This window comes from Schistocerca nitens, chromosome 10 (assembly GCF_023898315.1).
Source record: "Schistocerca nitens isolate TAMUIC-IGC-003100 chromosome 10, iqSchNite1.1, whole genome shotgun sequence".
NCBI classification, from domain to species: Eukaryota; Metazoa; Arthropoda; class Insecta; order Orthoptera; family Acrididae; genus Schistocerca; species Schistocerca nitens.
Window position 1 is genome coordinate 220,683,578 of NC_064623.1, and position 72,089 is coordinate 220,755,666.

Sequence of the window (72,089 nt, forward strand, 5' to 3'; positions counted from 1 at the left end):
CCAACACCGAGGACTTACAGATCTGTGTCGTGTGTGTTCCCTATGTGCCTATGCTACCAGCGACAGTTTTGTGTAGTGCCACGTTGTGTGGCACCACATTCTGCAATTATCCTTAATTTATGAGCATGAGTGTATAAAAGAGGAAGAAAAATGGGCACAATTAAATGCATTTCCACAGAGTATTTCAGAAACGACACATGAAGAGTGCATGCGCACACAACATAACGAACATGCGTGTACGCAACGTAACAGCAGTGTCCAGAGGGTGGACAGCGTCACCCACTGTGACAGCGACAAGAGTGACACTGAAGAGGAATAGGAGAAGGAAGATAAGATGGAACAGGAAAATAAGCGTAAGGTGCTGGCGATCTAGCCACGAAAGCACCAGCTGTTACACATGGATGAGCACAGTGTTAATGCATAGGATTAGCGATACTATTTCTCCACTACTAACCGAACATTTTTGCTGTGACTGGCGGTCAACAGCTCGGAGAAACCATTCCGAGGTATTCACCGCCAGTGACAATGTGCGGTGGCACTGACAAATCTCTCCTCTATCCTATCATCTTTTTACAGTCCTCTTAAAACAACAAATATTTATTTATATTTCAACCTTAAATTACTGCTATTTAGAAAAAGTACTATTCTTTGTCAAATGTTGTAGATAAAAACAAAACAAAAAGCTACTAAAGAGATGGCAAACGATAACTGCAACATGTATGACGAGTTTTGAAACGTCAGGTAACAGGTCTTAAATTTGGTAGTAAATAAATGAATAATGCCAACAACGTACGATCTGTTTGGCGACAAATTCACACTGGTGGCCACGGCACCTTTGCGTCAAAGTGATGTCACGCCGTCCGCCACGGCAGTTCAATTGAGGTCATGTGAACTCACGTGACTGTCTCGAGCTGTTTTTTCGCCGGAATTGCGGTCATCGCAGGATTATTCTGAACTGCTGTTACGCGCGAAGTGCACATACACAAATCGGTAGGATATATACTTGCATGCTGTAGTTCACATCTGTACGAAAATGACATTTATTGGACTCAGACGATTTGCAACTTGCAAGAAAGACAGGTGCGAAAGAACGCAACAAAATGACGTGGGTCCGAAACATGTCGTTACGTGGAACAGAAGGGAAATTTTACACCTTACACTCATTTTTTTATAAATGCTTTAGAAAGTCTAAACACTAATTTATTCATTTGTTTCCTCAAATTACACACAGAATTACTAAAACGAACACAGTGTTACGAGCTGCCATCACCCTGTGGGGTGTGAAAAACTGGTTTGTTTAAGGTTATGTTTAGTTATCAGCCCAGTGCAAATTTCTGTGCAGTCGTCATATCTGCCTCAGTATCTCTCCCTTCAAGATTTATAGGTTTTCTTTGTGTCTTGTACTTGATTTTTAATAATTGAAGAGCCTCATTTGAACTGAGGTTATCTAGGTTTATTTATTTGCACCACGTTCCGTTACAATATTTTAGTGTTTGTTTGTGTGTTTAATGTAGTGTAATGTTTGTGTTGCATGATGATGATGGAAGGGAGAGAGTGATACCCGGCGACAGCACATAGCCTCCTCCTTGTGAATAGCACCAATGTGACCGCCAAGGTTAACGTTCCCATCCGACGATGCATTACCACCGACAGTACCACATCCTCTCATATCGGGAGACAACGCGGAGAGGTTTGCAATTTAATCCAGGCCATTGGCACAGAGCCTGGTGATCAGCAGCATTACGCCATCATCTCTCCTTCCAAGGCCGGCAAAATACCAGCAGTATAATTTTTTTCCACCACCAGGATTCGAACCGGCTTACCCTCAAGTCGAGCGCCACCACACAGGCGTGTGTTAGCGAGGCGTTAGCAAGCAAAACCACATAAATATTGGGCACTGGTGCTCGTACAACTGTTTCACACACATTTAAACAAACAACTAGAATATATTACATGGCGTACGCTTAAAAAAATTTCCGTTTTTGCAGGTTTCAGTCTGTTTCTTTATCAAACATTACAATCGCCTGGAAACATACAAATAAATTCCACTTACTAATCAAACTGATTGTACCGGCAGTACTTTTTCAGTTCAAGTTGCAGCGATATTGCAATGCATTTCATTGTATAATATTAAATACGGCACAGATATGGATAAAGATCCACTTTATATATTTAGTAGAGGGCAAGTAATTTGGTACGCGTATATCGTACAGTTCAGACTACTGTCTCACTGCTTGAATTAATCTTTCATCATTCATTATATTATAAAATTGAACGAAAGAAACAACGGAACAGAACAATTTACAACAAACATAAAAAATAATGAACAGGAGAGACTCAGAATGAAAACTTATACGAAGCACGAAAAAGACGACGGAACAAAGTACGCAGATTGAGCTAGGGCAGTGGGAATCACTTAACAACCGGCGGTGACGTCAGCTGTCAAAACGTTCATACCGAGAAACGTTGACGGTGACGTGACGGCCAGCGTGAACGCGGCCATTTGAAACGCATTGCGAAATGTTGTGAGGTGACGTGACGTCAGCTAGCTGGGCGTGACGTGGCGCCCGGTGTGAACTGCTCTTAAACTGTTTGCCTACAACACACTTCTCCGTCCTCTTGTGGAGTATATCTGCGCGGCGTGCGATCCGCATTAGACAGCGTTAAAGGAGAGCATCAAAAAAGTTCAAAGAAGGGCACCTCGATTTGTATTATCACGTAATATGAGAGAGAGCGCCACGGATATAATAAACAAATTGGGGTGGAAGTCATTAAAACAAAGGTGTTTTTCCTTGCGGCAGAATTTTCTCATTAAATTTGAGTTACCAACTTTCTGCTCCTACGAGTGCGCAAAATATTTTGTTTGCGCCCACCTACGTAGGGAGAAATGATCATCGTAATAAAATACGAGAAATTAGAGCTGGCACGAAAAGATTTGAGTGTTCGTTTTTCGCGCGTGCTGTTCGAGAGTGTAACGGTACAAGAATACATTGAGAGTGGTCCGGTGAGCCCTCTGTAGGCACTTAATTGCGAACTGCACACTAATCACGTAGTTGTAGCGATGTGCATGTCCCTATCGTCTGCAATGGTAGAAATATCACACCGTAGTTAAGGAGCCGCCACATGCTCAATATTATTGTCAATACTTCAATATAATGAGCGTCTGAGAGCGAGTATTGTTGTATTGCGAATACTAGAAACATTGACGAATGTCCTGATGCCGATCGAAATACTCCCAGTATTACCAATACGTATTGTGTCGGTTTGACAATTCGCTATTCTGTTGTTCACATTTTTCCAGTTTGGCATCTGTGTAATACAGTCGGTATGTGCTAAGTTCAAACGATTCAGACTTTCAAACTTTTTAAAAGGAACAAAGAAATGATGGCTTATAGTATTTAGTTAAATTGTAAAGTGAGACCAATGCCCATGCAACCGGTCATCAAAAGTATTATTCAACAGGTATTTAACATTTATTGAATTTAAAAAATTTCTAATATAACACGTTTTTAAAACGAACTAAAAAGTATAAAATAATCTCTCCTAGCCCCATATAGATTCCTAACGTCCACACAGATAGTCCTGAAACTGTTTGCTTGCGAATTTTGATAACTACGAAAATACTTGTAGAATACTTTAAAATGAAAAACGTAGCGCGCACGCTATAGGTAATATCAAGCACGTGAACTCCTCGTGCATCAATTACGTATTTCATGAGCCTCACGATTTTCGTTTTTAATTCTAGCAGTATTTTCATACCTATTAAAAACTCACAAGCACAAATTTTCAAGACTATCTCTGTGGGGTTACGAACTTGTACCGGGCTTGGAGAACTTACGTTATAGTTTTTTTATTCCATTTAAAAAAGGTGTAATATTAAAAACTCCTTTATTTATATGTTTGTTTTCTGCTTTATAGTCTTGTGTATGTTAAATTTTTCAATCGGTTTCAAAGATTTTGATGAGATTACAACAGAGACATGTACTAAATTTCAGGATTACTTCCGTTTCACCTGAGTCAACCAATACATTGCTGCTGCCTACTATTGGCCGGCCGCGGTAGCCGAGCGGTTCTAGGCGCTTCAGTCCGGAACCGCGTGACTTCTACTGTCGCAGGTTCGAATCCTGCCTCGGGCATGGGTGTGTGTGATGACCTTAGGTTAGTTAGGTTTAAGTAGTTCTAAGTTCTAGGGCACTGATGACCTCAGATGTTAAGTCCCATAGTGTTTACAGCCATCTGAACAAACCTTCTGCCTACTATTATGACACGAAAAGACTTCGAACGAACAAATTACAGAGAATCGAGATCACACGGGGACTTGCCAACCGTTATTACCTCAAAACATTCCCAAGTCGAACAGCAAAGGGGGTAGTAGCAATGGTACACAAAGTACCCTCCGCCACACAGCAGACACGAAAGCGGGTTAATATCGCACTGTGACCGAGTTCTGATCTATGCTGAAAGTTTCATGTCTCTGGCTCATCGGAGATTTAGTCTAAAATCCGTTGCAGAATGTGTACCGGAGAAACAGACAAGAAAGCGACTTAATAAAAACTTGCTAAAAAGCTTGCTCGTAGTGCTTGTCGATATTATCACACTAAAGTATAAAAACACTCGAATTAGCTAGCAAAGTTGCTCCTACTTAATTGTCGACTGGTACTGTCCACCTCCACTGCCTTATTTTTTTTTTCTGTTCCTTATCGTAGGGGTGCTGCTTTCCTGTTACGTGGTTAGGTGGCCCGCGATCTTAAGCAAAAGTTTGTGTATCAGGTCTTCGTGTCACCAAATGTTGCCTGTGCCTCATGTAAATGGTAGAAGACGTGCTGTACACTGAAGCGCCAAAGAAACCAGTATAGGCACACGTATTCAAATACAGAGATATGTAACCAGGCGGAATACGGCAACGCCTATATAATACAAGTGTCTGGCGCAGTTGTTAGATAGGTTACTGCTGCTACAATAGCACATTTTCAAGATTTAAGTGCGTTTGAACGTGGTGTCACAGTCGGCGCACGAGCGATGGGACACAGCATCTCCGAGATAGCGATGAAGTACGACCATTTGACTACTGTACCGTGAATATCAGGAATCCCGTAAAACATCAAATCTCCGACATCGCCGCGGCCGAACATAGACCCTGCAAGGACGGGACCAACGACGACTGAAGAGAATCTTTCAACAAAAAAATTGTTCAAATGGCTGTGAGCACTATGGGACTTAACATCTGAGGTCATCAGTCCCCTAGAACTTAGAACTAATTAAACCTAACTAACCTAAGGACATCACACACATCGATGCCCGAGACAGGATTCGAACCTGCGACCGTAGAAGTCACGCGGTTCCAGACTGAAGCGCCTAGAACCGCTCGACCACTCCGGCCGGCTAATCTTTCAACGTCACATAAGTGCAACACTTCCGCAAATGCATGCAGATTTCAATACTGGGCTGTCAACAAGTGTTAACGTGCGAACCATTCAACGAAACATCACCGATATGGGTTTTCCGAACAGAGGGACCACTCGTGTACTGTTTATGACTACACGACAGGAAGCATTACGCCTCGCCTGGGCCCGGTAACATCGACATTGGACTGTTGATGACTGGTCGGACGAGTCTCGTTTCAATTTGTATCGAGCGTATGGACGTGTAATGATATGGAGACAACCTTATGAATCCATAGACCTCGCATGTCAGCAGGGGACTGTTCAAGCTGGTGGAGGCTCTGTAATGGTGTGGCGCTTGTGCGGTTGGAGTGATATGTGACCCCTGATACGTTTAGATACGACTCTGACAGGTGACACGTGCGTAACCACCCTGTCTGATCACCTGCATACATTCATGTCCATTGTGCATTCCGTCGGAACTCAGCAATTCCAGCTGGACAATGCAACACACCAGCCGTCCAAAATCGCTAGAGAGCGACTGCGGGAAAACTCTTCTGGGTTTAAAACTTCCGCTGATCAGCAGACTCTCCAGACATGAAGATTATTGAGCATATATGGGATGCCTTGCAACGTGCTGTTCAGCAGAGATCTCCACCGCGTCATACTTATATGTATGTACGGACAGCGGTGCAGGATTCACGGTGTCAGTTCCCTCCAACACTGCTTGAGACATTAGTCGAGTCTACGCCACATCGTGTTGTGGCACTTCTACATACACGACGGGGCCCTATACCATATTAGGCTGGTGTACCAGTTGCTTTAACTCTTCGATATATGTAGTACAGTCTGAGGCGCTGGGCGGATATCGGCGGTACGGTGGATTAGAGCGCGTAAGTGGCGCTGTGGTATGGTACCCTGTCAGTTGGTCTCTCGTCTCAGTAGCAGACAGTTGAGTGGACGCACAGTAAGTACACACATCAAAAAAAGTTTTACATCATCCCAGTTGACTGTCGAGCCGGTCTCTGTGGCCGAGCGGTTCTAGTCGCTTCATTCCGGAACCGCGCTGCTGCTACGGTCACAGGTTCGAATCCTGCCTCTGGCATGGATGTGTCTGATGCCCTTAGGTTAGGTTTAAGTAGTTATTAGTCTAGGGGACTGATGCCCTCAGATGTTAAGTCCTATAGTGCTTAGAGCCATTTGAACCATTTTTTTGACTGTCGATATTATATCACAGACACAGTCCCTTTGACTGTTCAGAGATGTCCCTAAACCCCCCCAAAGATGTAAACAACCATGCATGAGCAGCGCCTATTAGACGGAGGGGGTCGGACAGCCGATCAGTTCCACTCATTCCTCCAGGAAGGAGGCACACGGCTCGTGTTATCTGTAGTTCAGCCATGCCTAGACGGTCCGTACCGCGGTTGATCACGTCCGCATTGTTACTTTGTGCCAGGAAGGGCTCTCAACAAGGCAAATGCCCAGGCGTCTCGGAGTGAACCAAAGCGATGCTGTTCGGACATGGAGGAGATACAGAGACACAGGAACTGTCGATGACATGCCTCGCTCAGGCCGCCCAAGGATACTACTGCAGTGGATGACCGCTACCTACGGATTATGGCCCGGAGGAACCCTGATAGCAACGCCACCATGTTGAATAATGCTTTTCGTGCGGCCACAGGATGTCATGTTACGACTCATACTGTGCGCAAGAGGCTGTACGATGCCCAGCTTCAACCCCGACGTGTACGGCGAGGTCCATCTTTGCAACCACGACACCATGCAGTGCGGTACAGATGGGCCCAACAACATGCCGAATGGACCACTGAGAATTGGCATCACATTCTCTTCACTGATGAGTGTCGCATATGCCTTCAACCAGACATTCGTCTGAGACTTGTTTGGAGGCAACCCAGTGAGGTTGAACGCCTTAGACACACTGTCCAGCGAGTGAAGCAAGGTGGAGGTTCCCCGCTGTTTTCGGGTGGCGTTATGTGGGGCCGACGTACGCCGCTGGTTGTCGTGGAAGGCGCCGTAATGGCTGTAATATACGTGGATGCCTTCCTCCGGCCGATAGTGCAACCATATCGGCAGCATATTGGCGAGGCATTCGTCTTCACGGACGACAATTTGCGCCCCCATCGTGCACATCTTGTGAATGACTTCCTTCAGGATAACGACATCACTCGACAAGAGTGGCCAGCATGTTCTCCAGACATGAACCCTATCGAACATGCCTGGGATAGATTGAAAAGGGCTGTTTATGGACGACATGACCCACCAACCACTCTGAGGGATGTACGCCGAATCGCCATTGAGGAGTGGGACAATCTGGACCCACAGTGCCTTGACGAACTTGTGGATAGTATGCCACGACGAATACAGGCATGCATCAACGCAAGAGGACGTGCTGCTGGGTATTAGAGGTACCGGTGTGCACAGCAGTCTGGACGACCACCTCTGAGGGTCTCGCCATATTGTGGTACAACATGCAGTGTGTGGTTTTTATGAGCAATAAAGAGGGCGGAAATGATGCTTATGTTGATGTTTATTCCAATTTTCTGTACAGGTTCCTGAACTCTCGGAACCGAGGTGATGCAAAACTTTTTTGACGTGTGTGTAACTAAGGCGGCTTTAACTTGACTGAACGCGTTGGAACTCCAGTATGACGCAGTTGGAACAACGGACAATGTCGAGTCCTGCCGAAATTACGCAAAACCTCCACCGACGTTTAGCGCAAGGAAGAGAACGATGTGGATGAGTTGGAAGAATAAACGTGCTATTTTCGGTTACAGTACTACTAGGGTCCTGCTTCACACAGTCAAGTCGTTGGTATATGTGGGCGTAACGTTGCAAAGCGATATGACACGGAATGAGCATGTGAAAGCTTTAGTAGGGAAAGCGAATGGTTGACTTTGGTTTAGAAATTTGGAAATTTGTCGTAAGGTCATACGGAACCAAACTGCTGAGGTCATCGGTCCCTAGGCTTACACACTGCTTAATCTAACTTAAACTATGCTACGCTAAGGACAACACACACACACCCATGCCCGAGGGAGAACTCGAACCTCCGATGGGGGGGAGCCGCGCGAACCGTGCCAAGGCACCTCAAACCTGGCGGCTACCCCGCGGTTTATTGGGAGAATTTTAGGAAAGAGTGGTTCACCTGCAAAGGAGACCGCATATAGGACGCTCGTCCGACCTATTCTTGAGTACTGCTCTAGTAGTATTTGGGATCCGTAGCAGGTGGCATTGAAGGAAGACATCGAAGCGATTCAGTGGCGGGCTACCAGCTTTGTTAGCGGTAAGTTGGAACAACACGTAAGTGCAATGGAGATGCTTCGGGGACACAAATGGGAATCCCTGAGGGAACTCGAAGTTCTTTTCGAGAAACGCTGTTGAGAAAAATTAGAGAACCGGCATTTGAAGCTAACTGCAAAACGAACCTACTGCCGCCGACTTATATTGCTCGTAAGGACCACGAAGGTAAAATTCGAGAAATTAGGACACCATACTGATGCGCTGAGACAGCCGTTTTTCCATCGCTCTATTTGTGTGTGGCACAGGAAGGGAAGTGAGGAGTAGTGGTGCAGGGTAGTAATTCCCATCGGACAATGAAATGTGAATCATTACCGGTGATTGTCAGTAATTAATTAATTAATTAGATTACAATTTCCTATTATTAAATTGCAAGCATATACAGCTAATGAGAAGCTACGATGGAAGCAAGTTAGAGTGCACAGAGAACGGGGGAGTTCAGTTGGCCCATAAAGTGCAGGCAGTCGATCTCGCTCCCCATACGCACAACAGCTGCTCGCCCCTCGTTCGAAGGCACCCAGCAGTCAGGTATCACGTCTGGGCAGGCTGCGCTTTGAAAGCAGGCCGCCCTGACACCGAACGTCCAGAGACGTACAATGTACACTACTGGCCATTAAAATTGCTACACCACGAAGATGACGTGCTACAGACGCGAAATTTAACCGACAGGAAGAAGATGCTGTGACATGCAAATGATTAGCTTTTCAGAGCGCCGGTGGCGACACCTACAACGTGCTAGCATGAGGAAAGTTTCCAACCGATTTCTCATACACAAACAGCAGTTGACCGGCGTTGCCTGGTGAAACGTTGTTGTGATGCCTCGTGTAAGGAGGAGAAATGCGTACCATCACGTTTCCGACTTCGATAAAGGTCGGGTTGTAGCCAATCGCGATTGCGATTTATCGTATCGCGACATTGCTTCTCGCGTTGGTCGAGATCCAATGACTGTTAGCAGAATATCGAATCGGTGGGTTCAGGAGCTGTGCTGGATCCCAACAGCCTCGTATCACTAGCAGTCGAGATGACAAGTATCTTATCCACATGGGTGTAACGGATCGTGCAGCCACGTCTCGATCCCTGAGTCAACAGATGGGGTCGTTTGCAAGACAACAACCATCTGCACCAACAGTTCGACGACGTTTGCAGCAGCATGCACTATCAGCTGAGAGAGCATGGCTGCGGTTACCCTTGACGCTGCATCACAGACAGGAGCGCCTGCGTTGGTGTACTCGACGCCAAACGTGGATGCACGAATGCCAAAACGTCATTTTTTCGGATGAATGCTGGTTCTGGTTATAGCATCATGATGGTCGCATCTGTGTTTGGCGACATCGTGGTGAACGCACATTGGAAGCGTGTATTCGTCACCGCCATACCGGCGTATCACCCGGCGTGATGGTATGGGGTCCCATTGGTTACACGTCTCGGTCACCTCTTGTTCGCATTGACGGCACTTTGAACAGATGTGTTACGACCTGTGGCTCTACCCTTCATTCGATCCCTGCGAAACCCTACATTTCAGCTGGATAATGCACGACCGGATGTTGCAAGTCCTGTACGGGCCTTTCTGGAAGCAGAAAATGTTCGACTGCTGCCCTGGCCAGCACATTCTCCAGATCTCTCACCAATTGAAAACGTCTGGTCAATGATGGCAGAGCAACTGGTTCGTCACAATACGCCAGTCACTACTCTTGATGAACTGTGGTATCATGTTGAAGCTGCATGGGCAGCTGTACCTTGTAAGTAGGCTGTTTAGGTTTTCTTATTGGTAACGCCACGTAGCGCTCTGTATGAAAATCACTGGCTGTGCTGTGTGCAGTCTGTGGCTAGTTTGCGTTGTTGTCCGCCATTGTAGTGTTGGGCAGCTGGATGGTAACAGCACGTAGCGTTGGGCAGTTGGAGCTGAGCCGCCAGCAGTGGTGGATGTGGGCAAAGAAATGGCGGAGTTTTGAAATTTGTAAGACTGGATGTGATGAACTGCTATATACGAGGGCCGTTCAGAAAGTAACCTCCGGTTGATTTAAAAAAATACACCAAGTTAAATAAAAATATTTTAATATATACATCTTACAACTACATCTTTGCACTATTTTTCTACATAGTCTCCATAGCGATTGAGGCACTTATCGTATCTCTTCACAAGCTTTGAAATTCCTTCTGCATAAAAATCACCCGCTTGTGCCTGGAGCCAGCCTGTGACCGCATCTTTGAGCTCTTCGTCGTCATCAAACCGCTGTGACCCGAGCCATTTCTTCAAATGCATGAAGAGGTGATAATCACTTGGCGCCAGGTCTGGGCTGTAAGGTGGACGGTTGATAACGTCCCACTTGAAGGACTCGAGAAGGGCCGTTGTTCTGCGAGCAGAGTGAGGACGGGCGTTATCGTGCAAAAAAACGATACCGGAAGTCAGCATACCACGGCGTTTGTTCTGTGTAGCCCGTCGTAACTTTTTTATTGTTTCACAGTACACGTCTCGATTAATGGTCGTACCACGTTCCATGAATTCAACCAAGAACACCCCTTTGGCATCCCAAAACACCGTTGCCATCAGTTTTCTGGCAGAAAAATCTTGCGAGGCTTTTCTCGGTTTGGTAGGCGAATTTGAATGTGCCCACATCTTCGATTGTTCTTTTGTCTCAGGGTTCACGTACTTAATCCAGGTTTCGTCACCGGTCACGATTCTGTTTAACAATGGTTCTCCTTCGTCCTCATAACGTGACAGAAAGTCTAATGCAGAGGCAATTCTTTGAGTTTTGTGGTGGTCGGTAAGAATTTTGGGCACCCATCGTGCACAGAACTTACGTTAACCCAATCTTGCTGTCACTATCTCGTACAAGAGAGTCTTAGAAATCTGTGGAAAACCAGTAGACAACTCCGACATTGAGAAACGTCGATTTTCACGAACTTTTGCATCAACTGTCTGAACGAGTTCGTCAGTCACCAATGATGGTCTACCACTCCTCTCTTCATCACGAACGTTTTCTCGTCCACTTTTAAATAAACGTACCCATTCACGGACAACTCCTTCACTCATAACTCTCGGTCCGTACACGGCACAAAGCTCACGATGAATAGCTGCTGCAGAATATCCTTTGGCTGTAAAAAACCTTATGACAGCACGCACTTCACATTTGGCGGGGTTTTCTATTGCAGCACACATTTCAAACTGCCACAAAAACTAAACTAGCGCAGGTACAACGTTCACTCGACCACAGCTTGATGCCGACTGACCTGTTGAGTGCGTGAACGCACAGATGGCGTCGCTACTCCCCCCACAACCCGCACTGTGACCAATCGGAGGTTACTTTCTGAACCGCCCTCGTATATTATGACTCTTAAGGTAAATACAGTGTTTGTTCTCTATTAAAATCTTTCATTTGCTAACTATGCCTATCAGTAGTTAGTGCCTTCCGTAGTTTGAATCTTTTATTTAGCTGGCAGTAGTGGCGCTCGCTGTATTGCAGTAGTTCGATTAACGAAGATTTTTGTGAGGTAAGTGATTTGTGAAAGGTATAGGTTAATGTTAGTCAGGGCCATTCTTTTGTAGGGATTTTTGAAAGTCAGATTGCGTTGCGCAAAAATATTGTGTGTCAGTTTAAGCACAGTATTGTATAAATGTTCAAAGGGGACGTTTCAACCTGTACACGCTATCCAAGCTGTGTTTGACTCAATGCCCAGGCGTATCATGGCGGTTATTACGGCCAGAGGTGGTTGTTCTGGGTACTGATTTCTCAGGATCTATGCAACCAAATTGCGTGAAAATGTAATCACATGTCAGTTTAGTATAATATATTTGTCCAATGAATACACGTTTATCATCTGCATTTCTTCTTGGTGTAGCAATTTTAATGGCTAGTAGTGTAGATTACGTCACCAGCATGTGCGGCGGCAACAGAGACTGTTTTTAGCGAGCTGTTTGGTCACGTTACGGATGCCACTTAATGGCAGATTTATGCGAGAACTACCATTGTGGACAGAAGCTGCAGTCAGTCAAAATTTGTCAAGAGAACTGTTACGGTAACATCTTAGAAAGTAGAACGTGAACAAAATGTTTAGCGCCCTTTTGGTGATTATGGGACGCCGACATCTCTCCCGGGTGTCGCAAAACGAAATTGTTAAAAGAAAAGGTAAAAGTGGCTGTAACTGACGTTCACATAAGTAATTTAGAAGTGCCCTGAAAGTAGGCAGAGAGAGGGAGTAGTTCGGCCACCTTTAGAAGCGCCAAGACTAACGAGTTTTTTAACCGGTTATTCACTTGATACGCGAGTGAAAGAGAGAGAGCAGCGTCTTGTAAGGTAACGTCTTACTGGTCTGCATTCTCAAGAACTGTTATTCAGCCAACCACAGATTACGCGACGCCGAAAAACGCAGAGTAAAGTGTTTTGCTTGCCGGAAGCGCTCCGCAAGAAAATAACTTCTTCTTAGGGTGCAGACTTCGGGGGCAGATTTTTCCCCATACTGGCGTGCTGATAGACGCTCTGCACTTGTCGATAACTTCTGTAGGCTCATCCGCCACGAGAGGTTCTCATCCGCCTGAGCTGAACTTGAACGCACACGGATAGCAGTTGTTGTTGGTGACTGATTTTGAGCACTTCAGATGCCACTGGCAGATTGAATGGTGAGGTCCAGCCGCAACAGCGAAAGAATTGTAAGCAAAGAGGAACAGTCGCAACAGTGTATAGTGATTTCAGTCCCCTTCTTGAAGGCTTGTCTGCAGTCAGAGATTCGACATGCTTTCAACTCCGGCGACAGATACACACCCATGTTTTTCTGCAATATTTTCTGTCTCTATGAACTAATCCTGATACGACTCCCACAAAGGTAAATGTTTTGTCCAGATACACGTTCACTCCAATCATATTCCAGATTCCTTGTCCACGTTTCCCAAGGCGTTAGCTTCTTACTTTCAATGTTTATTAAACCAAACTATTTATTATGAATTTAATTATGTACATGTGTAATAAACTGAAATCGTTGACATCGTTGCCTCATTTCGTAGTCAGATGAACTCGTTTTCCATTCTTTTGATGAGTGATGATTTATTTATATCAGATACTGTACATAAGACCAATTTAAAGTACTTCATTAAAGATTCCAATGAAATTTCAGCCACTACTCTTATGAGAGATCGTAAGCTTGCCTCACATCTGTATTTTAACATACATTCTTTTACATTAATTGTAGTATTTCATAAAAGTCAGTGGCTTAATAACGCTGACATGGCTGCTGCCAAACCGCTCTCCCCCACTGTAAGGGACGGGGGAGGCGGCAATGTGAGTAACATGTAACGCGATTCTAGGCTAAAATCCAAGAAGTGAAGACGTTTACAGAAAAAGGCAACCTACTGCATAAGATGGAAAGCTATCCATTGTCCTCATAAAGGCTGTACAGTGACTTGCCAGCCAGTAACGGAACAAAGCTAGGTCACGCATAAAAATGAAAACAAAAGTTTCTGAGTAAATTTTCAGTCTCAACTGTTGCCATCAACTCATTTCATATTCCAATAAATTATGAATCCACTGATGGTAAAACCGTTCTACTGAAACATATGTCGACAATAACACTAAGGTGCGCAGATTTAGTCCAAATGGTTCAAATGGCTCTAAGCACTATGGGACTTAACATCTGAGGTCATCAGTGATATGGTTGGGGGCAGGATACAGGGACTGCTGGAGTGGAAGGCTGAGCAACAAATTGAGGACACAATATAAAATTTAAGTTATTACGCAAGAAAATTCATGCAAGGTACTGGTAACAACATATTGACATATAACTTGTTCAATTTAAATGTACATCAGCTGATTTAACATGAATCATCAAGAAGTTATTCAACATCAAACAATCTGCAAATATGAGATTTAAACCTTTCCCAAAATTTTAATGCTTGTAAAATGTTATTACTAAACACAGAAAATTACCAAGCTGGTCACTATATTTAAGCCTTACATAACCTAATGGGCACAATGGCTTACAGGAAATAATATCACAGACGTATAGCAATATCTGCCCACTACAGCACTGTCTTACGTGACCTTGTGTGCCACAGTGATTCACAGGATCAACTCATATAGTTAAATGGTAAAAATTACCCACAATGGTTCTTGCGTTATTACCTTACGTAGCACACCGATTTACCGAGACAATGAAATTAATGCCAAGTACAGTCTGGTCCAGAATAACGGGTGCCCTGCCACTCCTTAAACTACTCAGAATCAGTAATGAAGTGTTTTACAAGGCAAGCACATTCAGTTGAGACATGTTAACAAGACAGTGCCTCCATTTGAATTTTACCACAGAAATCCATCAATAGTCGTAGGCCAGACGGTGATTCGGAAAGGATTGATAACAAGTTACCGCACTGTTGGCGGATGGCAACAGGGGCCGTTAACAGCAGTACCCACAGAACTCTTTCTAAAACCACACCGTGAAATGACGTCAAAGGGGTTTCCAAAACAGTGTAACACTGAACAGTAGTGAGTAAGAGAAAAGGACAAAAAAAAAAAAACACACGGCACTTACAATTAGCCTTGAATTATTCCTTGCTGTGGTTAAGATTGAATTAATTTTAATCCAACAGGTAAACAGTGGTGTCACAGTAGACTTAAACTTCACTTGACTAGCGTGACAATTTGGGCGTCCCTTAATTGACATAAGTTCAGTAAGAAACTGAAATGCAATTTAAAGACACTCAAGTAAGGGTATTTTGAAACTCTTCATCAACAATTTAAGCAAACACGCCCACATAGGCACTCCAGTTGATACGTAAATCAACCAGGGCACAAGTCAGTATTTCGACACGCGACGTGGGAGCACTCACTGCTCAGCAGCGCAAGCCATAATACGACGGAAAGAAGTCTCGCTGTAACTCCACCAGATGAAGATGTACCAAACTAACAGCTCACCTTCAACAATATTAATCCAAATACCGCTGATAAGGTGACGGCCAGAATAACACCGGCCCGTAGCCACGGCGCGAGGAAGGTTGAACTCGTAAACAGAACGATCGACAGCGAGTCACTGCAGCACCTCCGGTTCCGCTGCTTGGCCGGCCCCAATGCAACTGCCACACCCACACCACTTGCCGACGCGACTTCCGCGACCTTCCGGCGTCGCTCCGCCCAGGTCTGCTCGTCTCTCTCTCTCTCTCTCTCTCTCTCTCTCTCTGCCCCTGACTCCCTTTCGACTTCCCGCACGGAATCCCAGAGGGCGCACCAACCCGCGCACCGCAAAGCGAATCGAAAGAGATCGAACACACTACACGGGAACAATCAAATTGCAGGAACACACGGCACAATCAGTTCCCTAGACTTAGGACTACCCAAACCTAACTAACCTAAGGACATCGCAGACAGCCATGCCCGAGGCAGGATTCGAAACTGCGACCGTAGCGGCAGCGCCTTCGGGCTGAAGCGCCTAGAACCGCTCGGTCACAACGGTCGGCACGGAGAATTTTTGTTATGCAAAAAGAAGAGGCAACCAGTCCCATAATTTTGACCTTCAGCTAACTGCATATACCGGGTGATCAAAAAGTCAGTATAAACTTGAAAACTTAATAAACCACGGAATAATGTAGATAGAGAGGTAAAAATTGACACACATGCTTGGAATGACGTGGGGTTTTATTAGAACCACCCCATATTGCTAGACCCATGAATGATCTCTTGCGCGCGTCGTTTGGTGATGATCGAGTGCTCAGCCGCCACTTTCGTCATGCTTGGCCTCCCAGGTCCCCAGACCTCAGTCCGTGCGATTATTGGCTTTGGGGTTACGTGAAGTCGTGCAATTATTGACAAGTGTATCGTGATCGACCGACATCTCTAAGGATGCTGAAAGATAACATCCGACGCCAATGCCTCACCATAACTCCGGACATGCTTTACAGTGCTGTTCACAACATTATTCCTCGACTGCAGCTATTGTTGAGGAATGATGGTGGACATATTGAGCATTTCCTGTAAAGAACATCATCTTTGGTTTGTCTTACTTTGTTATGCTAATTATTGCTATTCTATTCTGATCAGATGAAGCGCCATCTGTCGGACATTTTTTTAATTTTTATTTATTTATTTATTTATTGTTCTAATAAACCCCCATGTCATTCTAAGCATGTGTGTCAATTTGTACCTCTCTATCTACATTATTCCGTGATTTATTCAGTTTTAAAATTTATACTGACTTTTTGATCACCCAGTATATCATTCGTGCATCTATTGTTAACTTTAATCTTCGTTGATGCTTCACAGACCGTGACAAAAATATCAAAATGAAACTTCCCTGGTGTTCCGTACTAATTAATTGTCCGGATTCGGTTGAAGAATAACCATCATCAAATCGTATTTTCACTGTAACAGGTGTTGTAATATGTATGAGTTACAGTGAAAGTATGATCTGAAGATGGTTGTTGGTCAGCCGAAACCACTTTCCTACTGGAATGTACTGCGATCAACAGTATTAAAATTTGTATTAAGTGTTACAGACCGCTGTGCCACCTTTGCCTGTATTTACACTGACGTGGAAATAAATCACAACACTAACAAGGAGTTGTGCAACATAAACCTAAGTTAGCAGGCATGTTTGTACATGTGAAAGATGATGTCTGTTAAAATCTGTCGCCAGTCGCATAAGAGTGGCGCCAGTACCGCCACTATGAATATGCAAACCAAGTTTGATTCGAATACACGCTGTAACAGTCGTGCGCGTTGGTTACCTCAGTGAGTTTGAGAGGGAGCATGTAATAGCGGTTAAGAGAAACTGGATATTCCTTCAGCGACACTGCAGGAAGACTTGGCAGGAATGCGGGTACTTTACATGATTGCTGGCGGAAGTGGTCACGAGAGTGTACAGTCCCAAGAAGACCGGGCTCCGGAAGGCAATGTGGCACTACAGAGAGGGAAGACCATCGTGTTCGCCGTATGAACTAAATACAAGGTTTCAGTTCATGATCAGTGTGCACTATAAAAGAAAATCAAACCTCTGTCTCACAACATGTAAAGCAGGGCTTTTCATCAAGTAAATACAGTGTATAGAGCATATATAAGTGGAAAACCATGTGTTCACAAAAACTTTTAGAACATAAATGTAAAACTTTGTAAAGAAGTCAACGCCGCCATCTGACGATGGGCCCAGGTCCGAAACTACACTCATGCTCATAAATTAAGGATAGTTGCGGAATGTGGTGCCACACACCGTGGCACTACATAAAACTGGAGCTAATAGCACATGCACATAGGAAACACACACGACACAGATCAGTAAGTCCACGGTATTGGTGAAAAGTTGAGAAATCCGTCTCGAAACACATGTGCTACAAAACGCCACCGTTTCCTGCGCATGTACCCAGATATCAATGTCGGATATGATCACCATGCACACGTACACAGACCGCACAACGGGTTGGCATACTCTGGATCGGGTGGTCGAGCAGCTGCTAGGTATAGCCTCCCATTCTTGCACCAGTGCCTGTCGGAGGTCCTGAAGTGTCCTAGGGGTTTGAAGACGTGCAGCGATACGTCGATCGAAGCATCCCAGACGTGCTCGATGGGGTTAAGGTCTGGAGAACAGGCAGGCCACTCCATTCGCCTGATATCTTCTGTTTCAAGGTACTCCTCCAGGAGCTCGGTGGGGCCGTGCGTTATCATCCATCAGGAGGAAGGTGGGACCCACTGCACCCCTGCAAAGACGGACATACTGGTGCAAAATGACGTCCCGATACACCTGACCTGTTACAGTTCCTCTGTCAAAGACATACAGGGGTGTACGTGCACCAATCAGAATTCCACCCCACACCATCAAACCACGACCCCCATTCAGGTCCCTTTCAAGGACATTAAGGAGTTTGTATCTGGTTCCTGGTTCAAGCCAGATAAAAAGCAGGCGAGAATCACTGTTCAGACTATACCTGGACTCGTCTGTGAACATAACCTGGGACCACTGTTCCAATGACCATGTACCGTGTTCTTGACACCAGGCTTTACGGGCTCTCCTGTGACCAGGGATCAGTGGAATTCAGCTTGCAGGTCTCCAGGCGAATGAACCATGTCAGTTCAGTCGTCTGGAGACTTTATGTCTGGAGACAACTGTTCCAGTGGCTGCGTTAAGGTCTCGAGCAAGGCTGCCTGTAGTACTCCGTGGCCATCTGTGGGCACTGATGGTGAGACATCGGTCTTCTTGTGTTGTTCACTGTGGACGTCCCGTACTGTAGCGCCTGGACACGTTCCCTGTCCGCTGGAATTGTTTCCATAATCTTGAGATCACACTTTGTGGCACACGGAGGGCCTGTGCTACGACCTGCTGTGTTTGACCAGCCTCCAGTCGCCCTAGTATTCTACCCCTCATAACGTCATCAGTATGTGTTCTTTGAGCCATTCTCGTCACTATTAGCACGTCTGAAAACGTCTGCACACTTACTCGCTGCAGCGTACTCTGACATGCACCAACACACCTCTGCGTTTGTGGACTGCTGCCAGCGCCACCGTGCGACGACCGCAGGTCAAATGCACCGCATGGTCATACCCCGATGTGATTTAAACCCGCAAACCGCCCACCACAGCGTTGTTTCACCATTTATCAGCATTATCCTTAATTTATGAGCATGAGTGTAGTAATAGCACAATAAAATCACTTCAGAAAAAAACTGGTGGCTGGTTGTAGTATTTTCTACAGGTGCGGTGTTCTCCCACCAAACTGACTAAAATAATGGCTTTTCTGTTAAGTGGGTGGCGAGTTTTCAGCTAAGTCTCAAAGACATCCGATTTCACAGGTCGTCAAAAAGGTATACGATTCATATGTTGAATCAAAGGTAAGTGAGGGTAAGTGTTGGGCACCACAGAACTGTTACGTCGCGCCCGCCGCCTAAGAGGCTGGTTGCAAGGAACCCAACCCGTCTACGCCATTTGCCGCACCACAGTTGTGCAGGGAACCTAGAGTTGACATTACGTTTGTTTAACGGAGGTAAAAGGAATCTCAAGCAAATCGTTACACACAATTTCTTATCCAAATTTGGAATCTGCAATTCGCCAACTTCCGCATTCTGAATCTGTCCCAGTTCCGAAACCACCAGTGGATAGGACACTGGAAGATGAAACAGACGACGGTAGTGACAGACCAATAGATCATAAAGATCTCGGGTACACGCCATCTGCAGCGCGGCTACGACCAAAGCCGTTGTCACAGGCAGAACTGATCATCATGTAAAAGGACTAAATCTTTCAAAGAGGTAAGCTGAAGTAATTGGGTCTCGTCTCCAAGAAAAGAACTTGTTACGGCCAAAAACTAGTATTTAATTTCATAATCGACAGTCTGGTCTTTCCACTTTTTTCTAAGACAGTTTGGTATATTGTAATGACATAAATTGTCTGTTTACAAAATTTGGGATGATTCACAATCAGGAGGAATGGCGCCTATTTACAGATTCCTCAAAGAGTAATCTCAGAGCTGTTCTCTTACATAACAGAAACGACGAACCTTCGACACCGGTGGTTCATTCCTTCTGTTAAAGGAAACCTACGAGAGAACACGAGGCACTCCTGAAGTATACTGGCTATTCGAATCACGAACGGAAAATTTGTGGTAATCTCAAAGTTCTGGGACTACTTCTGAAAATGCTTACTGGTTACACAAAACATGGCTTTTTCTTCTGTCACTGGGATAGTAGGGCAAGGAAAGACCATTATGTAGTCGAAGAGTGGTCTTTGAGAGAAATTTTCAATCCTGGTGAAAAGAAAAAAAGTGTCTCATGAACCCTTGTTGACAAAGACAGTGTGCTGTTACCACTACTCCATCTGAAATTGGGCTTTATGAAGAATTTTGTGAAAGCAACGGACAAGGATGGCCAAGGTTTTCAATTTTTACTCTCTAAATTTCCTGCGATTAGTATTGCAAAAATTAAAGAAGGACTTTTCATTCAGCCTCAGATACGTGATTACCTCTGAACAGTTGCTGGCGGATGCCGAGAAGTCAGCTTGGCTTGGTTTTAAAGATGTTTGCTACGATTTATTGGGATACATAATGTCTGAGAATAACAGGGGACTGACGGAACACATGCTGCACTATTACAAGGCTGCAGTGTGTCTCTCAAATTACGTTTCCCTCATTCCCAACTGGATTTCTTCCCACCTGCTTTTGGAGATGTGAGTGATGGACATGGTGAGCGATGTCACCAAGATGTCGCTGCCATGGAAAGACGATCTAAGGAATGATTACTGTTGGACATGCCGACCAGAAGTTTGGCCATCCACCCACGAGTGGAAAGTTTCCAGGAAAAGTTTCCAACCTGTAAATACATTCAAGCTTTATCCAGCTTTCTCGTACTACTTTCATTTCATTTTGTGTTTCGCAGTACAAACAGTTACTTTTGTTACATGATCTGTATATTAACCAACTGCACATCCCTCCGCTATTGTTACTGAGTCGCTTCCAATATTCTCGAAAGAAGTATATGTGGCGTACGTTTACCAGAAAAATTAGTACGTGATGGAACATTTCTGATTTCATTTTTGCAATCAGCGTTTGGGATTTAGTAAATGGCTCTGAGCACTATGGGACTCCACTGCTGTGGTTATCAGTCCCCTAGAACTTAGAACTACTTAAACCTACCTAACCTAAGGACATCACACACATCCATGCCCGAGGCAGGATTCGAACCTGCGACCGTAGCAGTCGCACAGTTCCGGACTGCGCGCCTAGAACCGCGAGACCACCGCGGCCGGCTGGGATTTAGTAAAGAACACATAGTTAAGTCTCGAGACATGACATAAAGTTCAAATTTGTTGCCATACGCTTTTTTTTGCGATTGTTTTCCGCCAAAGTATTAAATTACAGATACTGTTTTGGCTTCTGAAGCCATCGATCTGTGACAACTGAAACTCGCAGTTGTAGATAAAATGATGTGCTACTTATAAAGATACGGAAACTATACATGGTACTACATTTGTTGTGTATTATAAAATAAATTGTTAGATAGAAAAATAATGATAAAGTTGTTACTGTTATAATTTAACATTCGCATAAATGAGAAGTTAATTTAACACACGAAACGCCACAATGTGTTGTGTTAGAATATTTTCCGCAAAGGTTGAATGTGCCTCTCCAGCTTCTTTCGTCTTAGTTGTAACTTTCCTTTTTTAACCAGACATAACGTCTGAGAAAGGAAAGAAATAATAATAATAATTATTATTATTATTATTATTATTACACACGTTTGGGCTCAACTGGAGTACGAAGTGTGCAACATGGAGCATTTTCAAAGTTTTCCTTTAGCATTTCTTTGTTCCCACATTACTGTTACTCTCTCAGGACGGGCTCTTTTACAATCGTCGAGGCTTCTTGGGTTTTTCTGCCAGGCGGACTGCCTAAAAGGTTTCCGACCGGTATATCACTTTATTACTCCTGCTACTACATTGTCTTTTTCTACAGCTAAGATCCGTGTCCTGCAGTATCATCTATTTAACCTCTAACATTTTTTCGGATTCTCACGTCATCATTTCCCACAACATCATCAGGTGACAACCTCGGATAAAATGGCTTGCAGCCTACAGGGATATCAGCTGCACAGATACAGACAGCGTTACCATACGTCCGCAGTTATGCGAACAAGGCCGCGTTTTCGACGTTTAAGCTGGTGTCCGCATACATTGTTACGATTTCTACTAATGTCCGCGTTTTTCAAATCTTCCAAACGTTGCATCAAGAACAATTTACTGAATTATTTTAAATTGTGTAGTTCGTCTGTGCAGTGCCAGCCCATAACGTTGAGTTCAGAGCTTTTTCTTCTGAATTATTTTAAATTGTGTAGTTCGTCTTTGCAGTGCCAACCAATAACGTTGAGTTCAGAGCTTTTTCTTCTTAATACATGAATAGCGCGCAAAGGAGAGAAGCAGAGTTGTAGCTGAATCCGTAAAAGGGATTGCAATAGTAAAGTGTGTCAAATTTTATTTGCGTCAACGAAAGTGGCTTTTAAACAAGATTCAGTCGAGGGAAAAATGTACATACAGGACATGCTTGTAAAGTAAGATTGGTATCTGTGATGTGTGTGTCCAAATTTTAGTTTGTCCCATATGTGTTGGACACATTTGAGAGCAAATATGGAACTAATAATGTTTCAGTCTGCAGTTGAAACAGGATTAGAGCCGGCGTCTCACTGTTTTACAGGAATCGCACGCTCTCATTTAAAACCAAAAAACATCCCAGATTAGTAGCGGTTATCTGGGCTTCGCTACCCGTAAGAGGTACGACGATGCTGCTTCTTTATTTAACCAAAAAGTTTAGCCCCGACGTATAAAGTCAGCAATCCTTAACCTTTTCCCAACTGGTTATCGAGATCAGAATTAGAATCATCCTCATAGCGCGTTGCTCAGTCCCACTAACAGTGTCCTCCTTTTTGGGTTTCAGAATATGGCAGCCCTACTCAGACAATTTTTACAAATGAAAGTACTGTTTTTTAAGGTTACGAATGCCAATCATTAAACGCAGAAACCCCGTAGGATCACTTCCGTGTCCGGCTGTTAAAATTAATTTCTCTCAGGAACGGGTACAGCTATTAAGTTGAATTTTATTCCACGCCTATGACTATGGTGGCTTGGCAGTGTAAGAAATTTGATTTTCTCCGCCAACGCGGTCAGAAGGTACAGCCATTTATGCCACATATTATGATATTCGCAACCTCACTCGTCAAGACGTACCGATGAGCTATCGTTAGACATAACAAAGTTTGTACGGAACCTTCAGAGCGTGTCTCCTATGGGCACTCCTTCGTTATATTACAAAACTTTAATGAAAAACGGATAATACATTACATTTTACTATTTTAATCTAAATACTCATAACTCAACCTTAAATTAAGAGAAAGGAACAAGGAAATTTTGTTTGATCGACTACACTAGTGGCCATTAAAATTGCTACACCACGAAGATGACGTGCGTGCTACAGATGCGAAATTTAACCGACAGGAAGAAGATGCTGTGATATGCAGATGATTAGCTTTTCAGACCATTCACACAAGGTTGGCGTCGGTGGCGACACCTACTAAGTGCTGACATGAGTAAAGTTTCCAACCGATTTCTCATACACAAACAGCAGTTGACCGGCGTTGCCTGGTGAAACGTTGTTGTGATGCCTCGTGTAAGGAGGAGAAATGCGTACCATCGCGCTTCCGACTTAGATAAACGTCGGATTGTGGCCTATCGCGATTGCCGTTTATCGTATCGCGACATTGCTATTCGCGTTGGTCGAGATCCAATGACTGTTAGCAGAATATGGAATCGCTAGGTTCAGGAGGGTAATACGGAACGCCGTGCTGGATCCCAACGGCCTCGTATCACTAGCCCGTATCACTAGCATCTTATCCGCATGGCTGTAACGGATCGTGCAGCCACGTCTCGATCCCTAAGTCAACAGATGGGGACGTTTGCAAGACAACAACCATCTGCACGAACAGTTCGACGACGTTTGCAGCAGCGTGGGCTATCAGCTCGGAGACCATGGCTGCGGTTACCCTTGACGCTGCATCACAGACAGGAGCGCCTGCGATGGTGTACTCAACGACGAACCTGGGTGCACGAATGTCAAAACGCCATTTTTTCGGATGAATCCAAGTCCTGTTTACAGCATCATGATGGTCGCATCTGTGTTTGGCAACATCGCGGTGAACGCACATTGGAGGCGTGTATTCGCCATCGCCATACTGGCGTATCACCCGGCATGATGGTATGAGGTGCCATTGGTTACACGTCTCGGTCACCTCTTGTTCGCGCTGACGGCACTTGGAACAGTGGACGTTACATTTCAGATGAGTTAACACGCCTGGGTCTACCTTTCATTCGTTCCCTGCGAAACCCTACATTTCAGCAGGATAATGCACGACCGCATGTTGCAGGTCCTGTACGGGCCTTTCTGGATAAAGAAAATGTTCGACTGCTGCCCTGGCCAGCACATTCTCCAGATCTCTCACCAATTGAAAACGTCTGGTCAATGGTGGCCGAGCAACTGGCTCGTCACAATACCCCAGTGACGACTCTTGATGAACTGTGGTATCGTGTTGAAGCTGCAAGGGCAGCTATACCTGTACACGCCATCCAAGCTCTGCTTGACTCAATGCCCAGGCGTATGAAGGCCGTTATTACGGCCAGAGGTGGTCGTTCTGGGTATTAATTTCTCAGGATCTATGCACCCAAATTGCGTGAAAATGTAATCACATGTCAGTTATAGTATAATATATTTGTCCAATAAATACCCGTTTATCATCTGCATTTCTCCTTAGTGTGATCAAGCGTATGATCAAGCGTGACTTCCTTTTAACTGTACGGTGTATGTTACATTGCATTTAGGAACTTTCGGGTAATTGAACATGTATCAATAATTACAGATTTCTGTAGTTGTATATATACGTTTGGATGTAGCTGTATTGCGTTGATGTACTGGTGGATATTGTGTGGTATGAACCCTGTAGTTGATAGTATAATTGGTATAATGTCAACTTTATCCTGATGCCACATGTCTTTGACTTCCTTAGCCAGTTGGATATATTTTTCAATTCTTTCTGCTATTTTCTTCTGTATATTTGTTGTATTGGGTATGGATATTTCGATTAGTTTTGTTAATTTCTTCTTTTTATTGGTGAGAATGATGTCAGGTTTGTTATGTGGCGGTGTTTTATCTGTTATAATGGTTCTATTCCTGTATAATTTGTATTCATCATTGTCCAGTACATTTTGTAGTGCATACTTGTATGTGGGAACGTGTTGCTTTATTCGTTTATGTTGTATGGCAAGTTGTTGATGTATTATTTTTGCTACATTGTCACGTCTTCTGGTGTATTCTGTATTTGCTAGTATTGTACATCCACTTGTGATGTGATCTACTGTTTCTGTTTGTTGTTTGCAAAGCCTGCATGTATCCGTTGTGGTATTGGGGTCTTTAATAATATGCTTGCTGTAATATCTGGTGTTTATTGTTTGATCCAGTATTGCAGTCATGAATCCTTCCGTCTCACTGTATATATTGCCTTTTCTTACCCATGTGTTGGATGCGTCTTGACCGATGTTTGGCTGTGTTAGATGATACGGGTGCTTGCCATGTAGTGTTTTCTTTTTCCAATTTACTTTCTTCGTATCTGTTGATGTTATGTGATCTAAAGGGTTGTAGAAGTGGTTATGACATTGCAATGGCGTAGCCGATGTATTTATATGAGTGATTGCTTTGTGTATTTTGCTAGTTTCTGCTCGTTCCATAATGAATTTTCTTAAATTGTCTACCTTTCCATAATATAGGTTTTTTTATGTCGATAAATCCCCTTCCTCCTTCCTTTCTGCTTAATGTGAATCTTTCTGTTGCTGAATGTATGTGATGTATTCTATATTTGTGGCATTGTGATCGTGTAAGTGTGTTGAGTGCTCTAGGTCTGTATTACTCCATTTCAGTACTCCAAATGAGTAGGTCAATGTTGGTATAGCATAAGTATTTACAGCTTTTGTCTTGTTTCTTGCTGTCAATTCTGTTTTCAGTATTTTTGTTAGTCTTTGTCTATATTTTTCTTTTAGTTCTTCTTTAATATTTGTATTATCTATTCCTATTTTTTGTCTGTATCCTAGATATTTATAGACGTCTGTTTTTTCCATCGCTTCTATGCAGTCGCTGTGGCTATCCAATATGTAATCTTCTTGTTTAGTGTGTTTTCCCTTGACTATGCTATTTTTCTTACATTTGTCTGTTCCAAAAGCCATATTTATGTCATTGCTGAATACTGCTGTTATCTTTAGTAATTGGTTGAGTTGTTGACTAGTTGCTGCCAGTAGTTTTAGATCATCCATGTATCGCAAATGTGTGATTTTTTGTTGATATGTTCCAGTAATATTATATTTATAATTTGTATTATTTAGCATGTTGGATAGTGGGTTATTATTATTATTATTATTATTATTATTATTATTATTGCAGAATATGAGGTAACTGTTTCCTTTCTGATTTTATGTATTACAGTCCTCCGACTTACTTCTAGCTAGCATCCATTCGGGTATCTACAACTGCCACGCATCTCTTAAAGAAAAATGGAAGTAAAAATATTAGCAGAGCGTGGTTTCGATCCACGGACCTCTGGGTTATGGGCCCAGCACGCTTCCACTGCGCCACTCTGCTCCACGTTGTGATCAGCCTTCTCCATTGATTATACATAAACCAGTTCCCCTCACATAGGACGGCGTCAACACCCATGCTTCGGTTTGTAGGTGTGCTTACGGACGCCTAACAAAGATCTGTAGCCCTGCCTGCCTCTTCATATTGCTACTGCTGTCAAACGAGGGCGACATAGTGAGCAGATGCCCATAGACAGAGGCTTGACTTACAGTGCACACCTAGATATACGTAGTAAATAGACATAGCGTATTGTGTTAAACAAGAGATGATCCCATTGCAAAACCATCAGCCATTAGGTATGTACTGTTGCGTAAAGGCCTCCCTAAACGGCCATACTCTTACGGTCTTCGAACCTCACGCGTACATCTAAACTCAGTGTGAAGGAACGATCCAGAGGATTAGATTACCATACTGTAAATTCCAGAACGAAAGGAGCTGAAGTACGTGGGTATTCTGAGGAAATCATGAGGCCTCCATTTTGTATTGGGACAATAATACTGTCTGTTTTCTGTCTACTTTTGTCGGCAAGCTGCCAAAATTTAAAGTCAGAAATTTTAAGAGAAAGGAGGGAAAACGCGGAATGGTAGCTGGTTCTGCCGCTGTTTGTGTTTACAACCCACATATGGGAAATGTAGATTTATTGGTAACACTGGCAGATGTCATATAGAGATTAGATACAAACAGTGGTATTTACGGTACGTTTGTTTTTGCATCCTATTGGATGTAACTATAAAAAATTTGTGGATTCTCTACAGAAGGGTACTCACTGGAAATCGAACAGCACGCATCCCAGTGAACCAAAAAAAGTTTGCAACTGAATTGTCTGAAATTCTTTCCCAGCTTGGTCCTGGAATAAGGAAGTGCGGCAGGCCAGCTATCACAGATGCACAAGAGACCGACACAGTTGTGTATAAGGGGTCATCGTTACCTCCAAAGGACTACGGCGAGATCCCTTTAATCACCGGTCAGTGTGGAGTGAGAAGAGCGGAACGTGCAGACTGCGTAATTCCAAAGGCTTACCTGTGTCATGTGTGAGAATTGCGAAGGAGACTTATGTTTAAATACAGGCAAAAGTTGCTTTCTTGCGTTCCATACTATCTAAAGACTCATGCCAGACGTCTATTGTCGATAGTACCATTAACGCTATCATAATTCTGTTCATTTCAAGCTTAAAACTATATTTTTATACTTAACAAAAGTGTATTAATAGCGTAAATTGCATACAGTAAGTGCGAAGTGTAAAGCAAAATACAATTTTCCAGAATAAAAAATGTATCTTTTTCAACATTATTCCTGACAACCTTGAACAAATTAAAGTAAAAAAGTTATGTGGTGTCCGACAAATAAAAAAATGTGCGGAATTAAGAGTTAAATACATCAGCTACATGTTAGAAAATGTAATATTCTGTTAAAAAATTATAACCCATTGCTGTAACTGTCTGGAAAATACATGAACGAAGTATGTTCGTAAGTGCACAGAAAAAGTAACGTTTCTACGTGTACCTTTCTAAATAAATATTCCTTTCACTTGCTAATTTAAACGTTACAGAGAAGGACATCCTGTATAATGGGCGGAAAGTTCTTACTAGTTCTCAACTGCAGCTAGCGTGTGGTCTCTAAGTTTAATGACAGAGAAATGGCGAGGAATCATTAACTAATCTATTTAATAGAAAGTCCATCATTAATCACAAGTAAGAGTTTCCTGTTATTATTGATAAATGAGTTAGTTCTTTATTAACAGCAGAAACAAGTTTTATATAAGCTCGACACGTTTGTATAAGTTTTATCATCTTTTGAGGAAATTACAATTTCTAACGGTATATGAAAAATCTGTGATTCGCGTTACAAGCATGAATTAAACAGTGTCATTTTCAATTTTGCTATTAACGTTTATTTTAACTTACCGACCAGAAGATAACATCTAGAACCAAAATGTTCCTTAGGTTACGCGGCCCTTATACAGGGTGAGTCAGGAGGAAATGTATGTGTGTTGACTCATAATAGCATTATTGATTCTGAACAAAAAACCTGATGTGGATATATGCCCTATTCCGAATGGTTTCCGAGATAGAACACATTTAATGTACATTTCTATTTATTTTCTGTATTATTCATTGCCATTGTTTGAGACGAACATTTTGATACAGGACTCTTGTGGTCCATAAAGTAGGAAAACTACCTCAAAATGGCCTATAAAAAGTAGCTAAGCTACAGCGCACGAGCGTCGCGCGATATTTTCAACATTCTCGCAATCTCTCCTCGCAAACTCTTAGCCCTGGACAAAAAATAAATAGGACCTTTTTTGTAGCAAATTTAATTTAGTTTAATTGTATACTGAGGCACGTTTTCTTTGAAGTGTACGGTTTTCGAGTTATTAAAGAAAAACGTACAAAAGCGATATTAAACGTGTTCTATCTCGGAAACCACTCGCAATACGGCATATGTCCACATGAAGTTTTTTGTTCAGAATCATTTAATACTATCGCGTCTCAAAGCATGTACCTTTCCTCCTGACTGACCGTGTATATCCTCACGCAGTTTCTAGACGGTTCATGGCTTATGGTTTCTAAGGGAATCTAGTCAGACACATGGTACACTCAAAGAAAGTGATCGAAATTAACTAAACAAACACTGTTTTTGGCCTTGTTTCACAGTTTTATTATTTTACGACCTAGGTTGCTGGTTATAAGCCCATTTCGAAGTACATTACTGATTCCAAAGATGATAATGCACAGATAAACATGATGACAAGGCAAAGAGAATCATCTCAACTTCTTACGGGTATTCTGCTTAATGAAGAATTGCGTCAATGACAGTTTTTTAATAATATACATACATTATTACACATTCAGCAATTAACCTACAACGACGGGACTAAAGTTATGAATCAGCCAAGAACTTTTTAACTGGACTGGGGCCCAAAGTTTTGATGAGATCGCAACCCCAGGGCAGAAGTAAAACTTTGGGCCCCAGTCCATTGTAGTTAAAAAGTTCTTGCCTGATGCATAACTAGTACCGTCGTTGTAGGTTAATTGCTGAATGTGTAATAATGTATGTAATCCGTTAAAAAATTGTCGTTGACGTAATTGTATATTAAGGTATGGATCGATACCATAAGAAGTTGAGATGATTGTCTTTGGCTTGTCATCATGCTTATCTCCGCATTATCATCTTTGGGACTCAGTAATGTACTTGGAAATGAGCTTATAACCCGGAACCTAGATCGTACAATAATAAAATTGTGAAACAAGGCCAAAAACAGTGTTTTTTTAGTTGATTTACAATGTTTCACCAAGAGCCCACAGTTGATTCAATTAAACCCGATAGGTTTGCAGTACTCCTAATGTACAGGTAGCGCGGCTACGATTGTAACTGGCCAACGCTAACAGGACAGCTACGTCGTGTACGCTCAGTCTACGATAGCCTATGGTAGTTTTACAACTCTAAAAACTACACTTCAGTAACTGTTTATTGCAGTTTTGTATTGTTTGGAAAGAAATCGAAATTGTAGTCTGATGATGTTACAGATGCAAGGTAATTCACAAATACGGTAAATGGTCGTATAAGATACGTTGCGGATACGGATGCTACACTGAAACGTGTGCAGCAGCAGGGCGCGGTCCGGCGGGCTTTGTCGCCGGTAACAAAGGACCTGGGATGCTGGTCGGGGCCGGACACTGTGGGAGAGGGAGGGGCGCAAGGCCGGGCGGGGCCGCGCGGCGGGCTGCGGCTGCCGCCGTGACGTCATTTCCGTCGGAAGCGGAAGCTGGCTGCCGGCTTCCGCCCGGAACGAAGCAGCGCCGTCGAGCGGACAGCTGACGGTGCGCCGCGCTGCGCCAGAGAGAGCAGCCATTTCTGTTAGCGAGGGAGACCGAGGCGGCGCTCCATATCCATGACTTTTTCTATAAAATAAAAAAAAAACGAATTACTAAACCCGACTTTTGACGTTAACTGTACACCCTTAATATTCCACTATGTATCTTCTACTAGACGAATACCAATCAGTTTTCTGTAAACATCGAAGCACAACATCCGCATTCATTAAGGTGACAGATGGCCTGAAACGTGCCATGGACAGACAAGAACCGACTATCATTTGCTTCTTAGATTTCAGCAAAGCATTTGATACTGTCGACTTCGACATCTTACTAGCTAAACTTGTTGTTGTTGTTGTGGTCTTCAGTCCTGAGACTGGTTTGATGCAGCTCTCCATGCTACTCTATCCTGTGCAAGCTTCTTCATCTCCCAGTACCTACTGCAACCTACATCCTTCTGAATCTGCTTAGTGTATTCATCTCTTGGTCTCCCTCTACGATTTTTACCCTCCACGCTGCCCTCCAATGCTAAATTTGTGATCCCTTGATGCCTCAAAACATGTCCTACCAACCGATCCCTTCTTCTAGTCACGTTGTGCCACAAACTTCTCTTCTCCCCAATCCTATTCAATACCTCCTCATTAGTTACGTGATCTACCCACCTTATCTTCAGCATTCTTCTGTAGCACCACATTTCGAAAGCTTCTATTCTCTTCTTGTCCAAACTGGTTATCGTCCATGTTTCACTTCCATACATGGCTACACTCCATACAAATACTTTCAGAAACGACTTCCTGACACTTAAATCTATACTCGATGTTAACAAATTTCTCTTCTTCAGAAACGATTTCCTTGCCATTGCCAGTCTACATTTTATATCCTCTCTACTTCGACCATCATCAGTTATTTTACTCCCTAAATAGCAAAACTCCTTTACTACTTTAAGTGTCTCATTTCCTAATCTAATGCCCTCAGCATCACCCGATTTAATTTGACTACATTCCATTATCCTCGTTTTGCTTTTGTTGATGTTCATCTTATATCCTCCTTTCAAGACACTGTCCATTCCGTTCAACTGCTCTTCCAAGTCCTTTGCTGTCTCTGACAGAATTACAATGTCATCGGCGAACCTCAAAGTTTTTACTTCTTCTCCATGAATTTTAATACTTACTCCGAATTTTTCTTTTGTTTCCTTTACTGCTTGCTCAATATACAGATTGAATAACATCGGGGAGAGGCTACAACCCTGTCTCACTCCTTTCCCAACCACTGCTTCCCTTTCATGTCCCTCGACTCTTATAACTGCCATCTGGTTTCTGTACAAATTGTAAATAGCCTTTTGCTCCCTGCATTTTACCCCTGCCACCTTCAGAATTTGAAAGAGAGTATTCCAATTAACGCTGTCAAAAGCTTTCTCTAAGTCTACAAATGCTAGAAACGTAGGTTTGCCTATTCTTAATCTTTCTTCTAAGATAAGTCGCAAGGTTAGTATTGCCTCACGTGTTCCAATATTTCTACGGAATCCAAAGTGATCTTCCCCCATGTCCGCTTCTACCAGTTTTTCCATTCGTCTGTAAAGAATTCGCGTTAGTATTTTGCAGCTGTGACTTATTAAACTGATAGTTCGGTAATTTTCACATCTGTCAACACCTGCTTTCTTTGGTATTGGAATTATTATATTCTTCTTGAAGTCTGTGGGTATTTCGCCTGTCTCATACATCTTGCTCACCAGATGGTAGAGTTTTGTCATGACTGGCTCTCCCAAGGCCATCAGTAGTTCTAATGGAATGTTGTCTACTCCCGGGGCCTTGTTTCGACTCAGGTCTTTCAGTGCTCTGTCAAACTCTTCACACAGTATCTTATCTCCCATTTCATCTTCATCTACATCCTCTTCCATTTAGATAATACTGTCCTCAAGTACATCGCCCTTGTATAAACCCTCTATATACTCCTTCCACCTTTCTGCCTTCCCTTCTTTGCTTAGAACTGGGTTGCCATCTGAGCTCTTGATATTCATACAAGTGGTTCTCTTCTCTCCAAAGGTATCTTTAATTTTCCTGTAGGCAGTATCTATCTTACCCCTAGTGAGACAAGCCTCTACATCCTTACATTTGTCCTCTAGCCATCCCTGCTTAGCCATTTTGCACTTTCTGTCGATCTCATTTTTGAGACGTTTGTATTCCCTTTTGCCTGCTTCATTTACTGCATTTTTATATTTTCTCCTTTCATCAATTAAATTCAATATTTCTTCTGTTATCCAAGGATTTCTATTAGCCCTCATCTTTTTACCTACTTGATCCTCTGCTGCCTTCACTAGCTAAACTTAGCGGTCTAAATTTCTCACCAAGTGCAGTGCAGACTAAATTTCTCACCAAGTGCAGTGCAATGGTTTCGCTCATACATGACGTCTCGTCAGCAATGCGTCCTGTCTGGGAATATAAAATCACAATGGCGGCAGGTAGTGTCAGGCGTTCCCCAAGGCTCAGTACTAGGTCCCATACTCTTCTCTCTGTATGTCAGTGATGTGTCATCGGTTCTCACCTATTGCAAATATCATATGTATGCTGATGACCTTCAGTTGTATCTAAGTGCGAAACCAAGCAATATTAAGAAAAAAATGGTTCAAATGGCTCTGAGCACTATGGGACTTAACATCTGTGGTCATCAGTCCCCTAGAACTTAGAACTACTTAAACCTAACTAACCTAAGGACATCAGACACATCCATGCCCGAGGCAGGATTCGAACTGAAACGCCCCTTAGAAAAATTATACAAGACTGTGCTTAAACTGACACACAATATTTTTACCGCAACGCAATCTGACTTTCAAAAATCCCTAAAAAAGAATGGCCCTGACTAACATTAACCTATACCTTTCACAAATCACTTACCTCACCAAAAATCTTCGTTACTCGAACTACTGCAATACAGCGAGGGCCACTACTGCCAGCTAAATAAAAGATTAAAACTACTGAAGGCACTAACTACTGATAGGCATAGTTAGCAAATGAAAGATTTTGATAGAGAACAAACAATGTATTTACCTTACTAGTGTTCAAAAGTCATAATATATACAGCACATTTCATGACATCCAGTCTTACAAATTTCAAAACTCAGCCATTTCTCTCCCCACATCCACCACTGTTGGCTGCTCACCTCCAACTGCACAACGCTACGCGCTGTTAACATCCAGCTACCCAACACTACAATGGCAGACAACAATGCAAACTAGCCACAGACTGCACACAGCACAACCAGTGATATTCATACAGAGCGCTACGTGGTGTTACCAATAAAAAGAACCTAAACAGCCTCCTTACATAGGCCCCATGCTCCCCACAAAAAATTTTACAAATTCTTTGGGCAGTGGCCAATACAGATTTGAAAAAATTATTCATAGTTACAATAACAAAGATATCAAATGCACACACTTATTGATGCAATGTTGGTCAAAAGCTAAAATTTTCTCACAGTCTATAAAGACAGTCCTGATCGAACATCACAGTAAAATTGCAGTGTTTTTCTCAAAGTCTGAGCAGTAAAAGAAAATGCACATGGATTTCCATGCAGTCTTGAAGAAATAGTGTTGTCCTTCCAACGGAAAAACAGTGCTGACTCTCGACATCAGACAGGTAATGGGCCACAACAGAGCAAACCCACCACAGAGTCAGTCGAAGTTTTGAAGAATACTGGTAGGTAGGTCATCACAGAGCAGACCCAGAATAGTCTTGATAGAGAGTATGGTATTGGTGGGCCACCAGAGGTGCAGACCCACGGCAGTCCTTGTAGAAATAATAGTATTGGTGAGTCATCAAAGGTGTAGACCCACTGTAGTCCTTATAGAAATAATGGTATTGGTGGGTCATCAAAGGTGCATACCCACTGCAGTCCTTGTAGGAATAATGGTATTGGTGGGTCATCAAAGGTGCAGACCCACTGTAGTCCTTGTAGAGACGCCCAGGAGCCATCTGTTGCGACTGTGCAGGTGCACAATCACCATTGAAGAGTCTTGCGCATAATATAGCAAGTCCATAGCCACCACTTGTGCACTCACAAAGTCTTTGGAATTGTCCTTAGAACCAGCAATGCTGTTATCCAGTACATTGCTGAATTATTAACACACGTGCAGACACTAACAGTCCCTACTTCTCACATATTGTCCATATACTATGACCAACAGAAACGTGTGCAGTGAAATGGAACTTAGAAGTTAATAATATGATGAACTGGTGTCAATTACAATTTTATAACATAAGAATACAATTACAAAGGTACAAAACAATACAGATAACATTTGTAGTACAGGCTTTACAAAAGAATCGAAATAACATATACATCAGTGTTACAGGAATTATGAGTACATACATAAAAGATCAGAATAACTTTCGAAACATCAACTTCACACATGAGCATTAAAACAGAACAGAATAAATAATGTCTAAGCATATTTACAAAGAAAATAACATATTATCAGAAAATTCTACAACATAATTATTATTATCTAAACACATTAAGACAGGAAAAACACAAATTCACATAGTGTAATAACACAAAAATACAGGACAGGGTTTGTTTCCAGTGTAACATTTGGTACTGCAGTCCACCCCAAAACTTCATCCCATGTATCTTTCCTCTTATTTCAACATTTGTTTCCACCAAAACAAATTCTATTCAAGCATGCTTTCTGTATTTATATGTTCACACATTTCTTACCTCATTATTTATTTTCCGTTATCTTACCTCATCATTTATTTCCAAGAAAATCCTAACTAAACCTCTTGTCCCTAAACCCTACTTTTTTGGTTCATATCCTCTTTCAAAATACTTTTTTGGCCAAACCATTTTCTTATAGCTTCTCAATGCATTTCTTCCAATTCATCACAACTTGTTCTCTTATATGGCCTACCCCATCTTAAGCTAACTTAAATCTACTGAGCTCAGATGCTAAACTAAGGGTCGAGGCAATGCAGCAGCACAAAACAATTAACAAAAACAGCAATGACAAAAAAATTCAAACTGGCAAAGCAAGCAGCACTAAAATAAATTAGCAGAGCAATTACAATATTACAACTAATATAAGGCAATGTGCAGCAAACAATAAAAGTAAATCAGTAGTAAAACTGGCTTAACAGAGTAATACAAAGTCAAATTCAGTAACACTATGCCTGGCAAACAGGAGCAGCAAATGAAATAACTTATACCTAAACATGACAAAGCTCAAGCAGAAAAAAATATTACAGTAAAAATGGCCATATCTAATATCTATGTCACATCTTAACACTAGAGTGATGCATCACAAAAACTTACTCTGCAAGAAAGTTACCAAGTCATTAAAAAAATATTTATGCAATTCCTGTGAAGGGAAATGTCTATTTGCGCCCTCTTTTCTAAGAAAGTATATCATAAACGTATTCTTTACTGGGTCTGTAGACAGAAAATAGTGATATTAGCACATCTATTAAATTTTATAATAACCAATGCTGCAGTGCAGCTAGAAACTAGATATTAAAGAAAATGAGCAAATATGTACAAAGGAAGGCATGAAACATCATTCATTAGCCATATGGCATTTCATAAGGTAGTAAAAAAAATCTCTCAACTAGAAAGATAGCAGTCATAGTCAGATGTATAGACATAAAAATATTTCTCGTCATTTCATTAGGCATTTCAGTAAATATCATAAATTAAGAGCTCCACAGTGTTATCATATGTTTCCAAGTTTGAGCGTGTCGTATTTGTGATGCTTTCTACAAAGGAATGTCAATAGCGAGGATAATGGCCCCTTTTTTTTCCACCTGTGCCTCTGAAAGGCACACACTAATGGCTCTTTTCCAGCCAACTGTCGCGCATAAGGGTGCCCACGACGCATTACGTGAAGGTGGTCAATTAACATTCTTACCGAAATATTTACGACACCAGTTTGCACTACAGTGACGGTCTCATATAAAAAATTTCACAGGTCTAGAATTTGCGTTACAAATCTGTAGAAACAAAATCCTGTAAATATAACAGTGTCCAAAAAACTTTTTTCGGCATTGTGGTACATTCACGCATTTACACACATTTCATAACTCTTAAAGTACGATTCTTAGTTTCCAACATCCTTTTTCACAAGTCAGAGTCCCTAACCACTACTCATTATTCCTTACCTTATTACACATATAGATATATTCGTCAACACTTCTTCAATATTTCATCTTAATAAATATGTAGCATAATCAAATTCCTCATACAACATCAGCTTATTGATCATAAACATACCTCAACAGCATAATACACATCGTCGTCGTAAAAATATCATAACATCTCAGTCAGATCTCAAAAACGTCGTAGCTTTCTGCAATAATGTCAAAACCTAAAAAAAATTCTCTGCTCATTTCAGTAGTGTCATCTACCTCAAACGTACTTTAAAATCATGTTCCCTTACCAAATACATCATTCAAAGCTCTCATAGTATCACAATGGTTCCAAAAAAATATGAACAGTTCACAAAGTACAGACAAAATACAATTTCATAAGTTTGAAGTTACCCAGCTGTGTAATTCCGTAAACATGTGTCACTGATGTAGTAAAAAAATGTTTATCTCTCAGTTAAATGATCAGATAGCTGTGTAATTTGTGTGTTAGAGAAATATGGTACCTATGTGTAAAGCTGTATAAGCAAATACCATATTAGCTAGGGTTCCTTGTGCTTGCCAAACACATGGTACACAAAGTAAACGTGTACCCCCCTGAGGATTAATGAATAATACCCTCAGGTGTTACAGATTACAGCAATGGAATGGAATGTATCACAGAAAACCTTTGTATCATTGTACTTCAAATATCTTTAAAAGTAAATGTTTTAAGTACAAAATTAATCAGTCAAATACGTGTATTCTAGCGCTAAACTGTGCGTCTTGTTGTAAGATAATCTCTGTGGAAGTGTCGTAGTTATCGTCCTCCGAAAGCTAAGTTCCGCAAAACTTAATGTACTTACCTCATGATAAACAAAAGTGAAATGCTTTGCGTATAGATATCTTAGTTATTACGCTTATTGCCGTGATGAAGAAAGTACTGTGCTGTAACGTATTGTTGTGCTACGGAAAAGGCTGTCTCATTGTAGCTATACCACAAAAGTTACTACTAAAACATGTTTTACTTTCCAGAATAATTCAGAAAAACTGTGCAGATATGAAACAGAAACACCGCAAAAGCAACATTGTAAATTGTCATTCATTAGTAGCGTCGTGAAACAATCGTGTAGCTGTCACATAAACTAACCATTGTGTCATCTGGTATCTGACAGAAAGTACTTTAAATCCAGAATGTATTTTCAAGTAAACCAAAATGTTGCATTAAGATCTCATTAGCAGTACCAGTATATGTTCTAAGTATGTAAGCCTTATAGTCGTTACGTAATCGTGCAACTAACAAGCAAGAATGTACACACACTGTAACACTGTGACGTCTGTTCACTATAACAATGCACTTGTAATTACTGTCTAAATATGTTCCCTAGGTTCTAGACTGGATAGTTAACTTTGAAACATAGTTACATGTTAACAGTTTACTACAAATACACCTTGTCGAGAGTGCCCTGCCCTGTTTGAATCTCGCCGGTTCTGATGAAATTCACATCTGTCGTTATGATAATATCGTCTGTCGTCATGTCGGTAATTTCTGTAATTTCTTTCTTGTCGGTTAAGTGGAGGAGAATTTCTCCCTCAATTATCACTGCACGGTGGACCGTTGCGTCTGAAGTTATTCTGTCTCCCGTGATAATAATAGTTCTGGTTGCCATATTGTCTGTTTCTAAGATTGTCTCTGTTACATTCATTACTACGGAAATGCGATCTTTTTCTGTAACTCTTACTACTCTGCCAACGGTTGTCATACGGGTGATGTCTGTTTTGGTCACGATTTGCGTTGTGAGAATAGCCTTGTCGTGTCCAGTTATTGTTTCTTTCATCGCGGAATTACGACGGATGTGACCTGCATTTGTTGTGTTCCTGTTTTCGCGTTCCGCGATTGTCAGTGTCAATTTCTAATTCTTGTAAGAGTCCCTGAAAAGCTTCCATGTCGTCTTTGCAACGTCCTGCCAAAATAATATGTCGTAAATGTTCAGGTAATTTGATTAAGCAAATGCGGATGAGTTCTGAGGGGCTGTATGGGTTGACAGGTACTGATTCTTGTGCAACATGTCTTCAAAATATTTCACAAGACTGGAAAATTCAGATTGTTCGAAGCGTTTCATCATTATGATGCTATGTTTTACTCGGTCTTGTGTAGCTTGAGACCAATACGCTGAGAGGAAGGCATGATAAAATTCTCCTTTACTGTGACAATTGTGAATGACCGATCACATTCTTACAGCTGGTTCATTCTCTAAATAGCCACACATAAATTCTAATCTGTGCTCTAATGACCAGTTGGGAGAAAACAATGAGAGAATTGATGGAGCCACGCTTGTGGATGAATGTCATTGCCAGAATTCTTAAATGTTTTAAATTTACGTGTAGTAATGAACAGCTTATAGTCAAAATCATCATGTCGGCGAGTCGCATATCGGTCATTGTTACGTCTTTTCGGCGATTCCATTTCAAAATTCGGTGCACCTTGCCAATTTCTTTCGTAATTTCCGAAATGTCCTGTGTTATTATTTTGTGGTTGTTCCGTATTTCTATGTCCCTCTTCCCGTACTGGAGCGCGAGTGTCCTCTGAAATATGTAATTCTTGTATTACTTGTGCCAACTGATCTTGTTCTTCCCGGATTTCTCTTTTGTACTGTGTATTGATTTGATTTTGATTTTGTTTGAATTTTCTAATTTGTTCATACTCTTCAGTGTCCGTGAAGGCTACATGTCTTGTGTCATTCAGATCATCATCTACCTTTGTAGATAAGTTAGTGAACTGATCTGAAAGTTCGGCTACTTTATCCGATAGTGAAATTATTTCCTCTGTGTGTTTTTCTGAACCAAGTTTCAGAGTGTCCATTTGTGTTGAAATCGTATCTACTGTGTCCTTTAAGTTTTCCTGAGTTTTTGCGAGTTGCTTAACCGAATTGGTAGATGCAACTGAGTCAATTTTAGCTTGCAAGGTGTCGTGATTTTCATGAACAATAGTTTGCAGTTCTTTTATGGCTGCTTCGTGATTCTGTAATGCATTTTCATGACGCGAAAAAATATGTTGGAAATGCTCACAAATTTGTGTTTTTACGTCATTACAGACTTTTTGACATTTCGATTCAATGTTATGTAACTCAGTAGTTAAATATTCATGTGTTTGTTCAAGTGTGGTGTCTAACTTCCGAAGATTTAGTTCCATTGTGTCTAACTGTTGCTGTGTTTGTCTGGTGTTGTTCCATTGTGCCTAACATTTGAAGATTTTGTTCCATTGTGTCTAACTTTTGAAGCTTTTGCGGTGTTTGTCTCTGATTTTGTTCCACTGTGTCTAACTTTTGAAGATTTTGTCCCATTTGTTTCTGATTTTGTTCAAGCATTGTGTCTAACTTTTGTAGCCTTTGTCCCATTTGTTGCATTAACTGTAATAACAGTGCACTGGTGTCTGAAACATGTTCCTCAGTGCTATTCGGCAGTGGATTCGAACCGGCAATATTCGCATTTTGAAAAGCAGAAAATGTGTCTTGATTTATTTGAGAAAACGGCGAGGACGCAAAACCTGAATCTACAGTATTTGCAAGATTGTGTCCTGTCATTTCGGAATCCTGAGGCGAGACGTTGCCGACCGATCGAACGATAATGCTTCCCTGTTCACTAATTGTTTCATTGCCTACACCATTATTTGCAGCCCGCTCCATTTCCCTATGCACAATTACCAAATTACTACTTTGAACGTTAGTTAATTCATTACATGGTGGCGCTAACACACTGCTTTCCTCTTCACTGTCATTTCTCAGTTTACTTTGGAGCCTAGTATTACGTTTTTCACACGCCCTTATTGTCACAAGATTTCACATGACAACACAGAAAAACACAATTTGAAGGGCAAAAATAAGAGAACACATTAACATAGCACTGAAAATAATATCTAGTTAATTGCAAGCGCAGCTGTGAAATACTTGGTGCAAATCTACATGCATGCCACAACAACAATGAAAGACTGCAACTACAAAGGAGATTCTCTCTACAATTATGCGCTAGCAATAAACAATAGCTACACTAATTACACAAAATAGAAGAAAAAATCAGAAGATTCCAGTGAGGTATCCTGGCAGGGTCGCCACATGAAACTTCCCCTTAGAAAAATTATACAAGACTGTGCTTAAACTGACACACAATATTTTTAGCGCAACGCAATCTGACTTTCAAAAATCCCTAAAAAAGAATGGCCCTGACTAACATTAACCTATACCTTTCACAAATCACTTACCTCACCAAAAATCTTCGTTACTCGAACTACTGCAATACAGCGAGCGCCACTACTGCCAGCTAAATAAAAGATTCAAACTACTGAAGACACTAACTACTGATAGGCATAGTTAGCAAATGAAAGATTTTGATAGAGAACAAACAATGTATTTACCTTACTAGTGTTCAAAAGTCATAATATATATAGCAGTTCATGACATCCAGTCTTACAAATTTCAAAACTCCGTCATTTCTCTCCCCACATCCACCACTGCTGGCGGCTCACCTCCAACTGCGCAACGCTACGTGCTGTTAACATCCAGCTGCCCAACACTACAATGGCAGACAACAATGCAAACTAGCCACAGACTGCACACAGCACAGCCAGTGATTTTCATACAGAGCGCTACGTGGCGTTACCAATAAAAAAACCTAAACAGCCTGCCTACAGAACCTGCGACCGTAACAGTCACGCGGTTCCGGACTGAGCGCCTAGAACCGCTAGACCACCGCTGCCGGCAATCTTAAGAAAGCTATTGAAAATTTCAATACTGATCTTGATGCACTATCTAAATGAGCACAGGACATAGGACTAAAACTAAACCCGTCTAAAACCCAAGCGGTACTTGTTGGTCATTCTAAGCCCATTAGCCCAAAACATCGGGAATCCGTAGCACCTCTTATCCTAAATGGAACAAATATTAACTTCTCTCCCTCAGCAGAGAGTTCAGGGGGTAATAATAGATGAAAATCTAAATTGGACAGAGCATGTAATTGCAGTGTGCAAAAAAAAACATCAGCATCCCTTCATATCCTACAAAAATATAAAATACTCTTCCCTTTCGATCTGAAAAAGAAATTAGTACAAACGCTTATATTCCCAATCATTGATTACAGAGATATTATCCTACAAGGTCTCTCTCGGGAAAATTCGCGACGTCTGGAACTGGTCATGAATGCCTGCGTCCGATATAGCTGTGACGTTCGACTTTTTGATCACATTTCACGAGCATATGCAAAATTGTCCTGGCTGTGTGCAGACAAACGCAGAGATTTCCATACACTCTGTCTCATCTACTGCCTTATAAATGTACACTGTCCCTCATATCGTTCCTCGTCCTTAACGCCTATGTCGGTACAACATGACACAAACACACGTTCCCATCATAATAAAATCCTCTCTGTTCCACTGCATCGCTCAGTCACCATCTCCAAGTCCTTTACAGTAGTGGGAACCCGACTCTGGAATAACCTCCCTAGTTATGTTAGAGAACTTAAAAACAAGTCCGGCTTCAAAAAACAGTTAATGACGTATCTACTTAAGCAACAGTAATGCCTTCCTCTGTACATGAATGCACTTCACCTCATTACTTCCCTCTTTCCCCCTCCTTAAATCTCCCTTCCCCAAACCTCGCTATACTAGTAGACATCTACTTCACACACCAAGATGTTAATGTACATCCGCACAAATCTTCATTACTATTGCCAATTTTTCTCATGTTTATCATTATTATATAATTTTTTTTACTGTTGCAATTATTGCTTTTATCATAATTTGTATGTATAGCACCTGTTGTAAATATACTGCCAGCACTTACTTTATTAGGTCTTAGTCACTACTCTTTATTCATATTGTCACTAGAGTAATCTAATTTTCTTATTTAAACTATTGTCATGATGTAACTCTGATGTGTGAAATGCTGCATGTGTGGAACACTGGTCCGATGTAAGAGAGGGCCTGATGGCCCTAATCTGATCAGGTTAAATAAATAAATAAATAAGTAAAAACTTGCACCCAGAGGACACGCTGGGAGCTCTGAACGTCAATGTTTTCAACCTAAACCAAAATATCACAAACTACTTTTAAACTGATGATATTGTGTAAGGTAGTACGTAGGGATATTATAAAACAAATGATTTTTAATAAAATGGCGGTACTATAAAATACAACTCAATTTTTTCGAAAATAGTGAGAAGTAAAATTTGCCGAAAAAAATCCTACACACTACAGTAGAAAAAACTGCTTTTATATTTCGTGAGTTACAGCTTCCGCCAAGTTTCGACTAGTGTTTTTTAATACTGAAATTGAAACACCATTTCGTGGACAGTTCCAGCACCGTATGGTTGGCCTTTTTTTCGCCGATGTCGCTCATTTCCTACATCTACATCTACAAGAATACTCTGCAATTCACATTTAAGTGCTTGGCAGAGGGTTCATCGAACCACAATCATACTATCTCTCTACCATTCCACTCCCGAACAGCGCGCGGGAAAAACCAACACCTTAACCATTCTGTTCGAGCTCTGATTTCTCTTTTTTTTTATGATCATTCCTACTTATGTAGGTTGAGCTCAACAAAATATTTTCGCATTCGGAAGAGAAAGTTGGTGACTGAAATTTCGTAAATAGATCTCGCCGCGAGGAAAAACGTCTTTGCTTTAATGACTTCCATCCCAACTCGCGTATCATATCTGCCACAGTCTCTCCCCTACTACGTGATAATACAAAACGAGCTGCCCTTTTTTGCACCCTTTCGATGTCCTCCGTCAATCCCACCTGGTAAGGATCCCACCTGTCTCTTTAGTGGACTTGTTGCAACTTGTAAGTGTCCCGCCAATGAAACGCAACCTTTGGCTCGCCTTCCCCACAATATTATCTATGTGGTCTTTCCAACTGAAGTTCTTCGTAATTTTAACACCCAGGTACTTAGTTGAATTGACAGCCTTGAGAATTGTACTATTTATCGAGTAATCGAATTCCAACGGATTTCTTTTGGAACTCATGTGGATCACCTCACGCTTTTCGTTATTTAGCGTCAACTGCCACCTGCCACACCATACAGCAATCATTTCTAAATCGCTTTGCAACTGATACTGGTCTTCGGATGACCTTACTAGACGGTAAATTACAGCATCATCTGCGAAGAACCTAAGAGAACTGCTCAGATTGTCACCCAGGTCATTTATATAGATCAGGAACAGCAGTGGTCCCAGAACGCTTACCGAGCGAGGTGGCGCAGTGGTTAGACACTGGACTCGCATTCGGGAGGACGGCGGTTCAATCCCGCGTCCGGCCATCCTGATTTAGGTTTTCCGTGATTTCCCTAAATCGCTCCAGGCAAATGCCGAGATGGTTCCTTTCAAAGGGCACGGCCGACTTCCTTCCCCGTCCTTACCTAATCCGATGAGACCGATGACCTCGCTGTCTGGTCTCCTTCCCCAAAAACAACCAACAACAACCAACCAGAACGCTTCCCTGGGGAACACCTGATATCACTTCAGTTTTACTTAATGATTTGCCGTCTATTACTACGAACTGCGACCTTCCTGACGAAATATTGACTGTTACCTGGCATCCACTTACCTATCGAAGCATTTTTATGACCGTTAAAATTACTTTTTGCATTTATTCTATCCGCATAAACACGTTTGTTTGTATTTTCAAGCACTCACGTTTTACACGGTATGGAAAACGTGCGAAATGAGAAACAAAGCGGACATGAGACAGACACGGGCTTTCAGACTGTTTAACATAAACGAATCATTTTGAGCCGGCCGCTGTGGCCGAGCGGTTCTAGGCGCTTCAGTCCGGAACCGCGCTGCTGCTACGGTCGCAGGTTCGAATCCATCCTCGGGCATGGATGTGTGTGCTGTCCTTAGGTTAGTCAGGTTTAAGCAGTTCTAGGTCTAGGGGACATGACCTCAGATGTTAAATCTCAAAGTGCTTGGAGCCATTTGAATCATTTTACGAAGAAAAATCATGTTGAGAATCGTGGTTTTAGTTGATACTTATGCCTTCGGTGATATTATCCGAAATTAACAGGATTCCTATTCCGTCGGTAACTATGATAGTACAATTTTTTTTAATACATCGTATGCACACCAGCACTGGGATGCGCCGGACCCCCAATGAGCAAATCGCGGTTCCAACATATTTTAACATTTATGACGCATTCTATATGAACTAATCTTAAAAAAAGACTATCTAAGCAACATTTTAATCGAATAAAAAAATTAGACTAAAAAAATTCTGTCTTGGTTAATGCTACTTTTCGATGACTGGTACCTACATCTACATGGCTACTCTGTAATTCGCCCTTAAGGGTCCATTATGTTCAATTTATAAAATTCTCGATTTCAACAATTTTGTTTTGGAGAAACTAATGAAACAATCGACGTAAATGTTTTTGCACATTATTTATTCACTTTGCAACATTTTCCGAATTTTTTAAATGACATTCAGTCATTGTTATCCCCTCATCCGAGAAGAAAAAAGTGCTCTTTCTAAAATGGGTTGTGTCCATGACGGATGTCTTGCATTCTGCAAAAAATGTCTAAAATCAAAAAGCAAATAATTCTTAACCTGTAAGATGCTGCGCACGGAGTAATACCACAGCTTTTTTGAAATTTCTCACAATAATATAATGGCAGTGACGGAATGGATTGCGGGCACACTAACAAAGGTAAGTTGCTGAACTTTCGCTGAATTACTCCTCGGTTGAGTCCACAAGGAGTAATAGGCTGTTTTTTTTATTTTGATTTATTCATTAGTTACGGCAGAAACACGAGACCAAAAATAAACGAAAAAACTACGTCATACTCTGAAACATCCGCCATTTTATAATTTCGTCAAATTTCAAAAATTGTGCTATTACTCCGTCCCCAATATCCTATAGATTAAGAAAATTGTTTGTTTTTTGATTTCAGAGCAGATATGCAGCCTGCAGGACTTCATACACCTCGTTCTGAACGGAGCAACTTTGACACTGTGGATTTCGGAGGAGGAGGGGGCGGGGGGGGTTCTTTGAAAAATCAAGAAATGTTGTCCAACAATCAATAAATAATGTGGAAAAAGATTTTATGTTGATTGCTCCATTAGCTTTTCTAAAAAAACGTTGTAAAAATCGCTTGTTTTATAGGCTCTACCGTTCCACGTAGTTCAAGACATATGACGTCATAAACACTGAGATACGTGATAAAAATCCCCTATCATTCATGAAGTTTTAATACATTTATTCTTTACTGCTGAGACATTCCTACAGTCGAATCAAGGATATCCCTGACACCTGTCAGCGATTTTGACAGCTGTCAAGTGGGTGGCGCTAACGGCTGTAGGCGAAAACAATAGCCTTCTGCACAGCTATTAAGAAGCGTTGTCATAGAGACTCTTACCAAATCGCGTTGTAGACAGGCGAAGCAGCTACGTCCAGTGTACTGAAAGTGATTGGGATCATCTCACACCGAGTCTGCTGCAACAGTACATATAAGGTTTCCTTTCTAATAGAAAATTGGCAAAACGGATACATGCCGGGTTTGCTAGCAACTCGTTTGTGTAGATCAGGAACGCCCGTGTACCTATAACACTTGCTTGGGGAACGCTAAACAAGTTAAGTGTTGCACAAGAGCATAATTTTCTGAATCGGAATTGAATGTGTGTCAATAGATCATATTCTTCGCGGTAATTCATAATGTTCGATGATGCGTTCTAAAACCCTGCTGCTAATCGACGTCAGTGATATGGGTCTGTAATTCAGCGAATTACTCTTATATCCTTTCTTGAGTACTGGTGTGACCTCTGCAACTTTCCAATCTTTAGGTACCGATATTTCGTCGATCTAGAGCTTCTATATGATTTTTCAGTCGTGATTTCTTACAGTTTTAAATCACATCTTACGAGTTCACAGCCTGTATTCATCGGCACCCACCAGCGGTAAAATGTTCCTACTGTTTGCTATTTACATCCGTAGTTGATACGGTGAGATTAATGACCAGTAACAGCTAGCACACGCTGGTAAGTAGGGAGAAGCGTCCAATAAATAATACAACACATTTTTTCTAGGCCAACTTCGGTTCGAAAAATGCGGAATTTGTTTTGGGACATCAGGGAATATACCCGCTTCGCCCATATAGTTGCATGAAGTTCCGATATCTGGTGGCGCTATAGTAGTAGTATGGTATTCTGCCTTACGGCAGGTCTTGTCATGGTTTAAGCCTGCTCAAGTTTTGTCTGTCCATAGCCAGTCTTTTCATTTCCGTATATTTGCCTCCCTCCCCCCCCTACCCCCCGCAAAGAATCATGGACCTTACCGTTGGTGGGGAGGCATGCGTGCCTCAGCGATACAGATTGCCGTACCGTAGGTGAAACCACAACGGAGGGGTACCTCTTGAAAGGCCAGACAAACATGTGGTTCCTGAAGAGGGGCAGCAGCTTTTTCAGCAGTTGCAGGGGCAACAGTCTGGTTGACTGACTGATCTGGTCTTGTATCACTAACCAAAACGGCCTTGCTGTGTTGGTACTGCGAACGGCTGAAAGCAAGGGGAAACTACAGCCGTAATTTTTCCCGAGTGCATGCAGCTTTACTGTATGATTAAATGATGATGGCGTCCTCTTGGGTAAAATATTCCGGAGGTAAAATAGTCCCCCATTCGGATCTCCGGGCGGGGACTACTCAAGAGGATGTCGGTATCAGGAGAAAGAAAACTGGCGTTCTACGGATCGGAGTGTGGAATGTCAGATCCCTTAATCGGGCAGGTAGGTTAGAAAATTTAAAAAGGGAAATGGATAGGTTAAAGTTAGATATAGTGGGAATTAGTGAAGTTCGATGGCAGGAGGAACAAGACTTTTGGTCAGGCGAATACAGGGTTAATAATACAAAATCGAAAAGGGGTAATGCAGGAGTCGGTTTAATAATGAATAAAAAAATAGGAGTGCGGGTAAGCTACTACAAACAGCATAGTGAACGCATTATTGTGGCCAAGATCGACACGAGGCCTACGCCTATTAGAGTAGTACGAGTTTATATGCCAACTAGCTCTGCAGATGACGAAGAAATTGAAGAAATGTGTGATGAAGTAAAAGAAATTATTCAGATAATGAAGGGAGACGAAAATTTAATAGTCATGGGTGACTGGAATTCAGTAGTAGGAAAAGGGAGAGGAGGAAACGTAGTAGGTGAATATGGATTGAGGCTAAGAAATGAAAGAAAGAGGGAGCCGCTTGATAGAACTTGGCACAGAGCATAACTTAATCATAGCTAACACTTGGTTCAAGAATCATAAAAGAAGGTTGTATACACGGAAGAATCCTGGAGATACTGACAGGTTTCAGATAGTTATTTAATGGTAAGACAGAGATTTAGGAACCAGGTTTTAAATTGTAAGACATTTCCAGGGGCAAATGTGGACTCTGACCACAATCTATTGGTTACGAACTGTAGATTAAAACTCAAGAAACTGCAAAAAGGTGGGAATTTAAGGAGATGAGACCTGGATAAACTGACTAAACCAGAGGTTGTACAGAGTTTCAGGGAGAGCGTAAGGGAACAAATGGCAGGAATGGGGGAAAGAAATACAGTAGAAGAAGAATGGTTAGGTTTGAGGGATGAGGTAGTGAAGGCAGCAGAGGATCAAGTAGGTAAAAAGATGAGAGCTAGTAGAAATCCTTGGGTAACACAAGAAATATCGAATTTAAATGATGAAAGGAGATAATATAAAAATGCAGTAAATGTAGCAGGCAAAAAGCAATATAAATGTCTCAAAAATAAGATTGACAGGAGGTGCAAAATGACTAAGCAGGGACGGCTAGAGGACAAATGTAAGGATTTAGAGTCTTATCACACTAGCGGTAAGATAGATACTGCCTACAGGAAAATTAAAGAGATCTTTGGAGAAAAGAGAACCACTTGTATGAATATCAAGAGCTCACATGGAAACCCAGTTCTAAGCAAAGAAGGGAAAGCAGAAAGGTGGAGGGAGTATATAGAGGGCCTATACAAGGGCAATGTACTTGAGGACAATATTATGGAAATGGAAGAAGATGTAGATGAAGATGAAATGACAGATACGATACTGCGTGAAGAGTTTCACAGAGCACTGAAAGACCTGAGTCGAAACAAGGCCCTGGGAGTAGACAACATTCCATTAGAACTACTGACGGCCTTGGGAGAGCCAGTCATGACAAAACTCTACCATCTGGTGAGCAAGATGTATGAGACAGGCGAAATACACTCAGACTTCAAGAAGAATATAATAATTCCAATCCCAAAGGAAGCAGGCGTTGAGAGATGTGAAAATTACCGAACTATCAGTTTAATAAGTCATGGATGCAAAATACTAACGCGAATTCTTTACAGACGAATGGAAAACCTGGTAGAACCCGACGTCAGGGAAAATCAGTTTGGATTCCGTAGAAATATTGGAACACGTGAGGCAATAGTGACCCTACGACTTCTCTTAGAAGCTAGATTAAGGAAAGGCAAACCTACTTTTGTAGCATTTGTAGGCTTAGAGGAAGCTTTTGACAACGTTGACTAGAATACTCTCTTTCAAATTTTGAAGGTGGCAGGGGTAAAATACAGGGAGCGAAAGACTATTTACAATTTGTACAGAAACCAGATGGCAGAGTCGAGGGGCATGAAAGGGAAGCAGAAGTTGGGAAGGGAGTGAGACAGGGTTGTAGCCTATCCCCGATGTTATTCAATCTGTATATTGAGCAAGCAGTGAAGGAAACAAAAGAAAAATTCGAAGTAGGTATTAATATCGATGGAGAAGAAATAAAAACTTTGGCGTTCGCCGATGACATTGTAATTCTGTCAGAGACAGCAAAGGACTTGGAAGAGCAGTTGAACGGAATGGAGAGTGTCTTGAAAGGAGGGTATAAGATGAACATCAACAAAAGCAAAACAAGGATAATGGAATGTAGTCTAATTAAGTCGGGTGATGCTGAGGGAATTAGATTAGGAAATGAGACACTTAAAGTAGTAAAGGAGTTTTGCTATTTGGGGAGCAAAATAACTGATGATGGTCGAAGTATAGAGGATATCAAATGTAGACTGACAATGGCAAGGAAAGCGTTTCTGAAGAAAAATTTGTTAACATCGAGCATACATTTAAGTGTCAGGAAGTCGTTTCTGAAAGTATTTGTATGGAGCGTGGCCATGTATGGAAGTGAAACATGGACGATAACTAGTTTGGACAAGAAGAGAATAGAAGCTTTCGAAGTGTGGTGCTACAGAAGAATGCTGAAGATCAGATGGGTAGATTATATAACTCATAAGGAGGTATTGAATAGGATTGGGGATACGTTTGTGGCACAACTTGACTAGAAGAAGGGATCGGTTGGTAGGACATGTTCTGAGGCATCAAGGGATAGCAAATTTGGTATTGGAGGGCAGCGTGGAGGGTAAAAATCGTAGAGGGAGACCAAGAGATGAATACATTAAGCAGATTCAGAAGGATGTAGGTTGCAGTAGGTACTGGGAGAGGAAGAAGCTAGCAACAGGATAGAGTAGCATGGAGAGCTGCATCAAACCAGTCTCAGGACTGAAGACCACAACAACAACATATTTTCCCATTCTGATGACTTTTAGCATGTTTCTTTCTTCTTCAACTCTTCTTAATACTTCTTCATTCCTTACTCCGTCTTCCCATTTCACTTTTTCCATTCTTCTACATATCCACATCTCTAGTGCCTCCAGTCTTCTTTCGTCTTCCTTCGTCAATGTCCAGGTCTCCGCACCATATAGTGCAACGCTCCAGATGTAACATTTGGCAAGTCTTTTCCTCAGATCTTTTTTTAGTGGTCCACACAGTTATTTCTGTTTCCTCTTGAATCCTTTTTTTGCCATTGCAATTCTTTTCCTAATTTCTGTTGAGCAATACATATCATCCATTATTACACTTCCCAAGTAATTGAAGTTATTCACTTGCTCTATTTCATCTCCCCCTATTTTCATACGGCATTTTATCCCCTTTCCTCCAATTATCATGCTTTTCGTTTCCTTCTTGTTAATCTTCATCCCATATTCTTCTAATTTTGTGTTTAGACCATCTAACATTTGTTCCATCTCTCTTGCACACTCTTGACATCACAACCATATCGTCTGCAAATCGTATACACTCCTCTCTCCGACCCCCTATAGAAACTCCTCTCCTTCCATCAAAACTTTAACTAATAATTTCCTCCAGATATACAGGGTGAGTCACCTAACATTACCGCTGGATATATTTCGTAAACCATATCAAATACTGACGAACCAATTCCACAGACCGAACGTGAGGAGAGGGGCTAGTGTAATTGTTTAATACAAACCATACAAATGCACGGAAGTATTTTTTTAACACAAACCTACGTATTTTTTAAATGGAACCCCGTTAGTTTTGTTAGCACATCTGAACATATAAACAAATACGTAATCAGTGCCGTTTGTTGCATTGTAAAATGTTAATTACATCCGGAGATATTGTGCGAGGTGCTGGGGCTAGCAGTGTATTTAACACTAAATTCTTCGAGAACCTTCATATATAAATGATGCTCTAAGCCCCCCCTATTCTAACTCCGACTTTTGCTGTTGCACATGGATTAAAAAGAAACGCGAACCGACTGTAATCGACCCTGCAAGTGGAGTAGAAAAGAGTTTGGCACTTGCAGTAATTTAGTTTGATAGACATTAATTAAATAAAGGAAAGTTTCAGTAACGTAGTGAGAAATGAAAGGGTTGCTCTGCCGATTAACAGAATGAAAGTTCTGTCCAAAATAACAATATGATTTATTATGACTAAACTCAAAATAATAAACAAAACACATGAAACATTTACAATACATCAAATTGGCTCAAATTGGATACTTAAATAAATGCTGTGAAGGTGAAGTTGTCCCTAAACTGGATTGTGACATTTATGACGAAGTGGTATGTGGAGCCAATTCCTTGCAACTCAAATCTTAAGAGAAAACACACAGCCAACACAACATTAATTGCTGCTACCCAAGACAGAAAAAAGTTAGAAGAAGACGAACAGGCGCGCTCTGCTGAGCTCTGATTATCACCTAGGAAAATCCCTATCTGCCGGTGCTGCGGACATACATTACCAAAGTGACTTCTTAACTGCCAGAACACGATATCTACATCTACATCTACATCTATACTCCGCGAGCCACCTTACGGTGTGTGGCGGAGGGTACTTATTGTACCACTATCTGATCCCCCCTTCCCTGTTCCATTCACGAATTGTGCGTGGGAAGAACGACTGCTTGTAAGTCTCCGTATTTGCTCTAATTTCTCGGATCTTTTCGTTGTGATCATTACGCGAGATATATGTGGGCGGTAGTAATATGTTGCCCATCTCTTCCCGGAATGTGCTCTCTCGTAATTTCGATAATAAACCTCTCCGTATTGCGTAACGCCTTTCTTGAAGTGTCCGCCACTGGAGCTTGTTCAGCATCTCCGTAACGCTCTCGCGCTGACTAAATGTCCCCATGACGAATCGCGCTGCTTTTCGCTGGATCATGTCTATCTCTTCTATTAATCCAACCTGGTAAGGGTCCCATACTGATGAGCAATACTCAAGAATCGGACGAACAAGCGTTTTGTAAGCTACTTCTTTCGTCGATGAGTCACATTTTCTTAGAATTCTTCCTATGAATCTCAACCTGGCGCCTGCTTTTCCCACTATTTGTTTTATGTGATCATTCCACTTCAGATCGCTCCGGATAGTAACTCCTAAGTATTTTACGGTCGTTACCGCTTCCAATGATTTACCACCTATGGCATAATCGTACTGGAATGGATTTCTGCCCCTATGTATGCGCATTATATTACATTTATCTACGTTTAGGGAAAGCTGCCAGCTGTCGCACCATTCATTAATCCTCTGCAGGTCTTCCTGGAGTACGTACGAGTCTTCTGATGTTGCTACTTTCTTGTAGACAACCGTGTCATCTGCAAATAGCCTCACGGAGCTACCGATGTTGTCAACTAAGTCATTTATGTATATTGTAAACAATAAAGGTCCTATCACGCTTCCTTGCGGTACTCCCGAAATTACCTCTACATCTGCAGATTTTGAACCGTTAAGAATGACATGTTGTGTTCTTTCTTCTAGGAAATCCTGAATCCAATCACAAACCTGGTCCGATATTCCGTAAGCACGTATTTTTTTCACTAAACGTAAGTGCGGAACCGTATCAAATGCCTTCCTGAAGTCCAGGAATACGGCATCAATCTGCTCGCCAGTGTCTACGGCACTGTGAATTTCTTGGGCAAATAGGGCGAGCTGGGTTTCACATGATCTCTGTTTGCGGAATCCATGTTGGTTATGATGAAGGAGATTTGTATTATCTAAGAACGTCATAATACGAGAACACAAAACATGTTCCATTATTCTACAACAGATTGACGTAAGCGAAATAGGCCTATAATTATTCGCATCTGATTTATGACCCTTCTTGAAAATGGGAACGACCTGCGCTTTCTTCCAGTCGCTAGGTACTTTACGTTCTTCCAGAGATCTACGATAAATTGCTGATAGAAAGGGGGCAAGTTCTTTAGCATAATCACTGTAGAATCTTAAGGGTATCTCGTCTGGTCCGGATGCTTTTCCGCTACTAAGTGATAGCAGTTGTTTTTCAATTCCGATATCGTTTATTTCAATATTTTCCATTTTGGCGTCCGTGCGACGGCTGAAGTCAGGGACCGTGTTACGATTTTCCGCAGTGAAACAGTTTCGGAACACTGAATTCAGTATTTCTGCCTTTCTTCGGTCGTCCTCTGTTTCGGTGCCATCGTGGTCAACGAGTGACTGAATAGGGGATTTAGATCCGCTTACCGATTTTACATATGACCAAAACTTTTTAGGGTTCTTGTTTAGATTGTTTGCCAATGTTTTATGTTCGAATTCATTGAATGCTTCTCTCATTGCTCTCTTTACGCTCTTTTTCGCTTCGTTCAGCTTTTCCTTATCAGCTATGATTCGACTACTCTTAAACCTATGGTGAAGCTTTCTTTGTTTCCGTAGTACCTTTCGTACATGATTGTTATACCACGGTGGATCTTTCCCCTCGCTTTGGACCTTAGTCGGTACGAACTTATCTAAGGCGTACTGGACGATGTTTCTGAATTTTTTCCATTTTTGTTCCACATCCTCTTCCTCAGAAATGAACGTTTGATGGTGGTCACTCAGATATTCTGCGATTTGTGCCCTATCACTCTTGTTAAGCAAATAGATTTTCCTTCCTTTCTTGGCATTTCTTATTACACTTGTAGTCATTGATGCAACCACTGACTTATGATCACTGATACCCTCTTCTACATTCACGGAGTCGAAAAGTTCCGGTCTATTTGTTGCTATGAGGTCTAAAACGTTAGCTTCACGAGTTGGTTCTCTAACTATCTGCTCGAAGTAATTCTCGGACAAGGCAGTCAGGATAATGTCACAAGAGTCTCTGTCCCTGGCTCCAGTTCTGATTGTGTGACTATCCCATTCTATACCTGGTAGATTGAAGTCTCCCCCTATTACAATAGTATGATCACGAAACTTCTTCACGACGTTCTGCAGGTTCTCTCTGAGGCGCTCAACTACTACGGTTGCTGATGCAGGTGGCCTATAGAAGCATCCGACTATCATATCTGACCCACCTTTGATACTTAACTTAACCCAGATTATTTCACATTCGCATTCGCTAATAACTTCACTGGATATTATTGAATTCTTTACTGCTATAAATACTCCTCCACCATTGGCGTTTATCCTATCCTTGCGGTATATATTCCATTCTGTGTCTAGGATTTCGTTACTGTTCACTTCCGGTTTTAACCAACTTTCCGTTCCTAATACTATATGCGCACTATTTCCTTCAATAAGAGATACTAATTCAGGAACCTTGCCCTGGATACTCCTGCAGTTTACCAATATTACGTTAACTTTTCCTGTTTTTGGTCTCTGAGGACGGACGTTCTTTATCAACGATGATAATGTTCTCTCTGGTAAGCCGTCAGGTATTTTATCGTTTCGCCCAAGGGGGGGTCCCTCTAACCTAAAAAACCCCCGTGTGCACGCCACACGTACTCTGCTACCCTAGTAGCTGCTTCCGGTGTGTAGTGCACGCCTGACCTGTCTAGGGGGGCCCTACAGTTCTCCACCCAATAACGGAGGTCGATGAATTTGCAACCATTATAGTCGCAGAGTCGTCTGAGCCTCTGGTTTAGACCCTCCACACGGCTCCAAACCAGAGGACCGCGATCGACTCTGGGCACTATGCTGCAGATATTAAGCTCAGCTTGCACTCCGCGTGCGATGCTGGTTGTCTTCACCAAATCAGCCAGCCGCCGGAAGGAACCAAGGATGGCCTCAGAACCCAAGCGGCAGGCGTCATTCGTTCCGACATGTGCTACTATCTGCAGCCGGTCACACCCAGTGCGTTCAATAGCTGCCGGAAGGGCCTCCTCCACATTACGGACGAGACCCCCCGGCAAGCACACCGAGTGCACACTGGCATTCTTCCCCGACCTACCCGCTATTTTCCTGAGGGGCTCCATAACCCGCCTAACGTTGGAGCTCCCTATAACTAATAGGCCCGCCCTCTGTGACTGTCGGGACCTTGCCGGAGAATCGGCCACTGGCCCAACAGACGAGGCATCCTGTGGTGGCTCGGAAACGATGTCATCACCACTAGGAAGCACCCCGTACCTGTTGGAAAGGGGTAAGGCAGCCGCCACGCGGCCAGATCCCACCTTCGCCTTTCGGCCAGGCACGCGCGAGCCCACCACTGTCCGCCATTCACCCTGGAGTGATGGCTGACCGGTAAGATGCTCACTGCCGGAAGACGCAGCGACATCAGGGGTTCCATGTGATTCCAAGGCCACCGAAGTAGGCATAGGTCTCACCACAGTTGCCCCAACGCCACTACGAGCCGACGCCTGCGCCTCGAGCTCGATGAGCCTAACAGACAAAGCCTCCACCTGTCCCCGAAGAGTGGCCAATTCTCCTTGCGTCCGCTCACAACAACCACAGTCCCTACACATGACTATGTTTACCCTACTCTATACGGTGACAAATTCCCAAGATAATCTTCTGATGAGCTACTCTGATAATCAAGAAACACTCACTGAAATACGAGACGCGAAAACTACGCTAGGTTTTCCCAGAAAAACTATTTAAAAGCTAAGCGCAGCAAATAAGTACAAAAACACTGTTATTGAAATAAAAGGTTCTACCTAGTAAGCACTCGAACACGCAAGAAATTACAAAAATAAACTAGTAATTACACAGATAACTGAAAATAAGTCGATGCTGTTTGTAAAATATGTAAGAAGCAAACGGTGTACTCGCCTTAGTAGTAGCAGGAGCTAGCGATGCGCTCTCGCTGACGGTCTAACTGACACTGGCGTACCGGAGGCGATGGCTGGTTGCTTCGACGTCCCGTCATGGTGATGATAATGTCGCGAGTATAGCCCGAGACAAATTATCCTGGTTTTGCTGTTCCAAACTGAAGACTTCCTGTCAATACAAATGCGCCTCTGAGGGAGACGAAGAAGGGTCGCCACACAATCTCTGACGGTACAGTGATTGATTTTAACAAGCGAAGTCACACTGTAACTCCGATACAGTCAACTTTAGCCAAAACTGCTCAAGACAGACAACATAGGCCACTTGTACGCAGAACGCTCAATTGCCAACTGTACTCGGAAAGTTACGTTGAAGTCGAAACTTCAGCAACTTCGTCAAACAGTTACAATTAAATAAAAGTATATTAGACAGCCAACGGAAGGCAGGCTGTTCAGACCAGCGAGAGCTCAGTCTTGTAACCTACTCCGACCGAAAGGCGCGAGCCGACTACCCCACAAGGGCACCCGTACAAACCGAACACAGAACATTCCCGCCCCCACGACAGTGGCCGTGTTTAACCTTCCAATCAGCAACTCGAAAACCGGCGGAAAATTCCACTCTATTGCCGGAGCACTACCATTCCACCAATGGAGATTCTTGGCGCCAATTTCTGCGCTGATTTTGCTACGTCACGGAGCTATGCCCTGAGCAAGCCAATCACAGTTACGATTTTGCAGAAAGCGCGGGAATTTGCCCGCCACAACTGCCTGGGTACACAATTCATTCCCACGCCTCACTGGTAGCCCGCCAGAAAGTGTTTTCGCTAAGTTTCTGCGAAGTAACGGAACCTCTGGCCCAGCCGCTACTTCAGGCCGCTGCGAGCGTGTCTCCGCCGCTGTTCTACAATGTCGGCGTCTGGAAAGCATTCACTCGACTCCCTCACACCTGTCAACTTACCCTTTCAATATCAGCAGAGCCCGCCTGTCACCGGACCACCCGGGTGACGAGAGACGCTGCGTGGGAAGTCCGCGTGTGAAGGAATAGCGACTTTTCACCGCATGCAATTAGAGAGGAGAATCGTAAGATAGAAATATGAGAGGGGGCCCATGCCACCTCTCAATTGTAACCTAAAGTTGACGCTTGAAACCTCCGACGTTCAGTTGCGTGTTGTAACAAACACGGGCCTCGGTCAGCGAGCAGCAGGGACATGTGTACGATGACGACCGTGTTTACGAGTGTGGCTCTAGTGCACTGTTGTGGTTTGGTCTAGCTGTCGCAGTGTCCGCATGTAGCGCTTGCTGCTACTGTAATTCTGCATTCGTCTCCGCACGCAGACCAACTGTAGTACTCCGTGTTACCAGACGTCTGTGATAGTGTAGTGTTGTAGGAACTGTGACCATGGTGTAGTCGAACTCTGAAAAGGCGGAGATGATACTCATCTATGGCGAGTGTCGACGAAATGCAGCTGAAGCCTGCAGGGTGTATGCAGAACGGTACCCGGACAGAGAGCATCCAACGTGCCGCACATTGCAACTCTATGCAACAGGTATGGTCGTAGCACGCAAACGGGTCCGTAACAGACCCGTGACAGGAGAAGCGGGTGCAGTTGGTGTGTTAGCTGCTGTTGCCATGAACCCATACATGAGTACACGGGACTTTGAGAGCCGGTGGACTGAGTCAAAGTAGTGTCATGCGCATACTGCATCGTCACCGCTTTCACCCGTTTCATGTGTCGCTACATCAGCAATTACATGGTGATGACTTTAATCATCGAGTGCAATTCTGTCAATGGGCATTAACAGAGAATGCGTTGCAGTTCTACCTGTTTACCGATGAAGCGGGTTTCACAAACCACGGGTCAGTGAATCTACGGAACATGCATTACTGGTCCGTGGACAATCCTCGCTGGCTCAGACAGGTAGAGCGACAGCGACCGTGGACTGCAAATGTATGGTGCGGAATCATTGGCGACCACGTCATTGGTCCTCACTTCATTGCAGGGGCCCAAACAGCTGTAACATACATCGCGTTTCTACAGAATGATCTGCCAACGTTGCTCGAAAATGTCCCACTGGAAACGCGTCGATGTATGTGGTATCAGCATGATGGTGCACCTGCACATTCCGCAATTAACACTAGGCTGACCCTCGACAGGATGTTCGACGGGCGTTTCATAGGACGTGGAGGACGCGTAAATTGGCCAGCCCGTTCTCCTGATCTTACGGCTCCGGACTTCTTTCTGAGGGGTACGTTAAAGGAGAATGTGTACCGTGATGTGCGTACAACTCCAGAGGATATGAAACAACGTATTGTGGCAGCCTGCGGCGACATTACACCAGATGTACTGCGGCGTGTACGACATTCATTACGCCAGAGATGCAATTGCGTGCAGCAAATCATGGCCACCACATTGAACATCTATTGGCCTGACATGTCGGGACACACTCTATTCCACTCCGTAATTGAAAACGGAAACCACGTGTGTACGTGTACCTCACCCCTCATGGTAATGTACATGTGCGTCAGTGAAAAAGACCAATAAAAAAGTATGAGCATGTGGACGTAATGTGCTGTTCCAGTCTCTTCTGTACCTAAGGTCCATCACCGTTCGCTTTGGATCCCTATGTAATTCGGTGCTCTCCGATACACACGATCGAGCAGCGGAGGAGTGGTACTCAAGCGTCAACTTTAGGTTACAATATCTCCGGATGTAATTAACATTTTACAGCCCGCATCTCGTGGTCGTGCGGTAGCGTTCTCGCTTCCCACGCCCGGGTTCCCGGGTTCGATTCCCGGCGGGGTCAGGGATTTTCTCTGCCTCGTGATGGCTGGGTGTTGTGTGCTGTCCTTAGGTTAGTTAGGTTTAAGTAGTTCTAAGTTCTAGGGGACTTATGACCACAGCAGTTGAGTCCCATAGTGCTCAGAGCCAGCCAACATTTTACAATGCAACAAACGGCACTGATTACGTATTTGTTTATATGTTCACATGTGCTAACAAAACTAACGGGGTTCCATTAAAAAAACGTAGGTTTGTGTTAAAAAACATACTTCCATGCATTTTTTTATGGTTTGTATTAACCAATTATACTAGCCATCCTCCTCACGTACGGTCTGTGGAATCGGTTCGTCAGTATTTGATGTGGTTCACGAAATATATCCAGCGGCAACGTTAGGTGGCTCAGCCTGTACATCGAACAGTGTTGGCGATAAACAACAACCTTGCCTTACACCTCTTCCCAGTTCAATTTCTTGATTCATCACACCTCCTATTCCTACTCTCGCTCTGTGGTTCAAATATAAAGTTCCAGTTAGCCGTCTATGCCTCTAGTCAACTCCTTGTTTCCTTAGGATTTCCATGAGTTTGTCTATAGGTAGTCTTCAAAATGCTATCTGTTGCGGAGGTGCATTCGAAGCATAGCGCTGTTACTGAGTTTCTTTTGGCGGAAAACCAGGGCATCGCAGAACGTTTACGGAGACCTGGCAGTGAACAAAAGCACGATGGGTCGTTGGGTGAGGTGTCTGTCAGCATGGCAACAATGTGGCGCAACCCTGTCCGACGTGCCGCGTGCCGCCGGTCGCACACAGCTGTGACTCCTGTAATGTTGGAACGTGCGGACACTCTCGTTCGAGGTGAGCGACGAATCACGATCAAACAACTCACTGCTCAACAGGACGTCTCTGTGGGTAGTGCTGACACACTAGTCCATCAGCCGGGGGATCAAAGACGTGCGCCTCCTGGGTTGCTCGCCGTCTCACAGAAGACCATAAAGGACGACGAAGAATCGTCTGCGACGAATTGCTTGCGGATTACGAGACTGATCGTGACTGTTTTTTGTCGAACGTGAAAGCAGTGGAGTGGTACCATGTGGGCAAACAGGTCCACCCAGTGAGGTGGTGTATGGCCGCCCCATTGAGTGGAGATTACGTTGAAAAATATGATTTTGTAGTCAGAAGAGTGGGGAATAGTATGATTGGAATCCTGAATAAAACCAACCTGCTTCCAGAAAAAAAAAAGTGTTGCATCGTTTATTGAACACCCCTCGTATATCTGCTAACTGTTACAGCTGGTCTGGTGAATTGTGTCGGTTCGACGGAAGTGATAATAATTCATGTCTAAATAAACTGGCTACATGCGAGTAGATTGTCGTGAGTAGCATTTAGTTGCAGATGCTCTACCGGTTGGGGACATGTGAGTAGTCGCCTTGTCGTCAGGCTACCCGCGCACCGCTCCCAGAGTGGCCCAAAACAGCGCCTACGTCCGTGTACCATAGTCTCTTACATTCATCACTAATGCAGCTGACGCCAAGTTATGTCGATCTAACTTAGAATGGCTGCAATCACACCAACGCAAAGAAATGATAATTTTTGTTCTCGAGTCTAAAGGTGATTACTTGATACGATGTAATGTTTGCACTTCCAGTAACCCAAGTGAAGAGTCAGTCAGGCAGCAGCAACGAGCCGAGAAACGCGCAGCAACGGGGAAGTAACCGAGTTTGTGAATTTTACGAATTCCTAACCAATAGCGAATTTTATAATATCATCTGTGTGCTTTAATAGTTCGGTTTCTTGTGTTTCTGCGTGTTAATTTAATATCTATTAGCCACAGTTCACACGTTTTCGTTTGCATCGGAAAGTAAACAGCTTTTGTGATACATTTCAAGTTCCTAATCAGGGGCGAATTATTTAGTTTCACCTCACTGCTTCTGTAGTTAGGTTCTTTAATCTGTTCTTGTTAATCTAATTTATTAGACACAGTTCCTGCGCTTTCGTCAGTGTCTAAAGCAGAGCCGCTCAGCACGTGCCGATAGTCCATTTATCTGCATAGTTTAATTTTCCACTGTCTTCAGTATGGACAGAGACTGCGATTGTTGTGTGCGGATGCGAGCCGAGTTGGTGAAACTTCGCTCTCAGCTCCAGGCTGTGATGGCTTGGGGTACACAGGTTGAGGCTGCAGTGGATGGGCGCCACTGTTGTGGGCTGGCCGTGGGGATCCGACGGACGTCCAGCACGTCAGAGTCCTCCGATCGGTCCTCACCGGTGGCCAACCCAGTCACTGCTCGCACTGACGTTGACCCCTCACCTGTGGTCGAGTGGGAGGCAGGCGGCGAAAGACTGCCCAGGCGACCGCACGTCAGCCCTCCCCGGATTGTCTCACAAACAAGTTCCAGGTGTTCTCTCTGTCTGACAATGTCGCTGAGCCAGATTCCGTCGCCTGTCCTGTTTCAACCTCTCAGCCTGCAAGAGTCGGACAGTCACAGACAGTGGGATTATTGACAGTTGGAAGCTCCGACGTTAGGTGCGTTATGGGGCCCCTTAGGGGGCTTGGCTGACAAGAAGGGGTACACTCCGTGTACATATCGGGTGGAGTCATTCCACACGTGGAACGGATTCTCCCGGACTGGCGAGTCTTGCTTGCAAGATGAAAGCAGAGCTGACCATTTGCAGCATAGTCGACAGGAACCGATTGTGGACCTCTGGTACAGAGACGAGTGGAGGGTCTGAAACAGAGGCTCAGACGGTTCTGCGACAGTGTAGGCTGCAGATTCCCCGACTTGCGCCAAAGGGTGGTTGGGTTTCGGGCTCCGCTGAATAGGTCAGGTGGCCACTATACACAGAAGGCGGTTACACGGGTAGCTGCGGCTGTGTGGCGTGGACTGGGCGGGTTTTTAGGTTGGAGGGTCTCGGGAAAACACAAGAAGGGCTTCAGTCACAAAGGGCGCAGGCCGAACACAGGAAGAACTTAGGTACAGGAACCATCGGTATAACAGTTGTAAATTGTCGTAGCTGTGTTGGGAAAGTACCAGAGCTCCAAGCGCTAATAGAACGCACTGATGCTCAAATCGTTATAAGTACTGAAAGAAGGCTAAAGCCGGCTTTTAGCTCAGCCGAAATGTTTGTGAAGAACCTAACGATGTTCCGGAAGGATAGCCTAAACACGGTTGGCGGTGGCGTGTTTGTTGCTGTTACAAGTAGTTTAACTCGTCGCAAAATTGAAGTAGATACTTCCTGTGAGTTAGTATCGGCAGAAGTCATTGATGGATCCTTTTACCGACCTCCCAATCCAGATGATACAGTTGCTATAAGGTTCAAAGAAAACTTGAGTTTGATTTCAAACACTTACCCGACTCATGCGATTATAGTTAGTGGTGCCCTTAATTTACCCTCGATATGCTGGCGAAAATACATGTTTAATTCCGGCGTTACGCATAAAACATCATCCGAAATTGTGCTAAGCCCATTTTCTGAAAATTATTTCGAACAGTTAGTTCATGAGCCCAAGCGAATACTAAATGGTTGTGAAAACACACTTGACCTCTTAGCAACAAATAATCCTGAGTTAATAACGAGCATCAAAACTGATATGGGTATTAGTGAACACAGGGTTATCGTAGCGAGATTGAATATTGTAATTCCCAAATCCTCGAAAAATAAGCGGAAAATATACGTATTCAAAAAAGCATATAAAAATTCTTTTGATGCCTTCCTGATAGACAATCTCCACTCCTTCCAAATTCGAATCCTGCCTCGGGAATGGATGTGTGTGATATCCTTAGGTTAGTTAGGTTTAAGTAGTTCTAAGTTCTAGGGGACTGATGACCTCAGAAGATAAGTCCCATAGTGCTCAGAGCCATTTTTGAGATGTGCCTTGAATTCAAAGAAATAGTATCGGCAAGAATTGAGAGATTTATACCAAATAAATTAACAAACGACAGAACTCATCCTCCTTCTTACACAAAACGGGTCAGAACACTGCTGCAGAAACAACGAAACAAACATCCCAAATTTAAACAGACCCAAAATCCCCAATATTGGCGATCTTCTACACAAGCTCGAAATGTAACGCGTACTTCAGTGCGAGATGCTTATAATAGTTTTCACAATGAAACTTTGTCTCCAAATATGGCAGAAAATCCAAAGAGATTCTGGTCGTATGTGAAGTATGTTAGCGGCAATACACAGTCAATGCCTTCTCTGCGCGATGGCAATGGAGATAATATCGGAGACAGTGCTGCTAAAGCAGAGTTACTAAACACACCCTTCCGAAATCCCTTCACAAAAGAAGACGAACTAAATATTCCAGAATTCGAACCAAGAACTGTTACCAACATGAGAAGTAAATATCCTCGAAGTAGTGAAGCAACTAAAATCACTTAATAAAAGCAGGTCCAGACTGTATACCAATTAGCTTCCTTTCAGAGTATGCTGATGAATTAGCTCCATACTTAACAATCATATACAACCGTCTACTCTATGAAAGATCCGTACCCAAACACTGGAAAGTTGCACAGGTTACACTAATATTCAAGAAAGGTAGTAGGAGTAATCAACTAAATAACATGCCCATATCTTTAATGTCGATATGCTGCAGGATTTTGGTACATATATTGTGTTCGAACATTATGAATTACCTCGAAGGAAACAGTCTATTGACAATCAGTCAACACGGTTTTTAGAAAACATCATTCTTGTGAAACGCGACAACCTCTTTATTCTCATGAAGGGTTGAGTGCTATTAAAAACGGATTTCAGATTGATTCCGTATTTATGGATTTCGGAAAGGCTTTTGACACTATACGACACAAGCGGCATGTAGTGAAACCGTGTTTCTGGAATATCGTCTCAGTTATATCACTGGATTTGTGATTTCTTGTCAGAGAGATCACAGTTCGTAGTAACTGACGGAAAGTCATCCAATAAAACAGAAGTGATTTCTGGCGTTCCCCAAGGTAGTATTATAGGCCCTTTGCTGTTCCTTATCTATATAAAGGGTTTGGGAGACAATCTGAGTAGCCGTCTTAGGTTGTTTGCAGATGACGCTGTCATTTATCGACTAATAAAGTCATCAGAAGATCAAAACAAATTGCAAAACGATTTAGAAAAGATATCTGAATGGCGCGAAAAGTGGCAGTTGACCATAAATAACGAAAAGTGTGAGGTCATCCACATGAGTGCGAAAAGGAACTCATTAAACTTCGGTTACGCGATAAACCAGTCTAATCTAAAGGCCGTAAATTCAACTAAATACCTAGGTATTATAATTACGAACAACTTAAATTGGAAGGAACACACAGAAAATGTTGTGGGGAAGGCTAACCAAAGACTGCGTTTTATTGGCAGGGCATCTAGAAAATGTAACAGATCTACTAAGGAGACTGCCTACACTATACTTGTCTGTCCTCTTTTAGGATACTGCTGCGCGGTGTGGGATCCCTACCAGATAGGATTGACGGAGTATATCGACAAAAGGTCAAAGAAGCGCAGCACGTTGTGTATTATCGTGAAATATGGGAGAGAGTGTCACTGATATGATACAGGATTTGGGGTGGACATTATTAAAACAAAGTCGTTTTTCGTTGCGACAGAATCTTCTCTCTAAATTCCAGTCACTAGCTTTCTCCTCCGAGTTGCGAAAATATTTTGTTGACACTGACCTACATAGGGAGAAACGATCACCACGATAAAATAAGGGAAATCATACGGAAAGATACAGGTCTTCGTTCTTTCCGCGCGCTATACGAGATCGGAATAATAGAGAATTGTGAAGGTGGTTCAATGAACCCTCTGCCAGGCACTTAAATGTGATTTGCAGACTATCCATGTAGATGAAGATGCAGAAAAAAAGGTTGAATGAGATGATGTTGCTAATATTTGCAACTATTCTTCCTCAGTTTTTACACTATAAACAAAAGTTACGCGAGAAGTGGACACGCTTGTGCGCAGAGAAAATTTCATCCCAGCAAAATGTTGAGTAGTAACTATGGATTACCTTTGTTTTTCCTTTGGCTTTAAATTTATCAGTAACCAAACAAGTGTGAAAATATTAATAGTGTAGTCTTGAGAATCGTAGCATAAATTGCCACATAGTACAGTGCGAGTCCATGTTTTGAAATAGGCATGCTAACCGCATTGTTACCCTCACGGGTGAATGAACTAAATTTTAAGTCACTCGATATAGATAAATATTACTCAATACAGTATGAGGCACTTAAAGTAGTAGATGAGTTCTTCTACTTGGGTAGCAAGGTAACTGATGATGGTCGAAGTAGAGAGGATATAAAATGTAGACTGGCAATGGCAAGGAAAGCGCTTTTGAACAAGAGAAATTTCTCAGCATTGTGTATGCATATAAGAGTCAGGAAACCTTTTCTGAAACTATTTGTAAGGAATGTAGCCATGTATAGAAGTAGATTATGGATAATATGTAGTGTAGAGAAGAAGAGAATAGACGCTTTTGAAGTGTGGTGCTACAGAAGAATGCTGAAGATTAGATGGGTAGATCACATAACTAATGAGAAGGGACTGAAAAGAAAAGATGATAAAGAAATTTGTGGCACAACCCGACTAGAAGAAGGGATCGATTGGTAGGGCAGGTTGTGAGACATCAAGGGATCACCAATTTAGTATTGGAGAGCAGCGTGGAGGGTAAAAATCGTAGAGGGAGACCAAGAGATGAATACACTAAGCAGATTCAGAAGGATGTAGGTTGCATTAGTTACTCGGAGATGAAGATGCTGGCATGGGATAGAGGAGCATGGAGAACTGCATCAAACCAGTGTTCGGACTGAAAAGCACAAGAACTACAACAACGGCGAAACTGGAGAAGTTCCCACTGCTCCATTAGACCGTCTTCATACGAAGAATGCTTAGTTTTTACGTTTGTGACTGAGATTATGAGAGATTCTTTGCTGCAAGTGTGAACACTTCCCTCACTCAGCAGCTTTCATTACCGGAAATACTAGCAGGTGTACACTGTGAATAACGTTGCCAGTAATCCGTAATACTGTTCGTGAGAAGTGACGGAATAGCACGTGACTTCCACGGTGGTGTGAATGCGGTAAAACAGATATCGCGCAGTGATTGTAATCACAGTCAGATTCTGGAGTGTGAAAACAGTGGCTATCTTCGACCTGGCCACCGTTGACTACATCGGTCAGTTACAAATCGTCTCTCAGAAGCAAAGCAACGGAGTGGGCCGGGGCTCCGCCACGCTTGTATATTCTACTCTGATGTTGACGAAGAGGAACATTCATCAGCAGTTTTCGAAAAAACCCAAGCCCTTCTACTCAGCTGTGAAAGAGTACCGTGCACAGTACTTCTGTCAACCCAGGAGAAGTACAGCAGTGAATTATAAGTGCTTGTCAACATATTGGAAGCGATCCGCAAGTATTAGAGATATTTACAAGCACAATACCGAGACAAGTGTATTATCGCCTGTCTTTGCAACGCCTGCGCTTCCAACACGTCATATACCAAATATGAGTGAATAGTAACTGCGCATGGTAAAGTGAGGCTGTCTTTCTTGTTTCTAAAAAGCAACCGTATTGTCACCAATGTAGGCACCATATTTATTTACCAATTCTCATTTTTGTGACAAGGACAACAATTGCAAGGAATCGAGTTGGCGGCTGTAAACTGCAATGAAAGTGTCAAGCTTGTTATGACGCGTCAAAACTGAGTGGAAACCAACTGAAGAGGAACAGGAAATCGCTCGCAGTTCAAACTCATCAGTTCTGCCAACACGTGCGGGGACTCAATGTCATCATCAACCAGCCTCTACTTCAGTGAAACAGAGGAAATCACTCATTTATAATGAAAAAACAAATGTTGATAAACAGCAGTCGCTGACACTGACTAGGCTTGCTTACTTATGAGAGTATAGTAGCCGTCATGCAAACCTTTTTTTGTTTCAATTAACGATTTCAGCTTCAGTTTACACCATTGGTATTATTACCAGTGCTTTCTGCCCCGCTAGCTGAATGGTCAGCGTGACGGAGTGCCGTCCTAAGGGGCCTGGGTTCCATTCCCGGGTGAGTCGAGGATTTTCTCCGCTGAGGGACTGATTGTTTCTTCATCATCATTTCATCCCCATCCGGCGCGCAGGTCGCCCAATGTGGCGTCGAATGTAATAAGACCTGAAACCAAGGCGGCCGGACGTGCCCCGCAAGGGGCCTCCAAGCCAATGACGACAAACGCTCATTTCCATTTCCATCACCAGTGCCAGCCTCGTTGTAGGTCGTCACATAATTTGAATATGTTGAACAGTAACTCGTCAAACTGAACAGGCTCGGAGGAACGCTTTTATTTACTCGGTCAAGGTGTCCACACTAAAGTCTCTGATTTCCAAACGCAATTCGTGTGGACTCCCTGTACCTTGATCCATTGCTATCAGATTTATTAAGATTATCTGATGATCTACAAAAAAGATGGATGCCATAATGATAGCATTTGTATGACCTTAATTTGAAATCTGACCGAACGGTTCTAGGCGCTACAGTCTGGAACCGCGCGACCGCTACCGTCGCAGGTTCGAATCCTGCCTCGGGCATTGATATGTATAATGTCCTTAGGATAGTTAGGTTTAAGTAGTTCTAAGTTCTAGGGGACTGATGACCACAGTAGTTAACTCCCATAGTGCTCAGAGCCATTTGAACCATTTAATTTGAAATTGCAAATTTTAAAAATAAATGTTAGTCATTGACTTTTGTACAGCTAACAGAGTAGTTCTTCCATGGTTAGAGAGGCGAGTTATTCCAAGACAGATAAAACACAACAGCTCTACTGGTTGATTTGGATCCACGACTTGTTTCGGTACCTCGAGAGACGATCACTAAGTAATGCTACACGTGAATACTTGCATACATCTGTCTGCGTCGCTTTGTTTTGTTCTGTGAAGTGTACAGCAAACCTGCATAGCGGGGCTGTTGAGCGTACAGCATGTTGAGATCCTGCAGGGGCAACCCAGCGTGGGCAAGCCGGCTCTTCCTGCGTAAATACTCATTCCTCTGTCCTCCACCTCCTTCTGCTCCTTCTTTTAGTTTAATTTTATTTCTTGCTCATCGTGCCACGAGACTTACAATGCACGGCCAGACACCGCGACCCACCAATTTCCACGACATTTCCCATACTAGTCGGCACCACTCGAAAAAACTAGTCCATGTCTCAACTGTGTGTCGGACCAAGACTCGAACTCGGGACCTTTGCCTTTCGCAGGCTAGTGCTCTAGCAACTGAGTTACCCAAGCACGACTCACGCCCCGTCCTCACAGCTTTACTTCTGACAGTGCCTCGTCTCCTACCTTCCAAACTTCACAGAAGCTCTTCTGCGAAACTTGCAGAACCAGCACTCCTGAAAGAAAGGATATTTCGGAGACAGGCCACGGTGGCCGAGCGGTTCTAGGCGCTTCAGTCCGCAGGTTCGATTCCTGCCTCGGGCATGGATGTGTGTCATATCCTTAGGTTATTTAGATTTAAGTAGCTCTAAGTTCTAGGAACCTGATGACGTTCGATGCTAAGTCCCATAATGCTCAGAGCCATTTGAACCATTTTCGGAGACATGGCTTACCCACAGCCTGGGGGATGTTTCCAGATTGAGCTTTTCACTCTACAGCGGAGTGTGGGCTGATATGAAAATTCCTGGCAGATTAAAACTGTGTACTGGACCGAGACTCGAACTCGGGACCTTTGCCTTTCACGCGCAAGTGCTCTACCTTCCAGTTTCAAAATCTAGTCCATCTCAAAGCTCGTGACGCTGGATACTTTCGTGACCAGATGGAACGAACTGCAAATGTGTCTAAATAATGAAATTCAATTTGTAAATGTCAGGCCTAGAACCTAATAATTTTGAAGATTTCGGAGAATTACTTATCTGTATCCGTTACAGAATATATACACTACTGGCCATTAAATTTGCTACACCAAGAAGAAATGCAGATGATAAATGGGTATTCATTGCACAAATATATTATACTAGAACTGACATGTGATTACATTTTCATACAATTTGTGTGCATAGATCCTCAGAAATCAGTACCCGGAACAACCACCTCTGGCCGTAATAACGGCGTTGATACGCCTGGGCATTGAGTCAAACAGACCTTGGATGGCGTGTGCTGGTACAGCTGCGCATGCAGGTTCAACACCATACCACAGTTCATCAAGACCAGTGACTGGCGTATTGTGACGAGCCAGTTGCTCGCCCACCATTGACCAGACGTTTTCAATTGGTGAGAGATCTGGAGAATGTGCTGGCCAGGGCAGCAGTCGAACTTTTTCTGTATACAGAAAGGCCCGTACAGGACCTGCAACATGCGGTTTGGAAGGGATCGAATGAAGGGTAGAGCCACGGGTGGTAACACATCTGAAATGTAACGTCCACTGTTCACAGTGCCGTCAATGCGAACGAGAGGTGACCGAGACGTGTAACCAATGGCACCCCATGCCATCACGCCGGGTGATACGCCGGTATGGCGTTGACGAATACACGCTTCCAATGTGCGTTCACGGACACGACCATCATGATGCTGTAAACAGAACCTGGATTCATCCGAAAAATGACGTTTTGCCATTCGTGCACCCAGGTTCGTCGTAGAGTACACCATCGCAGGTGCTCCTGTCTGTGATACGAGCCTAGTGATCCGAGGCCGTTGCGATCCAGCACGGCGTTCCGTATTACCCTCCTGAACCCACCGATTCCATATTCTGCTAACAGTCATTGGATCTCGACCAACGCGAGCAGCAATGTCGCGATAGGATAAACCGAAATCGCGATATGCTACAATCCGACCTTTATCTAAGTCGGAAACGTGATGGTACGGATTTCTGCTCCTTACACGAGGCATCACAACAACGTTTCACCGGGCAACGCCGGTCAACTGCTGTTTGTGTATAAGAAATGCGTTGGAAACTTTACTCATGTCAGCACGTTGTAGGTGTCGCCACCGGCGCCAGCCTTGTGTGAATGCTCTGAAAAGCTAATCATTTCCATATCACAGCATCTTCTTCCTGTCGGTTAAATTTCGCGTCTGTAGCACGTCATCTTCGTGGTGTAGCAATTTCAATTGCCAGTAGTGTAGAATTCAAGGAGTTGAATACTAACATACCCTCCATTGAGTACATGAGAGTTTCATTAGTTTAAAAGATAAAATTTCATGCTCCACCAACCTAGTCCATTGAGCAGCTACGACAACGTAGATGTAAATTTCACTGATGAAGATTTAATTGTTTTTCTAGTTATAACATTCTCATATACAGAGGTAAAGATTTAATAATCACATATTCAATGTCTAAATGTTAATTATTTTGTTGAGAGTTGAAAGTAGTTGAACTTGCTTGTTGTGTATCACTAGAAACCCTGAAAGCAGTGATAAACTAAATGTAGAATGAAAAAGGGAGAGGTTGTGTTGTCATTTTAGAAAAATCCCAAACTTTCATTTATATCATTTTGTGCATTCTTTTTATGTCACAGCAAAATTTCTAATTAATTTGAGACGATCCGCACCTAACATTAGCGGTATTACAGGGCCAAAATTAATAGCTATGTAGAATGTTTGTTTATCACCCTGGCCTTGAGAGGGCAGTAAGATCCGTTATCCACTTGCGCAAGATCTCAAAATAGTTTTACCCACCAGCACTTTACACAAAATAACTACACATTACAAGGAAAAATCCTATACTTCTTGTCTACTATGTAATGTAACGTTTGTCTTTAAGGTGACGTGGTCGTGCGGTAGCGTTCTCGCTTCCCACGCCCGGGTTCCCGGGTTCGATTCCCGGCGGGGTCAGGGATTTTCTCTGCCTCGTGATGGCTGGGTGTTGTGTGTGATGTCCTTAGGTTAGTTAGGTTTAAGTAGTTCTAAGTTCTAGGGGACTGATGACCATAGATGTTAAGTCCCATAGTGCTCAGAGCCATTTGAACCATTTTTTTTTTTTAAGGTGACACAGCAACACTCCTCTCATTTGATATAGAAACATGTATTCCAACATACCAGTACCAGAAACAATAAAAATCATAGATAAGAACCTGAAACTTATAGTCATCCGAGTGATGAGAAGATTAAGGAAATACACACATTAATAATGGTCATAACAGAACAAAATTAATTCCAATTCAATAATGAATTTTATTTACAAGGACATGGATTACCAATGGACTCCCCAGTTTCAGGAGCGTTGCCAAATATTTTTATAAGCAACATTCAACAGATCATTGTCACAGAAATACTAGCACAATAATATAACATATTATACTGGTTCATTTACCATAAACCCACAGCAATGGATATTATCATTCCCCAATCCTTGAACCGCCCACACTCACAAAAGCAAGCAGCACTTCGACACATGCTCCATAGACTCAGCACAGTGCCACTCGCTAAAGAAAACTATCAAAATAAACTGGACATAATAATGCAGATAGTTCAAAACAGTGGTTACAATAGTAACATATACTATATGATCAAAAGTATCCGGACACCTTACTGAAAATGACTTACAAGTTCGTGGCGCCCGCCATCGGTAATGCTGGAATTCAATATGGTGTTGGCTCGCCCTTATCCTTGATGACAGCTTCCACTGTCGCACCAGGCTTACGTTCAATTCGGAGCTGGAAGGTTTTCTTGCGGAATGGCAGCCCGCTCTTCACGGAGTGCTGCACTGAGGAGAGGTATCGATGTCGGTCGGTAAGCCCTGGCACGAATTCGGCTTGCCAAAACATTCGAAAGGTATTTTGTAGGATTCAGGTCAGGACTCTGTGCAGGCCAGTCCATTACAGAGATATTATTGTCGTTAACCACTCTGTCACAGGATGTGCATTAGGAACAGGTGCTCGATCGTGTTGAAAGATGCAATCGCCATCCCTCAATTGCTCTTCAACGGTGGGAAGCAAGAAGGTGCTTAAAACATCAACGTAGGCCTGTGCTGTAATGGTTCAAATGGCTCTGAGCACAGTGGGACTTAACATCTGAGGTCATCAGTTCCCTAGAACTTAGAACTACTGAAAGCTATCTAAGGACATCACACACATTCAGGCCTGAGGCAGGATTCGAACCTGCGACCGTAGCAGTCACGCGGTTCCGGACTGAAGCGCCTAGAACCACTCGGCCACCGCGGCCTGCTGTGCTGTGATAGTGCCACGCAAAACAACAAGGGGTGCAAGCCCCCTACATGAAAAACACGACCACACCATAACAGCCCCGCCTCAGAATTTTACTGTTGGCACC

General features: G+C 42.8%; 1 non-coding gene across 1 annotated transcript; it reads right to left on the reverse strand.

Annotated features, from left to right (window-relative positions):
- Positions 1-26,756: 26,756 nt before the first annotated feature.
- Positions 26,757-26,828, reverse strand: Trnam-cau (transfer RNA methionine (anticodon CAU)). The gene has a single exon. It is a non-coding gene; the product is annotated as a tRNA-Met (tRNA).
- Positions 26,829-72,089: the final 45,261 nt, after the last annotated feature.